The sequence below is a fragment of the Silene latifolia genome, chromosome 5 (genome assembly GCF_048544455.1).
Source record: "Silene latifolia isolate original U9 population chromosome 5, ASM4854445v1, whole genome shotgun sequence".
Taxonomy (NCBI): Eukaryota; Viridiplantae; Streptophyta; class Magnoliopsida; order Caryophyllales; family Caryophyllaceae; genus Silene; species Silene latifolia.
The window spans coordinates 20736521-20807197 of NC_133530.1; the positions used below are offsets into that span (position 1 = coordinate 20736521).

Sequence of the window (70677 nt, forward strand, 5' to 3'; positions counted from 1 at the left end):
ATATGCCCCATCACAAAGAATAAGGGTGAACATACGTAACATCTTCGTTTGGTGTTGGAGACTCTCAGGAAGCAAAGATGGCTTGCGAAGTTTTCGAAATGCGAATTTTGGCTTAAGAAAATTGCATTTCTAGGACATGTCATTTCTGGCGAGGGCGTAAGTGTCGATCCAGCTAAAGTTCAAGCAGTAGTGGATTGGGAAAGCCCTATGAATGTGAGTGAGATTAGAGGTTTCTTGGGTTTGGCAGGCTACTACCGCAGGTTCATTAAAGATTTTTCTAAGGTGGCAAAACCAATGACTTCTTTACTAAAGAAGGAATCAAAATTTGCGTGGTCTAGTGCTGCGAAGAGGCGTTTCAAGAGTCAAGAGGAGATTGACATCAGCACCAATTCTAACATTACCCGAGGAAGGCGTCGGATTTGATGTCTATAGTGACGCGACAAAGAATGGTCTAGGTTGTGTGCTAATGCAAAATGGAAAGGAAAAACACACGCTAAATGTGGCTTTAGTGTTGCACGATGAACTTTGCCGTGAATTCCAAAAGTGAATTTGGAAGTGGTCCGTCAAGGAGTGCCAACTTGAGTGCCATGACAATGAACCTGATTTATATCATGAGATTCGAGTGAAGCAACGAGAGGATGCAATACTCGAAGGTTTGCGTGCCAAGGCTGGAGAAGCTAAGGAATTCAAGATTTGGGCATATGGGAGTTTAAGATTTCATGGGAGATGGTGTGTTCCTAACTGTGATGTGCTCAAAAGAAAGATTATGCAAGAGGCTCATAGTACACCATACTCTATTCACCCAGGTGGGGATAAGATGTATAAGGATTTGAAGAAATTCTTTTGGTGGCCTAATATGAAAAGAGAGATAGCCGATTTTGTGGCCAAATGCCTCACTTGTCAAAAGGTGAAATTTGAGCATCAAAGACCCTGGTCTTTTTGCGCCGTTGGAAATACCGGTGTGGAAATGGGATTCAATTTCCATGGACTTTGTAATGTGCTTGCCAAGGACGCCGACAGGAAAGGATGCCATTTGGGTTGTGGTTGATCGGTTGACTAAAGTAGCTCATTTCATTCCGATGAAAGAAACGTGGGGTTTGGATGAGATGGCGATGGCATACCAAAGAGAAGTTATTAGATTACATGGTGTTCCGAAAGATATAGTTTCCGATCGTGACCCACGATTTTGTTCGCATTTTTGGAGGAAACTTCAAGAGGCGTTGGGTAGTAAGCTAAAGTTGAGTACGGCATTTCATGCCGCTACAGATGGACAGACGGAGCGTACTATTCAAACGTTAGAGGATATGCTTCGAGCTTGTGCATTAGAGTTTCAAGCCGGTTGGGAGAAAAGTCTCCCATTGGTTGAGTTCTCTTACAACAACAGTTTTCACTCTAGCATTAAGATGGCGCCATTTGAGGCTTTATATGGGAGACAATGTCGAAGCCCGTTGTGTTGGGATGATATAAGTGAAGCTGTGGTTCTCGGACCCAAAATGATTCAAGAATCCATTGAGCAAGTTAAGCTAATTCGGGAGAAGATGAAAGCGGCTCAGGACCGACAAAAGTCGTATGCCGACTTGCGTCGAAAGCCGATTGAGTACCAAGTTGGAGACAAGGTATTCTTAAAAGTGTCACCTATGAAAGGCGTGAAGAGATTTGGTATTAAGGGCAAGTTAAGCCCAAAGTTTGTTGGGCCTTATGAGGTACTTGAGCGGATTGGAGAGGTGGCTTATAAGTTAGCGTTACCCCCAAATTTATCTAAGGTTCATAATGTCTTTCATGTGTCTCAATTAAGGAGGTATCGTAGTGACCCCTCCCACGTACTTCAGTCAGATGTGGTCGAGGTGGAACCAAACCTCACTTATGAGGAGCAACCAGTACGTATCCTAGATAGGAAAGATAAGACCCTAAGGAATAAGGTTGTACAACTGGTAAAGGTTTTGTGGCGTAGCCAAAAGTTTGAAGAGGCTACATGGGAAACTGAAGCATCTATGCGGGAGAGATATCCACAACTATTCGATTTGGGTAACCCTTCTATTTCAAGTTTTGAGGACGAAACTTTTCTTAAGGGGGTAGGGTTGTAACACCCCGCAATTTACACGTCATCCTAAATAATAAAACTCATATTTTTAAATAATAAGAATGATTCACAATAAAATTTTATCCTTTAAAATCTATTATTTTTCGACAATGATATCCAAATACTCATCCTAAACTTACACTCCGTACGCCGACGAATAACTACTTCGTCGTTGATGCTAATTTTACGATATTTTAAAGACAGATTTAGCTCTTGTTCATAACATGAAAGTTGTAGGTCTTTCTCTTAGCTTTCCAACGCCACTGAAAACACCTCAATCGGAGTTCTGTAGAGAAAATTATACCCGAAATACAAAAGGCTGTCGCAGAAATCCGCGAACAAGACCCACACTCGTTATTCCTCTTTTCACCTTGAGTTATCATTTACCCCATCACCTAGGCACATGGCAAGTTGGCAACTTGATCTTTTTTTCCTTGAAGCCCAAGGCCTACCCTCATAGGCATGTGACTACTTTACTTAAAGTAATAGCCTAAAGACTAGCCTTAATCATTTCTACCACTTACTCTTTTACCTAGAGTAATAGCCTAAAGACTAACCTTAATCATTTCTATCACTCACTCTTTATTAGCTTCCTATTACCTACAAGTTAGACATAATCATTCTACAAAATTTCCTCTCTAAATCCTTCACTTGGCCGTAGCTTTCAACATCCATTTCCAACCTTTGTTTCTTTCATTCTTACATCTCTTTCATCTTGCTCATTTGTAAGTGTAGGTAGTTATTTAATTGTCATTCTTATACTAGTTTATTTAGAGTAGTATTTAATTATTTGTTTTAATTCTTACGTTTGTTCAAGGAGGTGAGCAAGATACCTTGGTTGAGGGAGATCATTTGGGTTGATCTTATTACAATATCCTACCTATTTACTAATAATAATCTCTATCAAGGTAACTAGGTTTTCTCCTTTCTATGATTTTTGAATTTCAAGTGCTTTCATGAGGTTATAATAAGATTGATAATATATATGATGTTTAAAATCATGGAAATATATGAGATTCATGATTTATATAATAAATAGTAGTTTTCATTATTTTGTGATGAATATATACTTATTTAAATGTTTTCTATGATTTATTTGTATTTTTTATGTGATTTAACAATCTAAACAATATGTAAAATATATGGATGATTATAAAAATTATATTTTTGATTATATTCTGATTTATTATCATTATTTATGAGTTTGCATGTGATTATTTTAGTTCTATAATTATCATATATTTATTTGTTGTTATTTGATATTTAATCACGGTTTTATGTGATAATCGTCTAATAAATATATAAAACATAAAATAATTTCGAAAAATTTACTTCCTTAATTTTATTCTGGCCTATTATAATTTATATAGTATTTAAATTGACTATTTTATTTTTACAATTATTATTGCTCTTATTTAATATATATTCATGTTTTATGCAATTAATCTCAAGTAAATATGTAAAATATATAAATAAATGTTAAAATTGAATGTTTTATCATAATATGACTTATTTTAGTGTATTAAAGTTTTTCATGTCCATTTTGTAATTTGTATAATTACTTTTTAATTTTATAACTAATTAGTCCATAAATAAGGTTTAATTGTGTTAGAATAATAAATAAATATAAATAAAATATTTATAATTTATTTTTATGCATATTCTGTCCTATACTAATGTAAAATAAATTATTAATGGTCGTGACACAATTTTCTTATTTATTTCTTTATTTATGCATGAAATCGCCTATTAAATGCTAATTTTATGTTAAATATGTGAAACATTATTAAATAATTTATTAGGTACTGTTTTTATTGAATTTATAACTCACTAAAATATCTAGTAATTTTTCATGAGTAGAATATAACTTTTGTTTAATTGTTTAGAATTATTAGATGTTTAATTAACGAATTTAATAAATGTTTGTTAAGGAAATAACTAATAACATATTTGATGGTATCATGTCTTGTAAATATATTCTCCATAACTATGTTTATAATGTGAGATTAAAATAGTGTATTTGTTAAGAATTGATTGTTACTTCTACTATGGTAAATGGCATGTATACGCTTTTTGTGATATTGCCTTTCGGAAATTATATATTGACATGAGTGTCTCTTGTTTTATATTGGAAAAGTTGAAATTATACTCTAGCTTTGATTACCATTATTGAATTTCATTTAATATTATTTATCCCTCAGTTATGAGCATTTTGGCATGTTAACATGAGGTTATTCATGGTGCACATTTGTTATCTTTTGGACCTTGTTCCATTTTATATATGGTTTAGCTAGAGTATAAGATATCGAGTAGATTTCAGGTTATTGGTCTACTTGAGAAGAGCAATACCAAACTGGGTAGGTTTCAGGTTATTGGCCTACCTAGTACCCTGGCATGGTTTCAGGTTATTGGCATGCTATGGGTTGACCGTCCTTTTTGGATACTCTTATGAGTCTATGGATATGTCGTTTGGGGGTCAAGGGTCCGCACTTTTACGCCTTGACTGGTTAAGGGTCCGCACATTTACGCCTTAACTAGACTTTATGTCCCTCGAGAGTCTGGCCAGTCTTAGACACGGGTTCACGGTTATGTGTCCTGCCGTAGGGTTATTTTGGTGTCAGGTTATTGACACCAAGGTTTAGGGTTTCAGGTTATTAGCCCTAGACGGTGCTCGTTCTTGTCTCGTGTTATTCTATGTATTTATGGTCCAAGATTTGGATGTGTTTACCACTCGTATATTATCATTACTCATTTCATATGTCATTCAGGTAAATTGGTGTTATTTCTCTTTTTTATTATGACCACCTTCTTTTACCGTATTTCATATAATCATGTAAGTGACATGAAATTTGTAAGTTGGTTACACATTTTAATTAATCGTGTGGTATCATTATCACTCACTCATTTGTGATTATATACCTTGATATTTAATTTCCATGAAGTTCACATGTTTTCATATTTTGAATGGATTATATGTTGTCTCTTATTATTTGCTCATAATTGTCGCCTGATTTTTCTTAAGTCATGGCTGGGAGGACTCCAGTTACTCCCCACTGACGGTGGTTGTTGATAATTTTTTTTTCAGGTTGATGTGCTTCTTGGTCATGGATGGGTTTGAGAGAGAGAGAGAGAATAAATAATAATTATGTTGTTTAGTAATCGAACCTTGTTGTTTTATTTTGGACGAGTTTTCATTCCCGAAAGTAGTTGTATGCGTAGTTAACTATTACCTTATCTATTTTTGGTAGCACTCGGATTTATTGTCACGGTGTTTCCGCCACCATTGACTTTTATTAATATAAAACGCAATATTTATCTAGTTTATTTGTATCATTAAATCCGGGGTTGTTACAGTTGGTATCAGAGCCAGAACGCTCCCAACACTCTCGGATTGAAATAAGACTTAAACAAAGATTAATTATGACTAAAAGAGAGTGGGGTAGAAACAAGTAAGGACTCTATTTATGTTTATATATAGGTCTCTTACTTGCATATGAGTATTGTTTTTGATTATGCGTTACTTGTGACTGAGTAGTTGTTTGCTAGTGGTAGTTAGGTTTCTACCACGTGGTTTATCTGATTTCTTTGTTGTAGATGAACACCCGACATGGAAACAACAATGGTAATGGCGAAAATGAGAGAACTCGTTTGATCGAAACAGCTTTATTGAAGTTACTGGAGAAGGAGAACAATGCCCAACCAAACGAATGGGAGAGATCCATTTTTGAGCGTTTAAACCGCCACCAACCTCCAGTATTCATGGGAGTCACCGACCCAGTCATCTTAGAGGGTTGGATACGTGAAATGGAGAAGTTGTTTGTCGTGACTCACATGCCTGAGGAGGAAAATGTTGATATAGCTAGCTATTATTTCCGTGAAGAAGCGGATCGTTGGTGGGATCTCATGAAAGAATCACTGAAGGCTCAGCCCGGGTTTGGATGGGACCAATTCAAGGAAAGTGTGAAAGCTCGTTTCTATCCAGAGTCCCTTCGTTGGAAGAAACAACAGGAATTTTTGGATTTGGAGCAAGGGGATATGACGGTGGAGCAATATACTACCAAATTTATAGAATTGGCCCGTTTTGCTTCTATGATAATACCGACTGAGAGAGAGAAAATTCGTCGGTATGAGTTAAGGTTGGCTCCTAAGGTTCGTACGGCAGTTGCAGCAGTCCCTTCACGGACCTTTCAATAAGCTTATGATCGTGCCCTTAGTGTTTATGATGCGGTCTTAGACCAAGAAGCTCATGAACGTCGTTTGGCTAAGAAAACCCCTGCTCCATCATCTTCTTCTCAGGGGCCAGCAAAAAGGGTAAAGCATGGTAACACTTCAGGCGAGGCTCGTTCTAACCCTGCTCCTCAAGGTGACCGTCGATGTTACAATTGTGGTGGAGCTTATCACCCTGGAAAAAGTTGTTCCGGGAAGGATATAAGATGCTTCAACTGTCAAGGTTTAGGTCACACAGCAAATCGCTGCCCTCAAAGGACAAATCAAGCTTCAGGGGTGGGTAACATGAATAATAGGTCTCGGCAGGCTCCTGCCCAGGGCCGTGTATTTCTTATGAACCGTGTGGAAGCTGAGGCTCACCCAGATGTTCTTACTGGTACATTTCTTGCTAATTCTACTCCTGCATTCGTAATTTTTGATACTGGTGCTTCTTTATCATTTATTTCAACATCGTTCGTTAGTAAGACTCAACTCATTCCTAGTGCTCCTATTACCACTACTATATCTCTCCCCACGGGAGAAATTATACCATGTTCAACAGTCTTTCGTGATGTTCCCATATCTATTGGTGGAACCAACTTTCCAGCTGACCTTATAAGTTTTAAACTCTCTGGATTCGATATTATCCTCGGTATGGATTCGTTAGCAAGGTTTGATGCAAAGTTTGTATGTCGTGACCAAAAGATCATTCTCAAAAGTCCTTTAGGAACGAGGGTTTCATATAAGAGCATCTCGACTAAACCCGGGATTAAATGGGTGTCCGCATTAAAAATGGAGAACTTGAGGAGAAAAGGGTACAAATTATACTTATGTAGTATTCGGGATGTCACTATGGAGGTTAAGATTGATGATATTCCAATTGTTCGAGAATACACCGACGTGTTTCCAGAGGATCTTCCAGGTGTCCCACCAGAACGAGATATTGAGTTTAATATTGATCTTCTCCCTGGTGCCGGACCGATTTCAAAGGCTCCTTATCGCATGGCTCCCGCCGAGATGCAAGAATTAAAGAAGCAGCTAGATGACTTGATTGAGAAAGGATTTATTCGCCCAAGTGTATCGCCTTGGGGGGCTCCGGTTTTGTTTGTAAGAAAGAAGGATGGGAGTATGCGATTGTGCATTGATTACAGAGAGCTAAACAAGGTGACGATCAAGAACCGTTACCCTCTCCCAAGAATCGAGGATCTATTTGATCAACTGAAGGGAGCAAGTACGTTCTCGAAGATTGATTTAAGGTCGGGATACCATCAGATTCCGGTAAAGAAGGAGGATATCCCTAAAACCGCGTTTCGATCAAGGTATGGCCATTATGAATTCGCGGTGATGCCATTCGGTTTAACTAATGCCCCAGCCGTATTCATGGATCAGATGAACAGAACCTTCCACGAGTTTTTGGACAAATGTGTAGTTGTGTTCATAGATGATATCCTAATTTATTCAAAGAATAAAGATGAACATACGTAACATCTTCGTTTGGTGTTGGAGACTCTCAGGAAGCAAAGATGGCTTGCGAAGTTTTCGAAATGCGAATTTTGGCTTAAGAAAATTGCATTTCTAGGACATGTCATTTCTGGCGAGGGCGTAAGTGTCGATCCAGCTAAAGTTCAAGCAGTAGTGGATTGGGAAAGCCCTATGAATGTGAGTGAGATTAGAGGTTTCTTGGGTTTGGCAGGCTACTACCGCAGGTTCATTAAAGATTTTTCTAAGGTGGCAAAACCAATGACTTCTTTACTAAAGAAGGAATCAAAATTTGCGTGGTCTAGTGCCTGCGAAGAGGCGTTTCAAGAGCTGAAGAGGAGATTGACATCAGCACCAATTCTAACATTACCCGAGGAAGGCGTCGGATTTGATGTCTATAGTGACGCGACAAAGAATGGTCTAGGTTGTGTGCTAATGCAAAATGGAAAGGAAAAACACACGCTAAATGTGGCTTTAGTGTTGCCTGATGAACTTTGCCGTGAATTCCAAAAGCTGAATTTGGAAGTGGTCCGTCAAGGGAGTGCCAACTTGAGTGCCATGACAGCTGAACCTGATTTATATCATGAGATTCGATTAAAGCAACGAGAGGATGCAATACTCGAAGGTTTGCGTGCCAAGGCTGGAGAAGCTAAGGAATTCAAGATTTGGGCAGATGGGAGTTTAAGATTTCATGGGAGATGGTGTGTTCCTAACTGTGATGTGCTCAAAAGAAAGATTATGCAAGAGGCTCATAGTACACCATACTCTATTCACCCAGGTGGGGATAAGATGTATAAGGATTTGAAGAAATTCTTTTGGTGGCCTAATATGAAAAGAGAGATAGCCGATTTTGTGGCCAAATGCCTCACTTGTCAAATGGTGAAATTTGAGCATCAAAGACCCGGTGGTCTTTTGCAGCCGTTGGAAATACCGGTGTAGAAATGGGATTCAATTTCCATGGACTTTGTAATGTGCTTGCCAAGGACGCCGACAGGAAAGGATGCCATTTGGGTTGTGGTTGATCGGTTGACTAAAGTAGCTCATTTCATTCCGATGAAAGAAACGTGGGGTTTGGATGAGATGGCGATGGCATACCAAAGAGAAGTTATTAGATTACATGGTGTTCCGAAAGATATAGTTTCCGATCGTGACCCACGATTTTGTTCGTATTTTTGGAGGAAACTTCAAGAGGCGTTGGGTAGTAAGCTAAAGTTGAGTACGGCATTTCATGCCGCTACAGATGGACAGACGGAGCGTACTATTCAAACGTTAGAGGATATGCTTCGAGCTTGTGCATTAGAGTTTCAAGCCGGTTGGGAGAAAAGTCTCCCCTTGGTTGAGTTCTCTTACAACAACAGTTTTCACTCTAGCATTAAGATGGCGCCATTTGAGGCTTTATATGGGAGAAAATGTCGAAGCTCGTTGTGTTGTGATGATATAAGTGAAGCTGCGGTTCTCGGACCCGAAATGATTCAAGAATCCATTGAGCAAGTTAAGCTAATTCGGGAAAAGATGAAAGCGGCTCAGGACCGACAAAAGTCGTATGCCGACTTGCGTCGAAAGCCGATTGAGTACCAAGTTGGAGACAAGGTATTCTTAAAAGTGTCACCTATGAAAGGCGTGAAGAGATTTGGTATTAAGGGCAAGTTGAGCCCAAAGTTTGTTGGGCCTTATGAGGTACTTGAGCGGATTGGAGAGGTGGCTTATAAGTTAGCGTTACTCCCAAATTTATCTAAGGTTCATAATGTCTTTCATGTGTCTCAATTAAGGAGGTATCGTAGTGACCCCTCCCGTGCTTGATCGGATGTGGTCGAGGTGGAACCAAACCTCACTTATGAGGAGCAACCAGTACGTATCCTAGATAGGAAAGATAAGACCCTAAGGAATAAGGTTGTACCACTGGTAAAGGTTTTGTGGCGCAGCCAAAAGTTTGAAGAGGCTACATGGGAAACTGAAGCATCTATGCGGGAGAGATATCCACAACTATTCGATTTGGGTAACCCTTCTATTTCAAGTTTTGAGGACGAAACTTTTCTTAAGGGGGTAGGGTTGTAACACCCCGCAATTTACACGTCATCCTAAATAATAAAACTCATATTTTTAAATAATAAGAATGATTCACAATAAAATTTTATCCTTTAAAATCTATTATTTTTCGACAATGATATCCAAACACCCATCCTAAACTTACACTCCTTACGCCGACGAATAACTACTTCGTCGTTGATGCTAATTTTACGATATTTCAAAGATAGATTTAGCTCTTGTTCATAACATGAAAGTTGTAGGTCTTTCTCTTAGCTTTCCAACGCCACTGAAAACACCTCAATCGGAGTTCTGTAGAGAAAATTATACCCGAAATACGAAAGGCTGTCGCAGAAATCCGCGAACAAGACCCACACTCGTTATTCCTCTTTTCACCTTGAGTTATCATTTACCCCATCACCTAGGCACATGGCAAGTTGGCAACTTGATCTTTTTTTCCTTGAAGCCCAAGGCCTACCCTCATAGGCATGTGACTACTTTACTTAAGTAATAGCCTAAAGACTAGCCTTAATCATTTCTACCACTTACTCTTTTACCTAGAGTAATAGCCTAAAGACTAACCTTAATCATTTCTATCACTCACTCTTTATTAGCTTCCTATTACCTACAAGTTAGACATAATCATTCTACAAAATTTCCTCTCTAAATCCTTCACTTGGCCGTAGCTTTCAACATCCATTTCCAACCTTTGTTTCTTTCATTCTTACATCTCTTTCATCTTGCTCATTTGTAAGTGTAGGTAGTTATTTAATTGTCATTCTTATACTAGTTTATTTAGAGTAGTATTTAATTATTTGTTTTAATTCTTACGTTTGTTCAAGGAGGTGAGCAAGATACCTTGGTTGAGGGAGATCATTTGGGTTGATCTTATTACAATATCCTACCTATTTACTAATAATAATCTCTATCAAGGTAACTAGGTTTTCTCCTTTCTATGATTTTTGAATTTCAAGTGCTTTCATGAGGTTATAATAAGATTGATAATATATATGATGTTTAAAATCATGGAAATATATGAGATTCATGATTTATATAATAAATAGTAGTTTTCATTATTTTGTGATGAATATATACTTATTTAAATGTTTTCTATGATTTATTTGTATTTTTTTATGTGATTTAACAATCTAAACAATATGTAAAATATATGGATGATTATAAAAATTATATTTTTGATTATATTCTGATTTATTATCATTATTTATGAGTTTGCATGTGATTATTTTAGTTCTATAATTATCATATATTTATTTGTTGTTATTTGATATTTAATCACGGTTTTATGTGATAATCGTCTAATAAATATATAAAACATAAAATAATTTCGAAAAATTTACTTCCTTAATTTTATTCTGGCCTATTATAATTTATATAGTATTTAAATTGACTATTTTATTTTTACAATTATTATTGCTCTTATTTAATATATATTCATGTTTTATGCAATTAATCTCAAGTAAATATGTAAAATATATAAATAAATATTAAAATTGAATGTTTTATCATAATATGACTTATTTTAGTGTATTAAAGTTTTTCATGTCCATTTTGTAATTTGTATAATTACTTTTTAATTTTATAACTAATTAGTCCATAAATAAGGTTTAATTGTGTTAGAATAATAAATAAATATAAATAAAATATTTATAATTTATTTTTATGCATATTCTGTCCTATACTAATGTAAAATAAATTATTAATGGTCGTGACACAATTTTCTTATTTATTTCTTTATTTATGCATGAAATCGCCTATTAAATGCTAATTTTATGTTAAATATGTGAAACATTATTAAATAATTTATTAGGTACTGTTTTTATTGAATTTATAACTCACTAAAATATCTAGTAATTTTTCATGAGTAGAATATAACTTTTGTTTAATTGTTTAGAATTATTAGATGTTTAATTAACGAATTTAATAAATGTTTGTTAAGGAAATAACTAATAACATATTTGATGGTATCATGTCTTGTAAATATATTCTCCATAACTATGTTTATAATGTGAGATTAAAATAGTGTATTTGTTAAGAATTGATTGTTACTTCTACTATGCTAAATGGCATGTATACGCTTTTTGTGATATTGCCTTTCGGAAATTATATATTGACATGAGTGTCTCTTGTTTTATATTGGAAAAGTTGAAATTATACTCTAGCTTTGATTACCATTATTGAATTTCATTTAATATTATTTATCCCTCAGTTATGAGCATTTTGGCATGTTAACATGAGGTTATTCATGGTGCACATTTGTTATCTTTTGGACCTTGTTCCATTTTATATATGGTTTAGCTAGAGTATAAGATATCGAGTAGATTTCAGGTTATTGGTCTACTTGAGAAGAGCAATACCAAACTGGGTAGGTTTCAGGTTATTGGCCTACCTAGTACCCTAGCATGGTTTCAGGTTATTGGCCTGCTATGGGTTGACCGTCCTTTTTGGATACTCTTATGAGTCTATGGATATGTCGTTTGGGGGTCAAGGGTCCGCACTTTTACGCCTTGACTGGTTAAGGGTCCGCACATTTACGCCTTAACTAGACTTTATGTCCCTCGAGAGTCTGGCCAGTCTTAGACACGGGTTCACGGTTATGTGTCCTGCCGTAGGGTTATTTTGGTGTCAGGTTATTGACACCAAGGTTTAGGGTTTCAGGTTATTGGCCCTAGACGGTGCTCGTTCTTGTCTCGTGTTATTCTATGTATTTATGGTCCAAGATTTGGATGTGTTTACCACTCGTATATTATCATTACTCATTTCATATGTCATTCAGGTAAATTGGTGTTATTTCTCTTTTTTATTATGACCACCTTCTTTTACCGTATTTCATATAATCATGTAAGTGACATGAAATTTGTAAGTTGGTTACACATTTTAATTAATTGTGTGGTATCATTATCACTCACTCATTTGTGATTATATACCTTGATATTTAATTTCCATGAAGTTCACATGTTTTCGTATTTTGAATGGATTATATGTTGTCTCTTATTATTTGCTCATAATTGTCGCCTGATTTTTCTTAAGTCATGGCTGGGAGGACTCCTAGTTACTCCCCACTGACGGTGGTTGTTGATATTTTTTTTTTCAGGTTGATGTGCTTCTTGGTCATGGATGGGTTTGAGAGAGAGAGAGAGAGAATAAATAATAATTATGTTGTTTAGTAATCGAACCTTGTTTTATTTTGGACGAGTTTTCATTCCCGAGAGTAGTTGTATGCGTAGTTAACTATTACCTTATCTATTTTGGGTAGCACTCGGATTTATTGTCATGGTGTTTCCGCCCCCATTGACTTTTATTAATATAAAACGCAATATTTATTTAGTTTATTTGTATCACTAAATCCGGGGTTGTTACATATGTGGTTAACAATTCTGATTCATGTGTTTATTCAAAAGTAATAGAATCTAATTGTGTGCTTATATGCCTTTATGTTGATGACATGTTAATACTTGGTAATAATTTAGAGGTGATAATTAGAACCAAAGAATTTTTGTCATCACATTTTGAGATGAAGGACTTAGGAGAAGCTGATGTTATCCTAGGAGTTAAGGTCATCCGAAACCCCAATGGAATCTGTCTAAGTCAATCTCATTATGTTGAAAAAGTGTTGAGAAAGTTTAACTGCTTTGATGATGTGCCTGCTAGAACACCCTATGATCCTAGTGTAGCATTGTGTAAAAACTTGGACAAGAGTGTTTCCCAAGAAGAGTATGCTAAAATCCTAGGTAGTGTGATGTTTTTAATGAACGTACTCGACCGGATATTGCTTATGCGATTAGTAGATCGAGTCGTTATACACATAACCCTAGCAATGAACACTGGAATGCTCTTCGTCGTTTACTAAAATACCTAAAAGGAACAGTTGACTATTGTTTGCATTATAGTAAATTTCTGTTGTGTTAGAGGGATATTGTGATGCGGCGGGTTGCGAGTAACGATGAGATCTGTTCTACTAGTGGTTATGTCTTCACCATGGGTGGAGGTGCTATATCGTGGAAGTCTTCTAAACAGACTTGTATTGCACGCTCTACCATGGAATCGAGTTCATAACTCTTGAGTTGGCGGGACAAGAGGTGAATGGTTGAAAAACCTTTTAGGCGATATACCGTGTGGGCGGACGGCTAACACCGGTCTCCCTGCACTGTGACTCGCAGGCTACTATTGGTGTTGCAAAGAATAGTGTCTACAATTCGAAAAAGAGACATATTCGAATAAGGCACGCTGCAGTTAGACAACTCTAAGACAATGGAGTGATTGCTTTGGACTATGTGAAGTCCGAAAACAATCTTGCTGATCCCTTTACTAAAGGGCTGGCTAGGAGACTAGTCGTTGATACGTCGAGGGGAATGGGGCTTAAGTCCTTAGGTCAAGAGTGAGACTTGACTAGGTCTAAAGCTTCTATTCCTATGGCGTTGTATGATTCATAGCCTTTATGGTGGTACTTTTGAGATGCACTTGATGAATCATACACCAGGTTGGACTTAGGTCCTTAATGACTCATGTGAGAAGTGCTATTGAGAAGCACTTGAGTCACCTACGTAGGTGTAACGATCATTAGACTATGAGAAGTCTTCTGAACACATCTATTAGTACCGAGGTAAACGCATAACTCTAAAAGAGCGCGTTGCACTTTCGCGAACGATCTTAATTACGAAGGTATGATATGTGTTGTGGGGGTATCGACCGAAGCTCGGCTAGGAATTCAAATCGCAAGATATTCTCTCGCTGTAAGTAAGTTGTTTCCTCATTTCACTAAAGTGTCAATTCAAATCGAAAGATATTGATACCTAAGTATCCAATCCTTCCTTTACCCAGGAATTTCTTCTCTTTGCTTTTCTTCGCCATCTGTGGGGGATTGTTGGATATGATGGTTGTAAAAGCCAAGTTGAATTGTCCAACTATTCTTTTGCTATCCCACATCGGTAGAATAGCTTAGCTTTCTTGTGTTTATATTAGCTAGTGTTTATATTAGCTAGTGTACAATCATAAGTGATTTTTTTACAACAATGACCTATTACGATGTTCCTAAGAAGCATCACTATAGCGAAACCGTATTCTGACCCGGGCCCGAAACCCGTATAACGCGACCCGTATTAGACCCAGTCCGTATTCTGATCGGACCCGTATTCTGCCCTGCCCAACCCGTTTGAGAGGTCTAATCTGAGACGATAATTATATGCTCATAGTTAATAAACATACATTCTATTCCCTACGTCTGAGTCATTTGTTTAAATATTCTATCTTATGGCGTCTCATTTATTTGTTTACCTTTCTATATACTGAAAATAATTTTTATGTGTAATATGATAATCCAGTGAGGCTATTGTCCACTTTTCATTCATTAACTATAATTACAAATGGTCTCCTCTTCTCTTTTTTTGATCTTTGCGTTAAAAGTAAAAGTAAACAAATAATCGAGACGGGGAGTAATAATAAATTAAATAACACGCTAATTAAATAAAATACGAACTTAAACAACGGGCTCACAAACAGTCAGAGTTTGGGCCAAAATATGATAACCCTTATCTATTACAAACCATGTTTGACCCATCATATTAATAACCCTAAAAACACTTATTTTTTCAATTAACTCAGCCTCTCGCTCTCTCAACCTCACCTCTGACGCTCACCCTTTACCAACTTTATTTGATAAAAGTCATTAACTGATGGGGATCATAAGCAGTTAAGCATTGCTCTTCCTTATTCCATTATTTTTTATTTTACAAAAAATATTTATACTGGAAATTCAAGTTTATGCAGAAATAAACTATAGTTGTGCTACTTTTATTTTTTAAGGGTTGGTATGATCTGTTTCAAGAATTCAAGGGTTGGTATAATTTATATTTAGATCTAGAATATTTTTTTTTTTCGGTTAATTCATATTTAGAATATCTGTCACCAATTCTTATATATCTGTATTTATAAGTTTCTAAAAGTGTAATTTTTTTTGTTTTAGTTAAAGTTTGAGTTTATTTTATTATAAGCAATATGCTGAATAATTAGTTTTCGCATTTGTCAAATTTAAATAAGAAATCAGATTATAGTATTTGTGTCTTTTATATGGTAAATTTGTAGATGGTATTATTTCAGTTGTTGTTTTAGTTAATTTTTATATTATAATTAAGTTATTAGTATATTCCTTAGATTATTAAATTTCCGTAGCTATTTTATTTTATTTAATTAGTGCATAAATCACAACCACCACTAATTGTTAATTTCAGTAGTATGGTTGCATATACGGAGTAAAACATACTTTAAGAAATTGACAAAAAAAAAAAATTGATCACAGAAAGTGGGGGACATGGTGGGGACTTTGCTAAAAAAATATAAAAAAAAAATTGAACTTTCAACCACAGACTGACACATCAGCTCTGTGGTTGTTCTTTTAATAAATAGGATTTGTGTTAATTAAATTATTCAAATAATGTTTCTATTGTATCTAGAGACCGTTTGCCCTTGTCTAACAAAAATTCAAGGTATGCAAATGTGTTAATTGGAAAATATATCCAATTTAATCCAATTTATTCATTTACTTTTTAAAAAGTAAATTTCACTATTACAGTCGAAATATGCTGAAACTTAAAATACGGCTTTATTATGCAATATATAGTACACTATTGTTAAGATTAATAACACAACTTTTTTATGCAATACTTCTCCCTCCCTCTTAAAATTCTACGTGGTATTAAAGCACTCTATCGATCAGACACCTATATAATATGACAACATAATTATTTCGATAATAAAATTACCTTCCTTTTATAATCTTATCAGTAAATGAAAAATAAAATAAAGGTGCACTACCTTCCTATAGACGAATAGTATCCCTCTCACAAATGACTGTGGGTAGTGTAAGTGGATGGGAAATGAATACACCCACTTGCACTATCCATTTTCATTTGTGAGAGGGATATTATCCGTCTATAGGTATAGACGGATAATGTCCGTCTATAATGAGACGGACCGATTAGATTGGATAGAAGAAAACACAAGTTAGTTCATCTCATAAAAGTATTAGAATTTGGTGAGGAATATATATACTCCTTATGTTCCATCAGAAGTTATTTGTTTTCATTTTATGATGTATCAGGCAATAGTTCATTTTTGGTAACATTTTGTATAATTAGGATTCTCTCCATTTCCTCTCACAAACACATTTAATAATATTATCTCTTATATACTCTATTAATCCTTTATTTTTATGCATAAATCGTGAACCGTTCGATGTTGACAGAATACAATCTCGTCCGTCGAAAGGAAATGGACTCTCCATTTCTTTTTAGGAAATGGAGAGGTTCTTGTCTCCATTTTGTGAAACATCTCTGATGTGCTGGGTTATATGTTTTATGTGGGTCAAAATCACCCGTCTAATTTTCCTTGTTTTTTATGGCAAAAATAATAGATAACTATTGATCGAGACGTGGAAGTATCTATTAGTTGCAATTTGAGTTCATAGTCTAAGTTAAGCCAAATTCTTTTTGGAATTGTTTAAAGAAAATATCCCATCATGTCACGATGTCACCCAATCATTTCACAAATTCTCCCTTATGACGGAGGGTATCCGTCGCAAACTTGCGACAGATACCATATCGTCTCACAAAAAACCCATAAGGGTGAGAGACAAAGCACATGGGGTGGGTGCCCACCTTGTCCCCTCTACCCATTTCCACTCACATAATACCCGTCGCAAGGGAGACCTACTGCAATCATTTGTGATCCTTAGCTTCTACTTCACTCAATAACTTGTTTGTTCAAATTAGCATAAAAAATGTACAACCTCTTATAAATTGCATGCTGAAAACGCCTAAATAAACATGGATTAACTATTAGGATTGGTGTAGTAGGCTACTTTAATGGAGTTATATTGTATATAGTTCCTACTTTGCACTCGTTTAAATATTGACACTTGAATAATTTTTTATCTACTAGGAGTAATATATACTCCATATATTAAAAGAATTAAAAGGACTAATATATTAGTTAAAGGTATGTCAATCATTCAAGCTAGAAAATAATATACTTCTTAAGTTCTTATCTGTCTCGTTTATTTGTTTACCTATTTTATTTAGAAGTTTTCCATTATTTGTTTATTTTTTTATATTGGAAAGATTTTTGATAAATAATGTAATCATCTTATTGCATTTATTTTCACTCATATATAATCCATTAACAATAATTATAAATGGTCCTCTGATCTTTCTATGATCTTTGTGTTAAAAATAAAGGTAAATAAATTAGTGGAACGGGTGGAGTATTAATAAAGAATTAAAGCATGAAATAATTCCATCCTTCTTTGACCTATATACCTACTCAAATTGCACAAAAAATATAAATGTAATTAAAAATTAAAAAGTTCTTTAATAACTCTTTTTTTTGGAGGTCTAGTAGCTCTTTTTAACCCTTTATATACCAATCAAAACGTAGAAATAATCACATACCAAAAGAAAATGGAGAGATTTGTAAGAAAATGTAGCATTACTCTCAAAATCGTATACATTATTCTAGCAATTTTACCCTTCTCCTTCTCTAATTTTACCTCAAAAAATTATAAGGATGCACTCTCAAAGAGTCTCTTATACTTCGAAGCGCAACGTTCGGGACATTTGCCTCATAACCAAAGAGTTGCATGGAGAAACCATTCTGGCCTTCTTGATGGCCTTGAACAAGGGGTGAGTCTTTCGATTTTCAATATAATAATATGTATACATCTAATAGCGGAATCAACATTGGTGTAGCGAGCTAGGGAGGATAGCAAGAGCATTTGTCCCCGCTGAAAATTGAAAACTTTGAAGTATTTAGTTAAAGTTTTGTAATTTTTCAATTTTACCTTATTGCATTACTCGATCGTCCCCACTAAATATAATTCTGGCTCTGCCACTGGGGATCAGGATATAAAGTTACATGTATAGACTATTAGGACCATTACATAAATAATAACCTAGTCAGAAAATGAATATTTTAATTAAAAATATCAAAATATTTTAACCTAGTAAGAAAATGAATAATAAACTATATTTACTTTATTTCACATTTTGAACAAAACAAAATAGGTGTATGTTGCATACTTGCATGCATGCAATACAAACAACGTAAGATTTTTTTTTTTTTTTTTTTTTTTTTTTTTATATTGAACTATTTTTCCCATTAAAAGCCTAAGAAAACAATCAGAAAAATCTTGCGTACATTTTTCATATTATTACTCATTGATCACGATAATTTACGTAGGTCGAATTGGTGGGAGGATACTATGATGCAGGAGACAATGTAAAATTCGGATTTCCGATGGCATTTACAGTGACAATGTTATCATGGGGAGTGCTTGAATACGGGAAAGAGATGATTGAGGCGGGCGAATACGGTCATGCACTTGAAGCGATAAAATGGGGAACTGATTACTTCATCAAAGCTCATACTCATCCTAATGTCTTATGGGTTCAGGTACTCCAATTATTTGAAATGTCATTTTTAGGTACAAATTTGGTTTAGCGGTCTGAATTCGAGCAAGGTCTTATAGTACTAATGCTAGAATTGATAACAATAATAATATTTGTGAACGTTTAATTCAGGTTGGTGATGGCAACACTGATCACGATTGTTGGCAACGACCAGAAGACATGACAACATTGCGGCGAGCTTACAAGATCGACGAGAATAACCCGGGCTCGGATGTAGCCGGGGAGACAGCTGCGGCAATGGCGGCCGCTTCATTAGTGTTTAAGACAACCAACATACATTACTCTAACGTCCTCTTGGACCATGCTCAACAAGTAAGCATCTAATCTTTTTGTTACAATCATTTCTAGTTTCAATCATTTATTTAACTTTGATCAAATTAAATATCATTCACAAATCAATATGAAAAATAAATAAATGATTGAGACGGGGAAAGAGTAATTTCTGATCTTACATGCTTTTTGTGAAGTTATGTTAAATTCTTGTCTAGTGGGGAGTAAACAAATCTTACAAGACAAAATTGTCAATTTATAAATGAGACAGGCTTACACGAGAATTTATGTAATGTTTATCGCTTGTACAGTTGTTTGAGTTTGCTGACAAGTATAGAGGGAAATATGATGAAAGTGTAGAAGAGGTGAAAGGTTATTACCCTTCAGAAAGTGGGTATGAAGATGAACTTTTATGGGCAAGTTTGTGGCTTTACAAAGCTTCAAAGAAAGAGAGGTACTTAGAGTATGTGATTGGGAATGCCATTTCATTTAAGGGAGTTACTTGGGGTGTCAATGAATTCAGTTGGGATATCAAATTTGCTGGTCTTCAAATCCTTGCTTCCATGGTAATATATTATCCTCCTTATCATATAACGTCACCACGTGATATTGAATTTCAGTATCACCCTTTCACATGTAAAATGTGGATCCTATATATTTCACTCTTTCCTGTGTGGGTCTATATGTTGTATATGAGAGAATGATACTTAAAGTCAATATCAATCTGATAACGCTATACCATTATCTATTATTAAAATCAGTATTATGGTATACGAATTTCTTATATATTATCTGGAGTCGCCGTCTTTTCCTAGTGATATATAAAGCTTATGATTTCCTAAACAGTGATATAAGTTTTTTTTGTTGATTTGGTCCATTCTAATAATATGTTCTTCTCAACATTTGGCAGCTATTGATGGACGAAAAGAGGAACAACTACCACAAATATATACTAGACAAATACAGACTGAAAGCAGAACACTACATTTGTGGGTGTCTTAACAAAAACACAGCTGAAAACATGAACCGCACCCTAGGAGGTTTATTCTACACTCGAGAGTGGAACAACATGCAACACGTCTCAAACGCCGCATTTCTTCTTACTATATATTCCGATCACCTCAAAACGTCTGGTCTTACCCTTAATTGCCCACAAGGAGAAATAACCCCAAAAGAAATAATCTCACGTGCAAAGTCACAAGTGGACTATATCTTAGGCTCGAACCCGATGCACCTAAGCTATTTGGTCGGGTTCGGGGCGAGATTCCCACAAAGAGTTCACCATAGAGGATCTTCATTGCCATCATATAGCAGGAGAAGAAAGTTTATTAGATGTATGGAAGGGTATACTAATTGGTATGGACATAGTAAACCAAATATGAATGTTTTAATTGGGGCACTTGTGGGTGGACCGGATGAAAATGACCGGTTTATTGATAAAAGAAGTAATTATGCTCAAACCGAAGCTTGTACGTACAATACGGCTCCCTTGGTTGGGGTTTTTGCTAGGTTGTTTAAGTTGGAGAGGACAAGTAATTGTCCTAATTGTTAAGCTTCGGTTTAATACTTTTTTGGTGGTAATCATTTATTTAGATTTAATACGGCTCCCTTGGTTGTGGTTTTTGCTAGGTTGTTAAAGTTGGAGAGGAGAAGTTGTTGTCCTAATTGTTAAGCTCCGGTTTAATACTTCTTCCGTTGTAATCATTTATTTAGATTTAATACGGCTCCCTTGGTTGTGGTTTTTGCTAGGTTGTTTAAGTTGGAGAGGAGAAGTAGTTGTCCTAATTGTTAAGCTCCGGTTTAATACTTTTTCCGTTGTAATCATTTATTTAGATTTGATTAAAATACTGTAAACAATTAATTAAAACAGAGGAGTTGTTTCATGTAAATCTTAAGAAATTTTAGGTAGTAGCATGGATTTTACACTTAACGACATAGTCCAAGCGAGCAATGATGTTTATTACAAGTACTACGATTCATATAAAGCTAATTTCATTTATTTACACTAAGGATTGTTTTCTTTGTTCAAACAAATTTGTATAGTCTGTTTAATTCTTTCAATTAAATGAGCCGGTTTGATCAAATTGACACGTATAAACATCCTAGAACTCAATAGATGGTTGAAAAAAATAGATTACCTACACCGTAACTTGTAAATCAATTTCTTACATACTCCCAAATTCTAATGCTATTAACGAACAAATTCCCTAACAGAACACGTGTTCTCTTCAGATAAATGTTAGTAATATCATTCGTTGCGTCTTCTCGTTTCCTGTGCCAATAATAACGGGATATGCTATTTCTTACACAAGAATTTACTTAATCCTACACAAATTTTGGACTTCTTCCAACTTTACCCCTCCCATTTCTTACCCTCCACCAAACAAAATAAGAGAGAAGAAAAAAAAAACTTAAACGCACCACCACTCGACCACCCCTTTCCGTAGCTCCGACCACCGCCACCCCCAACCTACCTAGAACCGGCGCCCTTCCTACAGCCACCGCCATCCACCTCTAGTCACCGCACCACCTTCCTTCCCTTAAATCGGTTGCCCTAATCACCGAACCCATCTCTATAGCCACCCGTCAACGACGTCCCATCACCCACAACCACCACAGCCACCCTCATAAACCACACAAACCCTAATTGAATTTCAATGAAGATTATGTGCTAACCCTAGTAAGATTAATTGAATAACCCGAACACAAATGTAAAAACAATCGAAAACAACCGAATCATTCATTAATGTGTAAAATCATTACCTGATTGATTGATTGTGAAAGGAGGAAGAACCCTAAGTGAAGAGTTGCCCAATAAATTCATGACACACGAAATAAAAAGAGGGAAGAACGATTGATCGGAACCACGGCAGGGCTGCGTTCTAATCGTTGCAAGGAGGGTGGTCGACGGGCAGGGGCGAAGCCAGGATTTCAAGTTTGGGGTAGCGAATATATGAAATGGATTATTATATGGAAAAAGGAAAGTTGTGAAAAAAAATGTGTTACATACCGTATAGAAATTCAAAATACAAACGCTTTAATGAATGAGTGCTCCGGACTAACTTAATATTCTCATTTTATAATTTAACAACTTATGATAGTATACAAAAAAAGGCTTAACCATTACTCTCTCTGTCCCCGTGAATTGTTTACACTTACTTTATTTTGTGAGAGGGAAATAAAGCAAGTGTAAACTATTGACTGAGACGGAGGGTGTACTATGTAATTACTTAAAATTCATGTTATGAATTGACCAATTATCTTCATTTTATTTTTCATACAATTATGATAAAATGTGTGCATTATGTAGATACCAGGATTCGAACCCTGCTCTACTAATAATCTAACAGATCTCTTACCGCTGGAACACACAAGCTTTCATGCATATAACAAGCGGCGTGTTTTATTTATTTATTACAGTCATATTTGGGGTAGCCGCTTAAATACGCAAACAATATTTTTTTTTTCATTGGGGTAGCGGTTGCTACCCTTTGCTACTCATTGGATTCGCCCCTGTCGAAGGGGATGGCGTAGGGTGGTCGTCGGAGGTTGGTCGGGAAGATGAGATGGTCTGGGTTTGTTTTTGCTTATTTTTTATTTATTTTTTAAAATGAAGGGTACTGATGGAATAATAGGGTAAAATGTGCGGGAAACAGTAAAACGATGTGCGGGATTTAGCAAATACGATAATAACCGGTAAACCACCCGCCTTCAATTATATACCCCGTATCTAACTAACGGTTGACCCTTAAGTTAAAACCCTGAAAGTTCGACTACCGTAGGGTTTTTCCCCCAAATAATCCTCTCTCTCAAACTGCAGGCAAAAATGGCGTCGAATGGCATAAACCCTAATCAAATCCACCATGAAATCGAAACCTTGAAATCTCAAAAACAAGAAATTGAAGCTCGAATTTCACTTCTCCAATCTCAATTACAACAACAAGGTTCATCTTGTAGCAATGAATCTTGTCCTCCAATCTCCGCCGTTCAATCTAATCACACCAATCATTCTCTGCCTTCCGATGCTATTTATCGTTATAGTCGGCATCTTTTGCTCCCTGCTTTCGGCGTCCGAGGTTTTCCCCAATTAATTCCGTTTAATTTTTTTTTTGAATTTTTTTTTGTGTTTAGTTGATTTGATGTTTAAGAATTGGATTTTTGACGTTTAAGTATGGTAATTACTTAATTGGTTGAGTTGAGAAAAGATGAGTATTTTTTGATGATTTGTGGTATTTTGTTTGGATTAAAGCTTACAATTAGCCTCGAAAACGCCAATGAATGCTATCTGGTTCATTTAATGACAATATACGGATTCTGTTATAGGCAAAATACGGTCTTAAGCTAGAGTAACTCAGTTTTGGTCAATTTCTGAGCTATTTTCGTTTTAGTAAAGCTGTATTCAGTGTAGTTTGAGGCTTGATTAGTATTTCGATGGATTTGAGATGGATATTCAGTTACACCAGCTATGTGTGTCGGTACAAAGATAGAAAATCACACTTTCCCATCGATGTTCGATTATTATTGAGGGGGTTTAATGGTGTTAAGTCTGTGGGGCATAATTTAATCTGGTTATAAAAAAGGATAGTGTATCCGAGCTCAGTTTAATTCTGTTGCATACTCGCATTCAGTTCAGTTTAGGTAACTCTTTCTCGATAACAAGAGTGACACGGCCAGTGAAATACTCCCTCCATTTCACAAAGATATTGGTCATTGCGATAAATTGGGGCGTTGCTGCCTTATACTGGTCAATGTAAGCTTCAAATCCACGATTTGGTAGCAATATGATATTGGTCATTGCGATAAATTGGGGCGCTACTGCCTTATACTGGTCAATGTAAGCTTCAAAATCTACGATTTGGTAGCAATATGGTATTGTGACCCGAGTCTCAAACCGCGATCATTGCCAAGTGCTGTTTTTCTCATTTATTTAAATAAGGGGATAATTTTTTTTAGTGTTGCTCAGCTTCATTCCTCATATTCTTTATTTTTTTTTTTTTTTTTTTTTTTGCAAAAAGTGAGAAGATTATATTTCTGCTTCTGAATCACTAGCTGCACTTCTGTAGGGCAGTCAAATCTGTTGAATTCATCGATTTTGGTCGTGGGAGCTGGAGGTTTGGGGTCACCTGCATTATTATACCTTGCAGCATGTGGAGTCGGTAAGTCTATTATTCATCAGAAACTCTACTGAATGGAAATTTTCTCTTGCACAGCACTTTATGTGCTTAAAGATGTTTGTCGTATGTCATGCAATTACCTTTAAAGAAAGATCAAATTGCCATAGTAACTTACATATTCTTTGGATTGCCTTCAGGTCGAATAGGTATTGTCGATCATGATGTGGTGGAGCTAAATAATATGCATAGACAGGTTGGGTGTTTAATCCTGTTTCTTTTGACCAGTTGTCATTCCTTTGGTTTATAGTTTTTTACAACTGGCCTTTATTATACTTCAAAGTTAAAAGTTTTGGATTCATGTAAATTGGTCTGATCTCAGGTCATCCATACTGAAGCTTATATTGGCAAATCCAAAGTAGAATCTGCTGCTGCTGCTTGTCGCTCGTTCGTAAATCTCTTTTCAGTCTTGTTATATAATTGGATGTCATTTTTTGCAGAATATTCTTTCTTGTTAGTGGATTTTTTATCATCAGCTTGTTCCCTAATCATTTTTTTGGCTAACATTGATGTTTATTTCAGAATCAACTCCACAATAGAGATAGTTGAATACAGGGAAGCATTACGAACATCAAATGCCTTGGAAATATTCAGCAAGTATCCAACCATGCCAAGTTTTATACAATTAGTCTATGTTCATTGTTTTTCGTCAGTTTTGTGTATAGATGGAAATTCCTTAATGGACTCTTTTCCAGATATGATTTGATAATTGATGCAACCGACAATGTCCCAAGTCGATACATGATCAACGATTGTTGTGTTGTCTTAAAAAAGGTAGTGCTGCTTTTTTAATTATGATTTTTGCAAAGTATGTGGTATTCTATGAAATGATAGCTCCCCATTAGAAGATTATGTTGCTTGCATCTCCTACTCAAGAAGCCTAAAATTGAAGTAAAACAAGTAAAGGTGAATATTGTGCTGGAGAGTGGAGACAAAAGTTACATTATATTCATAAATTAAATTGAATTTATGAGAAATTGGGATGTATTTGTCGGGATTAATTGAGATTATTAGAACTTTCACACGCTACTTATTTTGTCAATTTATAAGATACTTATTAGGTCCGTAATATTTTGGTAGTATAGCTTATCAAGTTCTAGTGACGTATTATTGTCTACTCGTGTGGGGGTGCGGGTGCGGGTGCGGGTACGGGTACGGGTACGTGTGCGTGTTCTTTGCCTTGCATTCCCTTACTCCTGCTGATTCACTCTTGCATTTTTTTGCTCGTGTAGCCACTTGTATCAGGTGCGGCACTAGGATTTGAAGGACAGGTATGGTCCTCTAATTATGATCATTGATTCATTTCACTTGTGACTCACTTAAGCTATCAGAGGTTGCTAGACTTCAGCGAGCAATGGCTTTCTTACCCGGTGTAATGTCTTCACAGCTAACTATATACAATTACAAAGGTGGCCCGTGCTATAGATGCCTATTTCCTACACCCCCACCAATGACAGCATGCCAAAGATGTTCAGACAGCGGTGTTCTGGGAGTAGGTTAGTTGATGAAATTGTGCAGTAACATGCACATCATGTTTACCTTAATGTTAGTTGAGCTTTGCAAGTAGTTCAAGAGTCTAGACACTAGTCCATGGAATTGTATGTAGCTTTTATTCTTAAATTACTAATGCTGACAATAATAAAAAAATGAGAGCACCAAGGAATTGCTGAATAAAAATACCCTGCCCGGCTGAAGCATTATCTTGCTTCTAGACATGTTTTTCAGATTTTGGCGTATTGGTGATCTAATTACTGTCTATGTACATGATTATGAGATATGGATTCTATAATCTAGTTAAGAGTCCTTACTGTGCACATCAATATATTTTGGTCATTATTTTCAAGCCAGTGCTTATACATAGGTAGTTTTATCTGATATTTTGATCCTTTGTTATTTTCAGTTCCTGGTGTTATTGGGACCTTGCAAGCCCTAGAGGCTATAAAGATAGCGAGCGTTGTTGGTGACCCACTTTCTGGTCGAATGCTTATATTTGATGCTTTGTCCGGAAGGATTCGTGTGGTAAAACTTTTCACTTTCTCTTTTACAGTATGTGCTATCTAGAATTTGTGCATCTTCAGTATTTCTTTCCAATATTTGATCTGGAAATTGCCTTTTATTCCAAGTCTTGTTTCATCATTAGTAAAGTTTATATGCTACAGAAACTTTAGGTTCGTGCTTTTGACTTTGGCTCCTGAATCCGCAATTTTTTTTTGTGGTGTTCGACATTTTTTTTAGAGTCAAGACAAGCAAATGATTTGTTTGCATTCACACAAATTGAAATATTGGAATTTCTATGGAATTGATTTACGAAATTCGTATAGAGTTTGTTTGCCAAGACACAAGACCTTGATGATTCGTCAATGTACACAAAGCAATCAGACTATTATCTAAGGGGTCGTTTGGTTGCATATATGAATTTGCATTGTCTAGGAAGTCATAAAACACGTGAATTTGGAATTCATGTGAATTGCAAAAAAAAATGTTTGGTTGCCATGGAGGAAGTGCAATTCATGTAGGCATTCTAACTTACCTAGGGGGGCCTAGGTAAGCAACTTCCTCCATTGTGGAGGAATTAGAATTTATGGGAACTTCCAATTCATGTGAATTGGGGTAACCAAACAACATACCTATTTTCCAATTCACATGAATTTAAGTTCCTGCATTGTTTAGTGGGTAACCAAACGACCCCTAAGTGTGCTTTTATTAATTAACATTAGTGATACGAAACTTCGTGTTAAAACCTTTTTGTATCACTCACAACATGTTAATATCAAACCTTGCCCCCACTTAACGTGCAGTCTGCAGCAAATGATTTAAGTGAAGTAGTAATAGTCTCAACTCTCAACTCTCAAGTAGATTAGCTTCTCTTCTCCATTTGCTTAAGATGATCTTTGGGTTTATTTAAAATTAGATTTTCTTTTGAAGGTCAAATTAAGGGAACAGTCGCCGCAATGCAAAGTTTGTGGAGAAGAAGCTTCATTTACCCCTGAAGAGTTCAAAGAATTCGACTATGAGAAGTTCACTCAGTCTTCCTTGTCTACTGTAAGATGCTTTTCTCTACCAACTTACCAAGTTATACTTCGATCTTGAATTTGCATCTTCTTCTAGTATTTTCGCTACTGAATACTCCTAAAGCCATGTTTTTTGGATCGATAAAATGGCTTGCCTTTTACAAGAACCTTTTAATGATATATTCCCTCATTTACTGGGTCAAAGTGAGAAAGACCTTTAATATGCATTGGAATCATATGCATCTTTCTTACAGTGTTCCATGTTGATACAAACACGATAAACTTTACACTAAATATGGCTTCGTCCAATTAACTAGAATCTTCAGACAGGCATAAATAGCATCAGATGAAAATTAATAACCTGGTTCATCTAAGCAAGTGAATGATAGGCATAAATACTACTCGTATTTATCAGATTAGAATCAACAATATTCGGTTTGTGCAGGCCCCGCCAAAGCTGGAGCTTATACCTGAAGATTCAAGAATAAGCTGCAAGGAGTACAATGAGAAAGTTACAAATGGAGAGGCGCATGTTTTAATCGATGTTCGACCACCCCATCATTATGACATAATTGCACTACCAAATTCTTTAAATATCCCACTCTCAAGCTTGGAATCCCGAATAACAGAGATTTCAGCTGCCCTAAAGGAAGAGGAAGCACGTAAAGGCGTTTCACATGCTCAACTTTATACTGTTTGTAGACGAGGTAATGACTCTCAAAGAGCTGTCCAGGCACTGCATGACATGGGTTTCACCTTCGCCAAGGACATCGTTGGGGGAATAACTTCTTGGGCACAGGAAGTAGATCCTAACTTTCCTGCTTATTGATGGATTGGATTGTTTTTCTTCACTTCATGTAGTGACCGGTCTTTAGCTTTTGTACAATACATATTGCAAGTTAGATGGAAAGCCTTTTTTATGGGCTGTAAACTTAATGTTCTTGGGCAAGATTAACACTATTTTGCAATTTTGTAGTCGTGTAAAATATACTCGTATCTATTTTGACCTGTTTCTTATTTAAAACAAATGTCCTAGACAACTTGTTGCAAAATTTGGTATCTATTTGACTTGTTTCTTGTTAAAATGGATATATCCGTCTTAAACAAGAATGTGTGGCAGAAAAATAACTTATTTTCATACGAGTACTTATACGAGTTTTGTCCCGTATCAACAACCTAAGGGTGAGATTATCAGTAAGACTCTCCCAAGTCTTAAGACTTTGCCACATCAGCTTTCCAGTAACTTTTATTATTTTTTTATTGTTCAGACTCACCTAAGACTCTACTTTTCCACTTTACTCCTTTTTTTTCACAAAAAAGAAATGACATGTGGCATTCAATGAGAATTTCAGATGCAACGGAATGGCTGATGGCTGAACCTTAAAACAAATGTCTCTTTTGGGACACATAAAACACACTGATCTTGCATTAGGAATATCAATTCGTCAATTATGTCGAAAAAGGAGATTTAATGAGAATTTCAGATGCTAAAACAACTCTACTATATATCCAGAAAGGCAACTATCGCCCATAACTTTCAAAGAAATCAAAATTTCGAGCTCTACGCAAAATGTGCAACTCCAGAACAAGCATGGAAACAAGCCATGCTAATTATTTTCTCTAATTGACAAAATCTCGAAAGCCTTCCAAAGTTCCCCAAGTCATTACGGTCTCTACCAGCCAAGAAGCAAAAGCTTGAGAAGAGCCATACGGATGTAAAGACCATTCTTGGCTTGTCTAAAGTAAGCAGCTCTTGGATCATCATCTACATCTACTGTTATCTGCATTAACACGGAAAAGGGCATTTGGATCAGAAACCGAGAGATGCTAAATTCTATATGAGACGGTCCTACATGTAAGTAAACAGTAAAAGTTGTCATAGTCAAACCTCGTCCAGCCGTGGCAAAGGGTGCATGACCTTCGCATGCTTCGGCATGACATTCAACACCTCTTGATCTACTATGTATTTTCCTCTAGCTGCTTCATAAAGGTCAACCCTTTCTCCAAACCTTTCTCGCTGGATACGAGTTTGATACACTATGTCACATTTGGAAGCTACTTCCTTCAGATCGGCACTTTCTTCCCATTTAACATTCATTGATGTCAGGTAATCCTTTATGTCATCCTGAAGAAGATTTACGGCGCAAAATTAACAAACTTGGCCACTAAATACAATTTCCCATGATTCTCAGCGGCATAGATAACATCAAGCACAAATGACGAGATAAGGAGGTCAAATATACGCAACCTTACCCCATTTGTTACACAAAGAAACTGTTGTTTAAGTTTATTACATCACAATGCATAACAAAAGAATAGTATCTTCGGATTCTTGAAATGGATATGGTAAAAACAAAAAAAGAAAAGTTGTACGTTAATCTACATACCTTCATTCTCACCACTTCAGGCGCAACAAAATAAATCTTGACATCATTATACTTGGCAAGCAGATACGCTAGTGATCGAACAGTCCTCCCGTTGGCAAGATCACCAACCAAGGCAACGGTTATGCCATCAAGCTTCCCTATCTCTCTTTCAATAGTATACACATCTAAAAGAGCCTATGTTGACAGAAGAAACGGTCAGAGCATATACTTAACGATGCTTAGCATCATGCAACAAGTAATTAAAATACGCACTTATGCGCTAGATAACATAAGAAACACAGCTGACAACACAGCCCTAAAAGCATTCAAATGAAATTGTGATTAGCGTACTTCTTAAGAGTTAAGAAGGAATTACGATGTTATTATGTTTAGGAAGGGCACAATAACATGAGCCATGCATTTACCACTACTACAACAACATTATCAGAGTGCCTCAAGGGATCCCATCAACATTATCAATGATGGGGTAAGGAATCGAATGGAAGCTTATCCTTGTGTTTTTAACACACAACAGTTGTTTCTAGATGACCCATATTGAGTGCATTCAATGACGGCTACTTCACAATAAAAGGTTCAGCTAAGTGACTGCTTAATATCATCATACTCAAGATCCAAAGATAGGGAGTCATTGGCTCCATCGGAGACGGAAATTACGTGAGTCACCTACTGTGAGCAGTGAGCAAATTTATCATATGTTTTAATTACCAATTGCCACAATACACACTAGTCTACCCGATCCATTTTGAAGTTTATAGAATAACTACAGCAAAGTAATAACCTGAGATGGATGCTGTCCTGGACCATCTCCTGCATTTATAACAGGAATTCCTGCTGTTGCTGCTGCTCTTTTAGCAGCACCACTTTCAAAATGCCGCATCACAATTATATCTGAGTATCCTTCAACTGTTCTGATTGAGTCTGCAATTGCAAGCTACATATTTCAAACTATCCCGTAAAACTCTGAATACCAGGTCTCCAGAGTTATAGACATAGTTATGGGAGGGACTACTCAATTCAATGGGGAAAAAAGCAATAACCAAGGTTAAGCAAATGGCAAAGCAAAGGTTAAGAGTTTTGAAAGAGCTCGTGAACAGAAACATCAACAACCAGATGTACAAATAATGTATTGAAATATGCTTTGGTAAACTAAGCCTTATTTTGCATGTAGTCATACGACAACTAAGGGTTATAGGATCCATAACGACACGAGTGGAGTAACTCAATTATCTTACATTTGAATAACAGACAGAACATCATAATCACCTGTGGTATTCACTATCTCTATTCCATCATCACACTACAACACCGAGAAACCAATTATACCAATCTCATTACTGATTATATATACTTAACCAGCTGAAATTCTTCCTAGGTGAAAACTGAAAACTAAAGTCAGGTTTTGGCACTTCCATCCTGTCTAACAGAATCAAGCGTGAGAGTCAGCGCTTCAGAACACACCATCTAATCCAAGCTACTCAATGATTAGGCAGTGAGCATATCTGAACTACTGTCGGCTTTACCACAAATGAGCCAAAACTTTTGTTTCCCTGCTCTCAAATCTCAATAATAAATAGATAAAACTTTCCTAGCATTATAGCACACGACCACCATATTATACCCAATAAAGATCAAATGATTCCTACACTTTGCATGCTTATCTACTTACCATCAAACTTTCTCCTGTTAAACAGCAAACCAATTTGAAAAATTAAGAAACTAATAACAATTCCACATTTTAGACATACAATTCAACCCTTTTTTCTTGGGTAAACTCAAACATAAAATTCAAATGTGATATCAGAAGGAAAAATAAAAACTCAAACCAAAAACAAAAATGAAACAAGATTTTGCAAACAATTACCCTCAAGTGTCTCTCCTTTGGCTGCAGATGAGAATTCCCTAGCGTTTTCTGTGGTCAAGACCTCCCCACCTAACCGTTTCATAGCAGACTCAAATGAAAGTCGTGTCCTGGTAGAAGGCTCATAAAACAAAGTGGCCATTAAGTACCCTTTTAAAATCTCACTCCCCGGTGAACCTTTCTCGACCTTCTCCATCTGCTTAGCAACTTCAAAAATAGCACTAAGAGTCTCCCTGTCAAACTGTTGAGCTTCGATAATATCTTCAAGATGGAATTTCTGGCCCACTGAGAAAGAACTCGAGTTTTTTGTGCCCACTACATGGCAAGGAACTCCAACCTTGCGCAAAGCATTGCCATTTGATTCACATCTCAATGGTTTCGCACTAAATGAAAACCCTAATGAATTAGGGTTGCTAATGGAGCTAATTCGAGTGAAATTCACTAATTTTCTACTAAACAACTCCGGACAGCCACTCATAACACCCTTCTGAGCCCTCGCCACATTAGCACCCAATGCACCATTTCCTGAATACATGTTGATTGATGATGAAACCGCCATGGCAACAATGAAATCCAACCTATTTACTCCCTAAAACACATCCAAAACCCCACAACTTACATTAGGAACAGGCAAAGATTAATCCTTTACATCACACAAAGCCGAAATTCACAATGCCACTAATAAACCTGAATGTTCAATCTCAAACAAACAGAAAAATCAAACTTTTAAGTAGCATCACATAATTACCACAACAATCAAATTAAATAAAAATGGATTTTTCAGAGCATTCTAACAAAAATTTACAGTTTTACTTTCAGCTAAATATCAAAGACACACCATTTTCCTTTGACGTACTCCCTCCGTACCAATCATTTATTTACCTTCGATTAAATAACCCATCACAAAGAATAAAAAGGATAAACAAATGAATGGGACAATTTATACTTGGTTTCGATAGAACCCGAACAATTTATACTCTTATAGAACATGTGGCATAACCCACACAAACGATTTTAACCTTTGACGTAATCATTTCCCTTTATATATTCATTTACACATTTCTAACCAAACCAAAATCTATAAAATGTGTTAAATTGTGCACAATCGATAAAATAACAAAAAAATATAAAAGATGTAAACTTTATTGAATATAAAATAAAAACCCAGAAAAATTCAAATGAGATATACCTGAAAGAAGGTTTGAAACGGTGTCGTTTCAAGGAAGACAGGAAGAGAAGAAGTGGGAGGCTTGAAGATGAAGAGGGGTTTTGTGTGGGGTTTAGTTTTGTAAGATTTTTTATATTTCATTTTGTTAAGTTTGGAAACTTTAGTTTACTTAATTAGTGATTTGAAATGGATTTGGAGGGGTTTAAGGATGGATTAATTATGGAACATTCAGCTCATTTTAGGTGTAAAAGATATGATAATGATAGATCGGGTATCAAATCAAAGAAGGGAATTAGGAAAAAAATACAAAGTCAAAGTTAAAGTAAAAGTCAGAGTTAGAGTAACAAGTTTTAACTAATACATAAATACAAAGTCAAAAAATAAACATAAAAAAAATTATTCCTCAAGGTATCAGGAATCGGGTTTCTGACTAATTCCATCCTGGTTTGATTTCTGATTTCAAATCGATCTTTATTCGAACCAAACATCACCTTAGGTCTTAGGCCCTGTTCTTTTAGACTTAATTTCAACTCATTTTCGTTCGATTCGAATTTATCCAGATTCGATTCAAATTCATTCGATTCGATTCGATTGATTTTTCTTCACAAATTAAGGTCTTATTCTTTCTGCCTTATTTTCAGCTAATTTCAGTTCAGTTAAGCTCTATTAACTTCAATCCAGTTCAGACCGTTCAACTCCATTAAGTTCTGTTCAGTTCAGACGTTCAGCTCTTTGTTTCAGTTTAGTTCAGTTCATTTCTAAAAGCTCCATTAAGTTTAGTCAGTTCAGACGGTTTCGATCCAAAAGAACAAGACCTTAATCTAGTGATTAAAATAAATGACTTGTCCAGGATAGGCTGAGTTCTATTTTGAGATTAATTATCAAATTGAGCTGGCACATGCCATTTTTTTTTCTATCTTCGGTCTAATTCGGTTTGGTACGATTTTGGACCGATGCTCATCCCTAATATTATAAATATTTTAGTTTAAATGTGTTAAAAGGATAATGTTTCCACCAATAGTGAGATAAAGTAATATATTTATAGTTGTCACTTGTCAGTAAGGTGAAATCCACAAATAACACTATACCTCCAGTGGTACAATAGAATCATACAACCAAGTTATATCTTATCGAGCTTATGTGTAATTTTTTTGAGCTTTCTTAAAGTTAATTTTTTTTATGTTTACATAGCTCGGGTTCTAAAGCATACAACTGGGTACAACTGGTTGTATGATCTATTAACTGAAATTCCGAGTTAAATTCTCAAGAAATCTATGTTCAAGTCTCTCCAAGAATATTTATGGACTAAGTGTCTGAGTCTATGCCTTCTAGACTTCGAGTCTGTAAATCTCAGGTGGTTTACCTGCTATCACGTATATCTGAGGATTTACCCAGTCAGTAGGTCTCCCTTGTGACGGCTCGGATATTACGACGGGTATTTTGTGAGTGGAAATGGGTAGAGGGGACAAGGTGAGCACCCACCCCATGTGCTCCTCTCACCCCTATGGGTTTTTTGTGAGACAATATGGTACCCGTCACAAGTTTGTGACGGATACCCTCCGTCATAAGGGAGAATTTGTGTTACCCAGTACACACTAAAAATAGCGGCTAAGGGTTTTTCTCCACCCCAAAAAAAAAATTACAGTTAACTTGTTATATGGAGTACTCTTATTCAAACAAAATGTACTTCTCTAGACCTCCGTTAAAGTTGAACTTCATCCTATGTTTGAACAAGTTCTCATTTTGGATGCAAGATTATTTTGCAAAAATAAATGATTTTTTTTTTTTTTTGCGAGACATATCGAAAACAAGAAAATATTGTAAAGTAGAGGTGATCATGGGCCGGACCCAAGCATTAAAATAAGCCCAAGGGTGCAGGTCGGGCCATATGAAATCAAGGCCCAAGCCCAAATAAAAATTGGGCTGGGCCATGTTGGGCTAGCAGGCCTGAGCCATATAGCTCTATTGTAAAGGCTTAATTTGTTTGATAACTAACAAACCAAACATGTTTCCCAAAAAAAATGCCAAATTTGTCACAGTATGATGGCCCAATGGCAGACTTTTAAAAACAAAGCCAAGCACGCGGACCTAATAGTCATCGAGCTTGACACACGCAAAAATAGGAGTATAAACACAAAGCAAATACAATAGACCACGAGGCGTGCCATGGCTCTGCCTCGTTCCACCCTTTCGCAAACATAAATCATGTATAGAACACAGAAAAGACATCCATAAATATAGTACCAACTGTTTAAATATCAATATACTAACAAGTGTCTCCAGGCAAGTACTAATATCACATTAGCCCGAGGCAACCCAAATACTGATAGCAATTAGCAAATTATATGTTCTTTTCCATTTTTTTTAAACAAGCAGGCAGCTTTAACTTCTACTTGGAAGACGACTCGTCATGCTTGTACCCGTCACTGACGAACCAAACATTCATGGTGTCCATTCATGACCGAGGAACCTTTTTTGACCCCTCTAACTGGGAGCGGTTTCAGTTCCGCCTCTTTAGGAAGCATTTCTGATACATCTTCATCTATGCAACAAGTAATGGCTTCGAAAACCATTGCTTTCACTTCTTCAAACCTTGCTTCAGAAAGAGAGACCTCAGCAAGGAGCTTCCAAGCATTCTCCTCCGATGCTTCCTCAAAGTCCTTTTTCCTCTTCAATACCATATGTCCACTTATCTCCCACACTGCTGGATTCACTTGGGTGTCTAGAAGCTCAGCGCTTACCTCGCCTAAGGCTTGTTTTTCAGCGTAACACTGGAAAAAAACGGCAGAGAGCGCATGTCAGTAGTCAAACACATGAAAGAGATGAGACACTAGAGTAATTCGGCAGAACTATCGGCAAGCTAATTAATTTCACCTCCACTTGTGTGGTCATACTAGTGTGAACTGTGAAGCATACAATAGACGGTCAAGAATGTGGGTGTGGATTATGTACCCGACCTACTTATCAATCCGATACTTTTCCTAAAATAGGCAACAAAAGGAGGCTCGCATGACAAAGATGGAGTAGTTTCTTAAGCATTTAGTTTGCTTTTAAATAATTCCAAGCTTTAGTCTCAAAGACCTCCGAATTTCACATTTTCACATAAAATAGAAACTATATAAATTTCAAAATGGTTTAGAATCGTTTTCAATACACATCCCTGAACCCTGCGTCCTCAACTCTATCATCAACCCTAGAAAAAGCCCCCGCATATCAAGAAAACCAAGATATGGCAAATACGAGTCTAAGTAAAAATAGCTGCCAAGAAAAGAGTGGAAGAATGATAACAGCACCTGAGGGAGGAGGAAAATCCGCTTTCCAGAGTCGGCAATGAGGACATTATAAGGAATGTTAGTGTCTTGGAGGAAAATGCACGAGTCCGAGACAACCTTGGCTAAATCTTCCAAAGAATTCCCACCCTCGAAGACAAGACCCCTGACTGGATACTGCACGAGTTCAGATATCTTCACCCCGTGAGTAGTAGTAGTGAGTTTCTTGGTAGGAGCCTTCTCGATGGGAAATGGTGTAGCCAAGTAGTAAGCCTGTTAATGAAAAAACATAAATTATTTAGTTGATCTTTGAGATAGATTTCATCAGCCAAAGCATTAACAGAATTCAAACAAGGGAACTAAAAATTACCTGGAAATGGAGATGGTTGATGGTAGCAAATGCACCCAAGCTGTTGTACCCAAGTCGGAAATATGGACTTCCAGCTTCTACAGCCATGTAAAGAGCAAGTAAGAAGCTCTCATGGTCAATCCTTTGAGGCAAGCATTCGAAAATGCGTGGAATCAGGAGCACATGTCCATATTCAATAGGACTGACCTGTTAAATGAAATATAAAACCAAAGATTAGTCTTATACCATCTGTGTCTACAAGTCAAAAACTTGCTTTGTGCTGCTCGAGAACGTATAGTGCTACGACTTAAAAGTTACCCTTCATACCCTGCATACCCATGTCCACCATCGGCACTTCATTTTAAGCCAAAAACACGAGGATTTTTCATAAAGTAGTACAGTCTGACACTTAAACACACCCAAGTCAGATGCTTTGAAACAAGATTGGGTAGCATATATGTGACCGACTAACAATGTGGTGTAAATGAAGTTGAGTAAATATGCAAGGTGACACAAAAAAAAAAAAAAAAAAGACTCGGAGTAGGAAGTTTACTCCTGGACACCTACAAGAAAAGCAAACCAGGAAGTTTCCTCAATAGAGGGAATAGCAAATATGAACATGCATACGAGACCAGCCTCGTAAGACAGATAATGAAGAAAAGAAAATTACATTGATGGCAACAACACTTGGAGAATTTTCCATGTAAATGGGAGCACTAGGGATGAATTGAACTTCACCATCCTCGCTTGCTTCAAACTGGAATAGCACCTCTTCCTGCCCAACTTTGGTGAAGTTGAATTTGTTACCATCAAAAGGCTGCAGGACCTTGTCAACTTGGAACTCAGTTGGCCTTTTCTTCAGATGGCGGCCCTCATTGAGCTGAGCAATAAATCCATAATTTCCAGGTATCACCTATTGGGAACCACAAGCATATATTAGTACGACATATAACGGACTTTTCCTTGGACAAACCTCTCTCAAACCTGAACTATTCAAGGTATGAAAGAAGAAATAATAAAACAGCAAAAGCGAATAGATACCTTAGTCTCACAGGCAGTGACATCATAGCGGAAGAGACCCTTTTCCATCCTATCCTCCCACTGTCGTAACAGAATTCTTATATAAGATGATTTCCAAAGCTTCATTCATATATAATGCAAAGCATATCCGCGCTTTGTTCATTTTTCCCAAAAAATAAGAATAGAGAAACAATTACCTCCCCAAGCAGAAGTGAGTCGAGAAATGCAACAGGGAGGTCTCTGGCACCAGGGGAAACATCAGTCTTCTCAGGAGCTATCTTGTTCACTTTCTTGTACGCATACAACGGGAGTTTTGCTCCTATACAAAGTTTAAAAATTTATGACAGGAAGTCAAGGGGCCATCCTAAATTTGAAGTAGCAAAAGAGCACCTATGACATAACTAAGATCAAACTTTACTTTCACCAAGGAATCATAAAACAATGTGTGGTGGTTGTTGCTGCAACGTTCACTCGAGCTAAACATGCACCCATTGATAACTACTAAAGACTCAATCTTTCTTTCTCTTCAAATAATTTCTCTTCAACCAGTTCTATATAAACTTATACTCCTTCCGTACTAATCATTTGTTTACCTTTTTTATTCTTTGTAAGCGGCGTTTTAATCAAAGATACAAATGATTGGGATGAAGGGAGTGTAAAAAGACGACACAACACCAGTTCAATAAAAGGGAAAGGTAATCTGAACCTTCAACACCAGTCTCTACCACTATAGCAACACACCATTGCCTTTTGCCTATATTCTGAACTTCACAGCATACAGTTGCCTCTCCTATTCTTACTAAACTTTTCTATCTAATATCATCAAAACCCGACCCGGCCTTAACAAACAATTCTTTCAAGACAACACCAAACCAAAACATCCACCATAAAGCCTACCTTTCTTAATCTTAAATCCAAACATCAGCACATTATTTAACCACATAAACTAAAATAACCAAAAAACATAAAAAAATTACCCCCTCCCCCCCCCCAATCAAGTCGTTACCTTTTTTTTCTTTTTTATAATATTTTAATCAAAGATAAACAAATAAGGAGTAACTCCACAACAAATAATACAGAGTACGTCAAAAAATGCCATATATTCAAAGGACAAATATAAACCATGCAAAAACATAATACGGAGTAACAAACTCGTACCTTTGATGCAACATTCCCTCAGACAATTCCGACCACACCCACCAACTGCAACCTCGCCGTCATCCTTCTGATAATTCGATACAATCGTCGGAACCCTCTTAATCCTCAACATAATTAAACCTCCTAAATCAACAACTATACACAAAAATCACCTAATACTATACTTAAACCCGTAAATTACGCAACGAAACCACCACCAGCAAGGAATAAGAGATCGGAAGGGCTCCCGCCTTCAGAGGGCAAGGCGCCGCGACCGCCGTGCGAGGTGGGGTTGTTACTAATCAGAAGACAGTCTTTGTAATAACTCTTGAAACGAAGCGTTTCATGTGAATTGGTTGACACCCCAGATTTTCGTGGTATAGCCGTGATGTCTTCAACTTTTTTTACCTGGGATTTTAACCCTTTGATTTAGAACATTAAAAATTGGTTGATTAATTGAAATTGGGTTTTTTTGGGGATTTTTGATTAGGGTTTGAGGGGTGTGGATTTATTGAATTGATGAGAGGATGAGGGGAAGATGATGGAGTAAATATAGGGAAGATGGAAGAAGAAAGATTTATGTATGTGGTTGTGGTTTTGCCATGAAAGTTGTTTGTTTGTGTTGTGGAGAAGACAAAATCTCATTGAAGACGGGCACTATCCGTCACAAGTTGAAGACGGATAGTCTTTCCTCTCAAGAAGATCTGTGGCGATATGTATGAGTCCATTTTCCTCCCACTACAACCCACTTCGCTTTATCAACTTTATTGTGAGAGTCTTGTTTGTGACGGATATTGTCCGTCACAAGCAAGACGCTTTGTGTGGAGAAATGGAGGGAGGAGAGTTTGTTTTGGTTTATGATTGTGAAATTGTGGTTGAACAAGTGGGAATGGGGGCTAGCGTTCTAGCAATACTCCGAGTAGGTTTGTAGAGTTCTCGGAATCAGTTCGGTTTGAATTTGGGTTAAATTTGATTAAAATAGATTTCTGGAATTAAATCTGACCTGATTCCGAGTTTAGTAGAGCTCAGTTGAAAAGCTCCACTAGGCTCGTTTTTTTTAATCGAGAATTTAAATTGAGCTCAAGCTGCTTTCTAAACTTTAAGTTTTAACCTTTATAAGAGTTCCAATCTGATTCCAAACTGGAGTTCAAATTTCAAGGTGATTCCAAACTCAATCAAGCTCGAGCTCAAATCGGCTTAGTTACGCCCATTAATGGAAAGATGATAGGTCTAACTTTTTCAATAAAATTTGAATGCCGGTGTCTTGAATTTCCTCTTTATGATTTAGTTAAAGAAGGTCAAATAGGTTGGTTCTGATTTTCCTGTGTCGAAATGAAAGATAAAGGGGTTGTTAATGCTTGACCATAATCGTATTTAGCTTTTTAACGTGTGTCCTAATACCGATACATTAATTTTCTACAAGATGACGTAAAGGTTGAGGTATGTAGCTCAAATAGTTAGATTGTGTTGAAATTTAGGATTCCCAATACAATTAGAGAACGACATCATGGAAAAAGAGCAGAAAAATATTGACCCATAAAACTTTGATTTGGACTATTTAACATTTAACAAGTGGTACCCTAAAAGTTCCAAAAATGTAATATTGACCCACAAAATTATATAATCCGTATATTATTTTAATACTACTATTTTTTGTACATATATTATTTTAAGGGTTTGGGCATAGGATAAGAAACCTAAAAGGGAAAAAAATTAGTGGATTTTTTATGGGAAATTACAATGTCTTATCACTTTAAAAGAAAACATCATTAATTATTTCCTTTTTAGGTTTCTTATCCTATGCTTAGTAGGCATATGATAGAAAATCGTTATTTTAATAATGTCATGGACTCAAGGACATGCAAAAGAACACATACGTGAGTACGTGACCACTTAAATTAGAACTTTGATTTATGTTCACTCGTTATTCTTTTAGATCCGAATCCAACCAAGTATGTTCGCATCAACCCATACTTGTCAAATTCGTAAATTGTCAATTTTAGAATATGTGGGCATGTGGCTCTTCTTCCTTCCCTCTTTTTAAGGGGTGTATAGGTTCCTTCATATTGCTATCAATTATGGCTATAGTCTCTAGTTATTGTCTCATCTTGGACTTATAATATGTCTTAATCGTTTGTTTAGTTTTGATTAAATTACTATTTACATTGAATATATAAGGTAAACGAATGATTGAGGCGGAAAGAATAGCTGAGATATAAATGGTTGTTTTGTTTTTAACACAAACAATTTTTTGTTTAAAACTGAGATGTTCTTAAACTGAGTAAAGCCTATGATCGGTTGGACTGGAACTTTATCAGAGGCACGCTTCTCTTGATGGGATTTCCTCCTAATTTCATTCAGCTGATTATGAAGTGTATCACGACGGTGTCTTATGAAATTCTGGTTAATGGAGTTCCTTCGAGACGTATCCACCCAAGTTGCGGCCTTCGTCAGGGCGATCCTCTTTCCCCTTATATTTTTGTTATGTGCACGGAAATTCTCTCGTTAAACATTCTACGTATGGAGAAGGAGGGGATTATACGAGGAATAAAGATCAGCAGAAATAGTATCCCTGTCACCCATATCCTTTTTGCGGATGATTCTATGTTTTTTATTGAAGGTAATTCTAAGAGTTGCGAAAGCCTTGACAAAGTTATTAAGGATTATTGTCATGCCTCCGGCCAGGTTATTAATGATAATAAGTCCTCTATGATGTTAAGTTCGAGCTCTAGTCTGTCCTTGGCTCGAAAATGCTTGAAAACCTTCAACATACCGTGTAACACTAATTTGGGATCTTACTTGGGTATTCCTACGGACGTGGGACTCTCAGGTGGGATTAAAAGTAAAAGGGAAATTTTTGAGTTTATCATTGATAAGGTAAGGAAGCGATTATCTTCATGGAATTGCATTCTTCTATCGTCGGCGGGTAGATTGGCGTTGATTTCTTCTCGTCTTGTCCTCCTCTCGGTTTACTTTCTATCGGTATTCAAAATACCGGTAAGTGTGACAAAAAGATTAGATGCTATTTTGTCACATTTTTGGTGGGCGGGTCATAAGAAATCTCCCTCTATTAGCTGGTGTAGTAGGCTTTTCCTTAGTCAACCCAAAAGGAATGGTGGTCTGGGTATTAGACGTATGAAGGAGTTCAACCAAGCACTTCTAGCAAAGATTGGATGGAGAATGATCACTCACCCTAATTCTATTCTCTGTAAGTCTATTGGTGCTAAATATGGCCTAAAGTAGCGTGATGGTGATCTGCTTTTTAACGATGGCAAGAGTAATTCTTCGTGGGGATGGAAAGGTATTGTTTGGGGCCTTCAACTCATCAAACCTCATTTAGCATGGAACTTCTCCTCTTTTTCCGACCTTGGTGTTTGGAATACTAAATGGGTTCATGGAACGTCTGCAAACCACGATTTGTTGAGCTTCTTATTGATTCACCCAACTTGTGTAATTTGAGAATCAAAGATCTTATTTGCAACAAAGAATTGGGACCATAGACTTGTGTCTATGTCTTTTGATGAAACTTCCATTAAGGACATTCTTGCTATTCCAATTCGATGCTCTGAAGGCAGCGACATCTTCTATTGGTCTGCCTCGTCATCTGGGAATTACTCAGTTAAGATTGGCTATCACATTGCTCTTCAAAATTACTGGAACACTTCAGCTTCCCTGAAGCACCGATCAAGAGTTCCTGCTGCATGTATGGGTGTCTTTCAAAAAATCCTTTGGAACCTGCCAGGGCCGAAAAGCTGGATCATTCTTGTAATACCCAGGATATTTAAGAACGCCGTTGACCGATCTTGTTGACCAAACAGACCTTGGGAATGAATGGGTGAGGGATCAGGCTTGTAACATGGTTTTTATAGGATTGTTTACTCGACCTAGCTGAGGCTACTCGGCCGAGTATCACCCATACTCGACCGAGTAGAGTCTGCTCAGCCGAGTACTCCCGTACTCGACCGAGTATGGCTGCTGTCGACACGTTAACATAAACGCAAGTTCGCGAGATTCATTTCATTTTTCTCTTTTCCTCGACAGTTTCTCTTTCTCTAACCCTAGCCTATCTCTCTCTCCTATCACCCCATGTCTTCACACTCTAATGCTTTAGCCTAAACCTCCACCATGGGAAGGACGGGATTTGCTGGGGAAGAATGACGTGTGTGGTGGTCGTCTATGTCACCGCCGATGTGTAAGGTTAGGTAAGTTTCTGCCTTGTGTTCTTTTGAGTGATTCTTTGAGTATAGTCGTGTAATAGGAGATGGTTATCATTGTTAGGATGCTTATTGGAGTCGTGCGTGGCTGTAAATAGAAGTCTTACATGCTTTGCGATGAGGTAGGGTTTCCCTACTCAAATTACTGTTAATTGATTTAAGAATGTGACTGTACTGTGTACGATTGTTATCTGCTGATCATCGGAGTATTGGTGTAGTGGTGACGGTGGTGTTGTGGTGGTGTTGTGACGGTTGTGGTGTAGTGACAGCTGTGAGGCTGTGTGTGTTGTGAAGGTGGTGGAGTCACTTGCGGGAGTGACTTCACACCCTAGTTCGCCCTCCGTGGAACCCGCCACGGGAGGGGATGTGCACATTAAGGGACAGGGATTGTTAGTCGCTCGTTGATGAGCTGGACTAGGTGGGATGGGCTGCGGTCACCCACTGGCGGCGAGGATTACCTGTTGCGATGGGTAATCTGGCAGGGTTACACCCTTCGGGGTGTAGTCGGTTACTGTGCGAGGTCGTGAGACTGGGATAGAGGATGATCAGCTGTTTACATTGTTATTCTGTCTTTCATTTGTTTATTCATTACTGACCCCGTTGTTGTTGTTTTGTAAAACCTGCGGTGATCCATTCGGGGATGGTGAGCAGTTGGCTTAGCAGGTATTGTTGATTATGGCTGCTAGGATTGGAGGGATCGAGTCATCACGCTACCGGTCTAGAGAGGCAGTGTCATGAGTGTTGTGGTCGTTGTACCTTTAGTATAAAGACGTTGTATTGTATAAGATATTTTAATATTTACAATTGTTCTTTTATTGTCTAATTTGATCTACCTCCTCGGGAAACCGAGATGGTGACACCGTCATACACTGGGATGGTCCTTGGTAAGGCATTCTGGCGTACGGGGGTGTTACAAAGTGGTATCAGAGCCGACGATTTTGGAACCTGAACCAATGAATCTAATGAATATAGGGTGTCAATTAAAATGAACCTGATGTATGTACGTTGGGAGCCCCAGCCGATGCTAGATTTTGGGTGAGTAGGCGCCCTCATTTCAAAATCATGGCCCCATCGGACTTAAGCCAGACACGGGAAAAAGGGTAGCTAGTGAGAGTCGTTAATTGTTTAGTGATGATTGTTGTGTGTATCCATGATTAAGGTGATATGAGTTATGATGTATGTGTGGAAAAGTTGGAGTGAGTGACGGAATTGTTGCGATGTGTGACCAGTGGTAAGTTAACCAATTTATTTCGGAATGAATGTGTTGTGTGTTGAATTGCTGCTTTGTAAATGTGATTAAGGTGTATGTCTGGTGTTTAGCGGTATTAGAGATGATGTGAAATGAGAGCTAAACCTTGCAGATAACGTAATTAAATGATGAGTATGCTATAAGGATAGGGTGTAACAGTTTCATGACATAGTTAAGAATGAAGGTAGTAATGATGATAGTATTAGTAGTAGATGTACAAAAATAAGTGTTGATATGTGTTTGAGTGGTAGAACTAAGCTTTAACAGTGACGAACCGGTTGCACGGAACTCCGAACGATATCATTTATTTTGCAGGGATAGTGAAAGTTTATGATTTCCTCTTCTCTTTTGGAAACTCGACCGAGTAGATGACTGTACTCGACCGAGTAGACCATACTCGGCCGAGTATCAAGCTACGCAACCGAGTATCCGTTTGATGAAAATAATAATCGCTTCTGTTCTTCAAAATTCGACCGAGTAAGAAGGGTACTCGACCGAGTAGTCCACACTCGGCCGAGTATTCCTAAGAACTCGACCGAGTAGTCGACACTCGGCCGAGTATTCCCAATACTCGACCGAGTATTACTGTAGCAGGACTTATACGGGTTATACAAAAACCCTATTTTCGTTCCTTTCTTTCTTATTTCCGCCTCCCATCTCCTTTTCCCTTCTCTCTAAAAACTCCATATCCTTCCTTCCTCAAGCTTTTGGGTAAAACTTTGGTGTTCTACTTGTTCTTGCTTGCCTCAAACTAGTTTAAGGTAAGATTTAAACTTAATTTTCTCAATTGTTTCCAAAGTTATGGTATACTAGCATGCTATATTCGATTTCCTTGCTAAAATAATTGAAATTTAGTCTTTAACTTACTGATTCTTGGATTCAACTGTATATAGATCTTGTGTATGTCTTGATTGATTAATTTCATGGTTTAAAATTCAATTTCTGAATTCTAGGGTTACCAAAAACGAAACTCTCCTTGTTGTTGATGATTATTCCTTAATTTGAAACAATTTAAAGCTTGGAACCATATGAATTGTAAGGTAATTGGTGATTTTCTGATAGATTGTCTTAAAAAGATCGTTCTAAAATTGATATACAATTGAAAACAGTCCGTCTTTTGCGCTAAGAATTTTTGTGTCAAACCCTTGTTAAAGATTGTTCTCTTGCAGTATGGTGAAAACCAGAGGTTTACCCAACAAAAGAACTCGTGCTAATGTTCAGCTTGAGACTGGTCAATCAAGCAGTGAACCCGTGGTTCCGCCGGTGGAGGCACATCCATCGGTAATATTCTCTGATTTCAATCATCGTAAGGCTTTTGTGGCTCTTATGCGTCGTCCTTTCCGCCCCACCCGCTGTGTTAACCCTGGTATCCTTGAGACTTTAGGGATCAAGGAGGACATATTTCATATCTTCAAGATTTTGGGCATGGAAGGGTTGTATCATCCGAGAAAGAAATCCTACCCCCACTTGACCTTAGAGTTTTTGAGCTCTTTTGTTTATGATAAGAAGGGAAAGACTGTCTCTTTTCGTCTCATGAATGAGGATCATGAGCTTACCCTAGACGAGTTGGCTGACCATTTGGGTTTAGAGGCCGAGGGGGATGGGTACCTTAGTGATGTGGCCAAGAACAGCGGTGCACCTCAATACCTCCCATATTTGATCGCGGACCCCCCCCCTAGTGCCAGTGCCATGCTGATTAATGATGTGCAGCACGTTTCCCTTCTATGTTCCTGAGGATGTTGACCTGTTTGTTGTACTTGAGAGATGACGTGAGCAAGCTCAATTCTCACGAAGTCATGCTCCTTATGTCTTACCTTAACCTACACCGCCAGAAACCGTTTTACTATAGTGCTCCTGGTGTAGTGTGCTCTAGTCTTGAGCGCATGACACAGTCCGAGACCCGACACATTGCTGCGGGGCCATAGTGACCCGCCTAGCTCGCCCTAACATTTTGAGGCCCCACCTCCTGAGGGGAATGAGTATGTAGAGATTGTGCCTACCATGGACGCTCGCATGCGGCGTCGAAACGTGGTTGAGGAAGATGGATGACGGGTCTTATGCCTGGAGGGTGAGGGGAACTATGTGGATGGTGCTTCCGGACCCAGCTCATCTCCCTGTTGTTGATCATTTGGCTGAGTGGGAGACTTGTGCCATTCCTAGACCTGAGCCCCAATCCTATCTGATCGACCCACGGATTCTCTTGGACCTACCTGAGCCTGTCATCGTACCTGAGGGACAGCAACAGGCACCTCCCCCACCTCGGGAGCGTCGTGGAGTGAGGCAGTCTAGGGCAGACCCGGTTGTACCTGAGCCCTCTTACTCTGCCCCTGACTCCTACCCTTACCACCCTTATCAGTACTCGCCCTACCCCACAGTGCATGACCCCAGGATGCAGCCTCATGAACTGGCTGAGCGGATCTCCTCTACTTTGGTGCTCCGCAACCTACATGAGATGACCCTTAACCAGGGCATAGGGACACAGCTTGCACGGCCTGTCTGGTGGAGGGGACCGGGAGTGGATACGGGAGTATTCCACAGCTATGGAGTTGATCCGAGTTACTGGAGACCTCCGGAGGAGACTGAGTTTGGCTACCTTGCGGGACCGTGGGGAGCCAACTCTGGCAGTCAGCTAGGAGGGGACTACTCAGCAGCAGCAGGCTTTCCAGGAGCGGGGAGTTCAGGTGCAGGTACCTCCGGCGCAGGTGGTGATAATGATATGGAGGAGGGTCCTCGCTATTGATCTTGTATTGTTAGGTTGTTTGGTTTGATTTCTTTGATGTTGGATTTATTTGGTTGTGATGGATTTGTTTTGTTGTGTTGGATTTATTACTTCTCCTTTGGATGTTGCTTTCGGAATTTGGTATCTTCCGTTGGATGACTGTATTTGGCCATAAGGCCGTTATTTACCTTATTTAGCATGAGGAGACGAATGTATTTGGTTATGTTAGGCATTAGCTGTGGTTGATGTGGTGGTGAAAAGTTGAGTACAAGTTAATTAGTGAATGCGTTATGTGTGTCGTCAAAACGCCCACTGACTGTCTTAACTCGACCGAGTAGAGCTTACTCGGCCGAGTATATATGTAATACTCCGTATTTATAAGTCTCTGGGTACCCTATCGAGTAGGCCTTACTCTGTCGAGTAAAGGTGAGTGGCGTTTTATAAAAGTTTCTGACCTGTTGGTTACTCGATCGAGTAACGTGGGTACTCGATCGAGTACCTTAGCTACTCGATCGAGTAGCCGGTTTACGGGGGGTTGTTTTCTCGGGTTTTGTTAATAATGCGATTAGAGTATATAATACTTCCGTCATTGTTCCTAAATCACTTTTCAAAACCTAATATCTGTGAGAGGAGAAAGCAAACTACGTCATTAGCTTTAATCGCATTGTTAGCAAATCCCGGAGTTTGGAAGGTCGGTTTTCATCGTTTGTTATACCGTTGAGATCCTTGCGTCGAGGGTAAGATCTATGTACCCTTTTTATTGTTTTTCCTTTAAGTTGGTTAAACCTTAATATGGGGATTTGGGGGTTTTGTGTAGATTGTGATTTGGTAGTGTTTATGTGTTTGTATGATAGGAGGAGGTTTTGTAGAAGAGGCTTTTTGATACAGCTGTTGATACCGTCTGACGGTTGTGCTTCCCAGGTAGGATTTCCTACTCAGTATTAGTCCCATAATGGGATGATTGTTGATGTGTTGAGATTGATTGTTTGATATAGTAATTGTATTGTGACGGCTGTGATTATGATTGTGATTGTTTGTCTATGGCTCTCGAGATGCGTTCTCGGCTGAGTGGGGTCACTTGCGGGAGTGGCTTCACGCCCTAGTTTCGCCCTTCGTGGAACCCGCCACGGAAGGGGATGTGCACATTAATGGACAGGGTTATCGCTCGATATGATGAGCCGGGCTTAGGTGGGAACGGCTGCGGTCCCCCACTGGCAGGGCTGGTCCAGTGGACAGTCGGTGATTGAGATTGTGGAATTGGTGTGATTGAGTGTGTGTGTGACGGTTAAGCTGTCTGTTCATCTTATTGTTGATATATTAAATTGTGTGATTAGTACTGACCCCGTTTAAATGTTTTAAAAACTGTGGTGATCCATTCGGGGGTGGTGAGCAGTTATTGAGCAGGTATGATATGATGCGTATGAGATAGCTGGGATGAGTCATCACGTGGCAGTTAGAAGTCTTCCGGTGTGTCAGACGATGTTTTATAGCTTTGATAGTTTTAGCAGTAGACCGTCTGAGAATCTTGTATTTCTTTTTATCAGTGTGGAATTGCTATGTAATCACTTTAAACTTTATTTACTTTTAAAGTTGTTTCGTTATTGTCTTATGAATATCATGCCTCGGGTAACCGAGATGGTGGAATCCTTATACCTGAGTGGTCCTGGTAAGGCACTTGGAGTGTGGGGGTGTTACAAATGGTATCAGAGCGACGATCCTGAAACCTGTAACCAATAAATCCAATGAATATAGGGAGTCAATTAAAATGAACCCGGGGTAAAGGTTGTAGGAGCTAATGCAATGATTTGGGAGACGTCCTAAAGTCGCGAACTCGCCCTACAATTTTGAACCGGTCACCATGGGATATGAGTCGGGATCGCTATGTGTTTATCTTGTGAATTGTGTACCTATATGGTGATGTGTGGCATCAATCAGTGGATGTATGTATGTGGAGAATGGAGAATGTGTAGAAAAGATGGTGATGATGTGATTTCGTATGTTGTTGATTGAAAATATGTTGCATGATAGTTGGTTTACAATGTTGGTTGGAATTGTTAGAAAAGTGTATGAGAATGATGAGTAATGTGGTGGAAAAAGGGAGTAGTTCATATATGATGATATGTGATGAATAATGATGTTGCAGGAGGGATGATTTATAATGGGGATATACTAGTAACATGTGATTAGGGGGTGTGATATGATCTTACGTAATTTTGTTTGCGTAAAGCTATATATTAAGTTCGTATAATTGTCTACTGCTGTATCATATGCGCTTGTTAGATGAAGAATGTGATTGAACTAGATGAATTGATTGGAAAAGATGGAGTGTCAATTGCATGAGAATATGAATTTTGTGAATATGAATATGTTTGGATGACGAAGTGGATTTGTAATATTGTTGCGTTAGTAACATGGAAATAAGATTTGTAGTGTATGGGTGTGGTTTGTGTTATTTAAAGTTATGAAAATTAAAACATGCGGGTAATACATGATTGAAAGTTGAATGTTATATGAGCATGATAGATGGTAATGTTTGGCTTTTGGTAAGTAGTAACATGAAGAATAGAGGTTCAATGATATGTGTTTTGTATAACGAATTGGATGAAAAGCATGATGGTTGTTTATAACGTGGCACTTGATAACACGAAGTAGATTATTTTGTTGATTGTATGAGGAGTCGCGCAGATTTGAATGCATAGTTGTAATTATAATGTTGAAATAATAATGAATGCATAGTACGTTGGGGTATGTGAGATAACATGCGGGTAGTATTCACGAGTCTGCATGACTCGATCGAGTGGGTCTGATTCGATCGAGTGGGTATTTGTCGTTTTTATGACCAGAATCGTGTTTTTGGGCACTCGATCGAGTACCTCGGGCACTCGATCGAGTAGGGGGTCACTCGATCGAGTAGCCGGGCTACTCGGTCGAGTATGTCAGAGATCAGAAGGTCTGTTTGAGTTCTGGAGTCGGGGCACTCGATCGAGCATGTTGGGCACTCGATCGAGTAGCCTCAACTAAATCGAGTAGGTTCTGGTACTCGATCGAGTGGGGTCTGTGCAGGTCATATGCGTGTTTCGGGTCATATGTTTATCTTTTGACATTAGTTGCATATTATGTTTAATTCAAAGGTGTTGTATTACTTCTTTATGCATTGTTCTACGTATGTGTTGGTCCTGAAGCGTAAGTTACCCAATCTTATGATGTAAAGAGTGGCACTTATGATGAGTATGAGTTCGGTGGGGAGGACATGAGTTATATGTGATTATGATAGATGGTGGAAAAAAAAAAGGAAGATTGGTATAGTTTATTGAGGCATGGCGCACATTTTGTGAGACGGGAAGAGTGATATGATTGGGTGTTGAGTAATGTAAAAGCAAGTGAATATGGGCAAGGGATGATGTGAGTCTAATGAACGTGAGAATAAAAAGATTGAAAGTAAGGATGTGGATAGTGGCAGCTTGAGATGTGTAAAGAATTTTGGAGGGAAATGGTTAGGAGTCGTGTGGGTTATGGATATATGTAGTGAAAGTTCGTTTTAAAGGGGTTGAGAAGAGTGGTAAACAGTGAACTTTATGGAGACATGTCGCGAGGTAGATTTGTACACAGTAAGTGAGTTTGGGAGATTTGGTTTATTAAGAGATGAAACTACTGTGGGATTTCCTTGGGCAATTAACGGTATGAAATGAATTCTGATTTCTAGAGAGGTACAAAGGAGATACAATTGTTTAAACAGTGAACGTTGATTTTATGGATAGATTAGTGGCAAGTGTGAGTGATAGCATAATAAGAGAAGATCCGTGGTAAGAAAGAGTGAGATGATATCGATATAAAATAATGGGATTTGAGTTTTGGAGCGATGAGAAGGTAACTGGATTACTAAAGAGTTAGGTAGAAGGAATAAGGAATTGATCTATTAATTGGTATTATTGAGTGTAAGGAGAAAAGAAGGATAAAAGTAAGCTAAGGAAAATTTTCACCGGAGTTATATGATATAAAGGTAAGGAATCATCGAAATGTGTGATATTATCATAAGGATGTTAGTTAATGGTTATATGGGAGCTTCAGGACAACATGATTAATAATGAGTTTTGAGGAATTAAGGGAGTAAGAGTTGGTGGAGTATTTACACGATAGGAGATTTTGGTGGAAAGTTAGATGACGATACAATTAAGATGGTATTGGGAATAATGTTGAAGTAATTTTGTTGATGGGTTTGATGTTCTTTATTTGGGGATGTTAACCAAAGATAGGAGAAAACCCGTGTTGTTTGATATGAGTGTAAGAGGTTTGATATACGAGCAGTGGTGGTATTGTGGTGTTGTCACTAGTGGCTAAGGGTGATGATAGATAACAAAGACAGCAGTCCTAGAGAGGTTGATTTTACAAAGGCCGGATTGATATGTATGGTTGTAAGGGAGTATAATATGTGGTTATATGAGGCGAGCGCTAGTGGTTGAATATTAATGGTATGGCATGAGGTGATGGTTATGCGAATGGGAAAATATGTTATGAGGGGCATATGAGTTAAGCTCGGGCGACAGGTAACCTTTATCGAGTGGTAACTTACGTGATCAGGATTGACTAGTTGGATGTGATTATGAGTCTATGATGTGTATAAATGTTTGTGTGAGGTTCTGACCTCACGAGAAGCGGTATGATGTGATAATTATAAAGTTGTTTTATGAATGTGCTGTAATATATGTTGGACACGGTAACTTAATTGAATGATATCCAAAAAGGTAATAATTTGACTGATTTGGCATGACTAGTTATGCTTGTATGTATTCATGATATATTTTATTCCGTGATATGGTAGGGATGATGGTCATGAGGTGCTTATCCGTTTATTCATATAATATGTTGCGTTGTGATTTAGTAAAGTGGATTTGAGTAAGTTTTTCTTGTCTGAGAAGTTATTCTGAGTCAGTGTTTATGGAATTGTATGAAGTTGTGGTGTCTATCAATGTGGTTGTGGCGCCTCGGGTGGTGATCCGGGCACGGTGTTTAGTGTTGTGATGCGGGTATTTTCGCACTGCGGTGTGGCTGTTGGTGGCGGTGTTGCGATGCCGTCACCGGTTGTGGTGGAGTAGGCGGGATGATTATGATTCGAGTTTCGAAAGTACATACCAGTTACACATAAATTGTTGTTTTGTTTGATGTTGCTTCCTGTGAGTTTCAGTTTGTACAGATAGACAGTTGCTTTGTTTATTGATGTTTCTTACCAGTTAAGTTTTAGAATGAGGGTAGAGTATGATATGAAAGAGAGTTGTACATGTTTTCGTTGTTGTCATGGTATAGTGACATTCTGTTGATGGGACACAGTTGTGGGAAGTTGTTACAGTAATTTTGATCTTGTTTTAAGATGAGGCATCGGTAGTCATAGTCGTGGCAAGTGATTCGTAGAACATGTGTGGTAATGATCTGATATATGCAGGTGGTTCATAATCCTTTGTTGAGACAGTGAGTGTAGGGTGTTGGGTAATTAGTGTCGTGTTAAGTTATGTATGAGTCTTGCGGTAATGAAAGAAAGGAACTTGAGGATCTAGTGTGAGTGTACGTAACAAGTGTGGATCGTGAGTTATGCTTTTGGCGATAAGAATTTTATATAGTTTATATAGAGAGGTGTGTCATATTGCGGTAATATGGAAGAGTTGAAGTTTTGGGTTAAGCTAAAGATTTTGAGGTATAGGTTAGGTGGTGTGACGAGTGAATTGAAGTATGAGAATTGTTTAAGTAAGAGAGCCTTAGATTTATGCATGGCGAGTGTTCAGATTATAGGTGGTTATCTTTGACATGTGGTGATGATGAGGATGATGAGATGTTTTAACTAAGGATTTAGTATTAGTGAGTTACGAGGACGTAACATTTGTCTTAAGAGGAGTAGAATGCGATAAAAGTGAGTTTCATGGTTGTGCATGTTGTAAAATAATCGGAAGTTGAGTGTTAGCATAGCGTAAAGGAGGGATTTGTTTTGTGGTTGATGTTGTTAAAAGGCCATGGCCGTGCTTGTAGTAGTGTGATGTTTAGGAGTTCGAGAGTTTTGATAGTGGCTTGATGATGTTTATGAGTGTAAGTAAACTTCGAGGACGAAGTTCCTTTTAAGGGTGGTAGAATGTAACATTCCGTTTGATGTCTATGAGTGTCTTGGTATTGGATTTGATAGTGGTTGATATTATGGAGCTAGCAGTGTTAGAGGATGGTAGTTGGTTATGTATGGAGTTGGTGTCGTGAGAGATATATATGTGGTAGATACGATATCGTGAGTCATGTTGTGGAAGTAAACATAGTTGGTGGAGTGGGTGTTAAGAGTTCATGTTTTATGTTCGGTCGAGTTCTTAGCTAAGTTGTTGTGTCTTGGTCGAGTTAGTATGGTTGTTTTTATGTATGGGTTGAACTTCGGGGACGAAGTTCTTTTTAAGGAGGGAAGACTGTAATACTCCGTATTTATAAGTCTCTGGCTACTCTATCGAGTAGGCCTTACTCTGTCGAGTAAGGGTGAGTGGCGTTTTATAAAAGTTTCTGACCTGTTGGGTACTCGATCGAGTAACGTGGGTACTCGATCGAGTAAGGGGGCACTCGATCGAGTACCTTAGCTACTCGATCGAGTAGCCGGTTTACGGGGGGTTGTTTTCTCGGGTTTTGTTAATAATGCGATTAGAGTATATAATACTTCCGTCATTGTTCCTAAATCACTTTTCAAAACCTAATCTCTGTGAGAGGAGAAAGCAAACTACGTCATTAGCTTTAATCGCATTGTTAGCAAATCCCGGAGTTTGGAAGGTCGGTTTTCATCGTTTGTTATACCGTTGAGATCCTTGCGTCGAGGGTAAGATCTATGTACCTTTTTTATTGTTTTTCCTTTAAGTTGGTTAAACCCTAATATGGGGATTTGAGGGTTTTGTGTAGATTGTGATTTGGTAGTGTTTATGTGTTTGTATGATAGGAGGAGGTTTTGTAGAAGAGGCTTTTTGATACAAAATTGTGATACTGTCTCGACGGTTGTGCTTCCCAGGTAGGATTTCCTACTCAGTATTAGTCCCATAATGGGATGATTGTTGATGTGTTGAGATTGATTGTTTGATATAGTAATTGTATTGTGACGGCTGTGATTATGATTGTGATTGTTTGTCTATGGCTCTCGAGATGCGTTCTCGGCTGAGTGGGGTCACTTGCGGGAGTGGCTTCACGCCCTAGTTTCGCCCTTCGTGGAACCCGCCACGGAAGGGGATGTGCACATTAATGGACAGGGTTATCGCTCGATATGATGAGCGGGGCTTAGGTGGGAACGATCATTGCGGTCCCCAGCTGGCGGGTCGGTCCAAACGATCGGTGATTGAGATTGTGGAATTGGTGTGATTGAGTGTGTGTGTGACGGTTAAGCTGTCTGTTCATCTTATTGTTGATATATTAAATTGTGTGATTAGTACGACCCGTTTAAATGTTTTAAAAACGTGGTGATCCATTCGGGGTGGTGAGCGATTATTGAGCGTATGATATGATGCGTATGAGATAGGCGGGATGAGTCATCACGTGGCGCTTAGAAGTCTTCCGGTGTGTCGACGATGTTTTATAGCTTTGATAGTTTTAGCATGAGAGACCGTCCGAGAATCTTGTATTTCTTTTTATCGATGTAGAATTTGCTATGTAATCACTTTAAACTTTATTTACTTTTAAAGTTGTTTCGTTATTGTCTTATGAATATCATGCCTCGGGTAACCGAGATGGTGGCATCCTTATACCTGAGTGGTCCTGGTAAGGCACTTGGAGTGTGGGGGTGTTACAATATATCTATGTACTCGACCGAGTAGAGCTTACTCGACCGAGTATGCACTCTTACTCGGCTGAATGCAGCTGAAACAGAGACCCTGATGTATAATAACGATGTGAATTACATAAGTTATGTGATAATTGTATGGAAGAGTTTGTTAGTGCCTTATATTGCTATTTTATACTATAAGATGTTCCACAGATCGATTATGGTTATATCACGGGTACGTGCTTGGTGGAATAAGATATTAATTTGTGACTGTTTCGTTGTATAACATTGGTTGGTTACCAGAAACATAAATTGTTTAGGGGGGGAATACCCGAATCATTAAATCATATGAAAGGTAACACCATACTCATATAGCGGGGTAACTGTAACAAGTTTTATACGTATATATATGTTTGGTTACAGTGATAATTGCCTCAACGGGTTACGCATAAAGCTGCTATTTCTTATTAATTCCATATTTTAATTGTTACACACTACTTGGTTGCTAAAATATTTTGTCATTATAAGTCACAAGAGTGTAATGTCATAAAGCAAGTTGTGCTACAAGAGTTTATGAGTAATGTCACCGTCATGAGGTACGTATTGGCTTTGGGCACGGGAAGTGGCTAGTGGTGAACTTCGGGGACGAATTTCCTTTAAGAGGGGAAGAGTAATGTCGCGGAACTAAGTATTTATTTATGTGAAATATGTATTTAATTATACGTATTTATTTATGAGAAATATGTATTTAATTATACCTATGATATTTGGAATCACATGTATGTTAGGCATGTTCGCATTCGGAATTACATTTATGTTTCCTTTAAGCTGTATCCATGTTGTATTCAAGTAATATGAAGATTATACTGTGCACGGGTGTCTCAATTCAATTTATGATAATTGGTATAGGTGTACGGAATATGGTGGTTGAGTACTGTTTTTGAGTATTGCTTTACAATTGTGTATTGTTTTGCATTTGTATATTTGATATAAGCGTACGGAATGTGGTGGTTCGCATTTGTGTATGGTTTTGCATTTGTATACTTGTATATTTGTATGGTTGAGTGCTGTTTTGAGTATTGCTTCGCATTTGTGTATGGTTGATAGTAGTTGTGTCGCGTTTGGCAAAAGAATGCATGTGAATTCATTAATTTCCGTAAGAGTATGTGAAAGTTGGTGATTAGTATTGTTTGGAGGAGTAGCTATGATAGACGATTGTTGTTTGAGTAAGGTGGTATGATGGTAATGTCAGGATGGTTGAGTTGGTGCGCCTTTCTGTAGGTGGTTAGTGTCGGTGTTTAACCCTGAGGGGAGTGACGGGCGGGTTGAACTTTGGGGACGAAGTTCTTTTTAAGGGGGGAAGATTGTAATACCCAGGATATTTAAGAACGCCGTTGACCGATCTTGTTGACCAAACAGACCTTGGGGATGAATGGGTGAGGGATCAGGCTTGTAACATGGTTTTTATAGGATTGTTTACTCAACCTAGCTGAGGCTACTCGGCCGAATATCACCCATACTCGACCGAGTAGAGCCTACTCGGCCGAGTACTCCCGTACTCGACTGAGTATGGCTGCTGTCGACACGTTAACATAAACGCAAGTTCGCGAGATTCATTTCATTTTTCTCTTTTCCTCGACAGTTTCTCTTTCTCTAACCCTAGCCTATCTCTCTCTCATATCACCCCATGTCTTCACACTCTAATGCTTTAGCCTAAACCTCCACCATGGGAAGGACGGGATTCGCTGGGGAAGAATGACGTGTGTGGTGGTCGTCTATGTCACCGCCGATGTGTAAGGTTAGGTAAGTTTCTGCCTTGTGTTCTTTTGAGTGATTCTTTGAGTATAGTCGTGTAATAGGAGATGGTTATCATTGTTAGGATGCTTATTGGAGTCGTGCGTGGCTGTAAATGGAAGTCTTACATGCTTTGCGATGAGGTAGGGTTTCCCTACTCAAATTACTGTTAATTGATTTAAGAATGTGACTGTACTGTGTACGATTGTTATCTGCTGATCATCGGAGTATTGGTGTAGTGGTGACGGCGGTGTTGTGGTGGTGTTGTGACGGTTGTGGTGTAGTGACAGCTGTGAGGCTGTGTGTGTTGTGAAGGTGGTGGAGTCACTTGCGGGAGTGACTTCACACCCTAGTTCGCCCTCCGTGGAACCCGCCACGGGAGGGGATGTGCACATTAAGGGACAGGGATTGTTAGTCGCTCGTTGATGAGCTGGACTAGGTGGGATGGGCTGCGGTCACCCACTGGCGGCGAGGATTACCTGTTGCGATGGGTAATCTGGCAGGGTTACACCCTTCGGGGTGTAGTCGGTTACTGTGCGAGGTCGTGAGACTGGGATAGAGGATGATCAGCTGTTTACATTGTTATTCTGTCTTTCATTTGTTTAGTCAGTACTGACCTCGTTGTTGTTGTTTTGTAAAACCTGCGGTGATCCATTCGGGGATGGTGAGCAGTTGGCTTAGCAGGTATTGTTGATTATGGCTCCTAGGATTGGAGGGATCGAGTCATCACGCTACCGGTCTAGAGAGGCAGTGTCATGAGTGTTGTGGTTGTACCTTTAGTATAAAGACGTTGTATTGAATTGTGATGTATAAGATATTTTAATATTTACAATTGTTCTTTTATTGTCTAATTTGATCTACCTCCTCGGGAAACCGAGATGGTGACACCGTCATACACTGGGATGGTCCTTGGTAAGGCATTCTGGCGTACGGGGGTGTTACAATTCTGTTATGGAAACTTCTCACGGAATCGTTGCCCACTGGGGAAGGATTCCTAAGGAGGGGCTTTGATGGTCCTTTTACTTGCGTGCTTTGTGATTCACAAGAAACGGAATCACCGGAACACCTGTTCCGGGACTGTTCATTTGCTAACAGAGTTTGGGCTGGAAGTCTCCTGGGGATTAGGGCACAATCAGGGGATAATTTGAGTCTCCGGTCTTGGGTTTGCAATTGGCTCTCCGTTCTTTTTAAGGCTGACAACAAGCATGAGGCTTGTCTCTCCTTTTTGTGTACCATTTGGACTATTTGGGTGGTAAGGTGTAGAAAGATTTTTGATAGTACCGAGTGCTCCCCTATTGGTGTTATCTTTCTTTATCAAGACTCCCTTAACTTAGCTCTTTCTGCTGAAGATGGGAAACCGGGGTCCATAGCTTTCCAAACACCGATGGAGGAGGACTTGACTAAGTTTAGGAATGGAGTACCCTTTCCTCTGATTCAGAGTTCTGTGAGTTGCTCTCGGTCTCATATTTATGTGGATGCGGCGTGGTCTAAGGAGTTTGCTGCTGGGTTTGGCGGATGCATCCTTTTTGATAATGATATTGTTTCTGAATTCTGTATCAAAGGAATGGCAGAGAATGCTGAACAAGCGGAAGCTTTGGCAATTAGGGAAGCCTTAAAGTGGGCGCTCTCGCGCAACATCCTCCATATTAATATTTTCTCTGATTGTCTACAGGTTCTTGCCCAAGTCCTACGATTCTCTCAACTCAAACATTGGACAAGGAACACTATTGACGATATAACCGATCTAGCGGCAAACTTTCATTGTATTACTTTTGCTTATGTTCCTAGAATTTGTAACAAAGCCGCTCATAGGATAGCTAAGCGTGCTATTAATATGTAAGTCTCGTTAACCCGATTGTCAAAAAAAAAAAAAAAAAAAAGAGATGTTCTTAAACTTAAAATTGGTCAAATAAAACTAGACAAAACAAATGTCATAAAATGCTCAAGGCTTAGCAATAAGTTTGTCCCATCAATCCAAATGCGGACTCCGGTGTTATTTAACCTGTTTAATCTTAAAACGGACATATTCATCTTTGATGGGGCATATTCTGCACCGCTGACCAAGTCAACATATTGAGCAAGGTCAAAGATATCCACAGCAAGTCAACGGCTTAGACAGCCTAGCCGATGCAGCCCATCGGCCTGTCAGCCTGGGTCTCGGCATGGCAACCTGCCAGCCGGGACACATACCCGCGTACTCATATCCAAGACCCCTCGGCGGTGAGTCAACAGGGCCCGCCGGCCTGCCATAGGTCCCTCGGCCGAGGGATAGATCAGTCTTTCCACCTACTAGCCACTTGGCCACTTGGCCACTACGTGACAAAAGGTGAAAGTCTATAAATACTCCTCAACCTTCATTGAGGAAAAGATCCACAACTTGACCTAAGAAACACTATTCATCTGGTATTATCTTCCTTATCTCTCTACAATATACATTCAGCCAAGTAACAACTTATCCCTTAAGTTTACTGACTTGAGCGTCGGAGTGAGTACGCTTGGCACAAAGCCAAGCCCTCAGTTCGTTCATTGTTGCAGGAGAGGCCGAGATGAACAATTAAGGAAAGAAGGATTCAACCAAAGACGACATTCTACAAGCTACGAGTGGTAACGAATACCTGCTCTGGAATTACACCCGGAACAATTGGCGCCGTCTGTGGGGAAATCGCTACTAGAAGCTAGTCACATTCATTCCCAAAAAAAAAAAAAAACACAAAAACCCACCCAAAAGGCTAAGAAGATGTCGAAACAACAAGACGCAGTCGTGACCGACGAAACCGCATTCTACCAAGATGATACCTTCAACAATTCTGGAGTCGTGCAGCCCTCCACCGGCGGAGTAATCCAACCGGAGTTCGGGATGCCAATAATACCAGACACGCCGCTGCCAGCCAACCAGGTCACCATCATGGGACATGTGGTTGACGTAGCAAAACTGAAAATGCTCCTGGACCTAATTGGAAATACGCCTGCTCACACTGTCACGCCGACAAGAGCGGCGGAAACCGTCCAGGAGACCAGGGCCCGAAATGTGACTCCGAGAAATTTGAACGGAGCACTAGGAGAAGCTGACCAAGTCAAGTCGCCGGGGGAGCCCAAAGTGGGCGTGGTAGACCTAAGTCCTTCCCGTACTCATGGGAGGACAGCGTCCCCGCAGCACGAACGAGGCTTACCCCAAAGGAGCCAGAGGAGTCCGACTCAGCAGAGTTGGAGGAGAAGTCCGAGTCGAAGAAGGAGTCCTTCCCGCTACGAGGGGAGGAGCCGGATTAGGAATGCGAGGAGCCGATCGCCGCGTGTCGTTCGACACGTGGTCAGACAGCCCCTCAGCGCCTACGTCCTAGAAGTCCAGGTGCCAACTAAGCTCAAGTTGCCACCTCTATCATACAAAGGAGATAGTGATCCAGCCGACCACGCCGAGGCTTTCGAGTCTTACATGTCGGTATGGGAGCAGCCCGATGAGGTCTGGTGCCGAGTTTTCCCAACAACTTTGCATGGGATGGCTCAAAGTTGGTACAAGGGGCTTCCCGACGGCTCGGTATACTATTACGCCGACCTAAGGGACGCCTTTTTAGCCCAGTACTCTTGCAATAAGAGGAGGGCCGTGGAGACGTCGGACCTCCTAACTATCAAACAGGAGGGGGGCGAGTCTCTACGAAGCTATGTGAAGAGGTTCGACGGAAAGGTCCAAAGCAGATTCGAGAAATTAATCCCGAATCGGCGGCCTTGCGATGAAAGGTCTCCCAAGGGGAGATTTAAAAAATGAGCTCATCAAGTGCGGAGGCCTGGGTTTGGATGCCGCCAGGAAGATGGCTGACCAAGCAATCAAGGTAGAAGACTATCACAAGACCTGGGTAGGCCCCAGCGAGGCCGAGCACTCAGAAAAGAAGAGCCACCGGGAGGACAACCCGGATGAAAGACGCCGTGACAACAACGGGTCACGGTCCGATGAAAGACGCCGTGACAACAACGGGTCACGGTCCGATGAAAGACGCCGTGAGAATAATAGGTCACGGTCGGACAAGTCTGCCAGGAAACAGAACTCGACGGATGCCGGGGGGAGCTCGGGAACGTACTACAAAAAACGGTACGATGATCACACCTCCCTAGTCGTCTCGGCCGCCGAGGTCTTCGCTTTGAGCAAGAGCGAGGGCCAGAAGTGGGAAAGACCCCCTAGGCCGAGGAGTGACGGTGACACGAGCCGATCGTGAGTACCACGCCCACACCGACACTTAACCAACGATCGCCGACATCCGAAGAATGCCATCGAAGAACTGATCCGGAAGGGGAGCCTCGGCAAATATGTTGCCGGAGGCCAAAACCGGATGCGGCGGGTCAAATAGCAAGTCCGTCTTTGAACGGATAGGAGTAATCCATGTTGTCATCAGGGGCAACGGGAACGATGGGTCCGCTCATGGGCACAAACGGCACCTGAATGAACCATATCAGGCCATCAACTTTGTGCCCAACACAGCCACCCCCGCTCCCAACATCCCCGATATGACCATCGGGCAGGGAGGACTACGAGGAGTCATCGCTCTTCACAAACGACCCACTTACATCCACCCGGACATAGCCAACCACTTGGTGAAGAGGTGCCGATTGACACGGCGCCTACACGAACGTTATGTACAGAGAATGCTTTCTCGGCCTCGGTCGAGGGTTGAAGATTTGAGCCCCCGCACCAACCCGTTGTACGGCTTTTCCGGGCCGGTCCGTACCCACAGGTCGATCAGATTGCCGGTGAGGTTCGGCGGGGAGGTGCGACCAAGAATGTTATGTCAGATTCGTAGTCATCGACGCACGTCCGCCTACAACGTTCTCGGGTCGGGTCACTTTGAGCGAAATCGACGCCAGAATATCCATCCGGCCCGACATTGATATACATCTCGGACCGGGGGGAAGCACACAAACTCGTCTCGAAGAACGAGAAGGATCCGCGTATGGGAGATACACACTAACGCCCTTCCACGACGGATAGCTCGAAAGCCAAAGATCGTTATTTTTAGCCCGAACGGAGACATGTTTGAGCACGCCTTGAAGCTTACCACCTTGACCTCAAACAACGAATCCAAGTACGAGGCGGTGATAACCGAGTCAAGCTAGCCGAGAACCGCCGGGCGGAGCATGTCGTGGTGAAAACAGATTCGCTCTTATTGACCAACCAGATCAAAGGAGAGTACAAGGCTCGGGACTATAGGACGACAAGGTATCTAGAGAGGGTGAGAGCCGGCGCTTCAAAATTAAAATCCTTCCGTGATCAAAGACACTCCTCCCGTGTCCGAGAACGACCGAACCATCGCATGGTTGAAGGAGCAGAGACAGAGGAGGTGGAGATTGATCCAGGCCGCACCGTAACCGTCGGTGTCAACCTGGAACCAAAATTCAGGGCCGAACTCCTGGACCTGCTAAGGAAAAATAAGGACGTCTTCGCCTACTCAGCGGCCGAGATGCCGGGTGTGAGCCGGGAGGTAATTACTCACAAACTAAACGTACTTCCCACCGCTCGCCCCGTCAAGCAAAGGATGAGGAACTCCTCAGTCGAGAAAGATGAGGCCATCAAAGCCGAGGTAGATAAACTACTTACGACGGGTTTTATTATGCCTTGCACTTATCCTGAGTGGCTAGCCAATGTTGTGATGGTAAGGAAATCATCGGGAGCATGGAGAATGTGTGTAGATTTTACCAATCTTAATAAAGCATGCCCCAAAGATTGTTATCCTTTGCCTCGAATAGATAGCTTAATCGACGCCACGGCAGGCTACACCATGCTGAGCCTGCTAGACGCCTTCTCGGGGTACCACCAGGTATTCATGGGCCGAGAGGAAGACATGCCTAAATGCGCATTCATCACCGCTAACGGCACATACATGTACAAAATGATGCCATTTGGTTTGAAAAACGCCGGCGCAACGTATACAAGGCTGGTGGACAAAGTGTTCCAAAATCAAAAAGGGCGAAACATTGAGGCCTACGTCGACGATGCTATTGTGAAAAGCAAGTCCGACAGCGAGCACCTGGCCGATTTACACGAAACATTTTGTTCACTAAGGAAATACAAGATGAAGCTCAACCCAATGAAATGCAACTTCGGTGTCCGGGCAGGTAAATTCCTAGGTGTACTTGTCAGTGCCAGAGGCATAGATGCCAATCCAGACAAAGTCCGAGCAATCCTAGACCTGCCGGAACCAAGGAATCGAAAAGAGGTTATGATGCTGACCGGGAGAATGGCGGCTCTCGCCCGCTTCATCTCTCGGTCAGCCGACAAAAGCACCCCATTCTTCAAAGTGTTGAAGGGGAACAAAGATTTCAGCTGGGGGGAGGAACAGAGCACGGCTTTCAAGCAACTGAAAGCTCATCTTCAGACTCTCCCAACTCTGTCCGGCCGATCATGGGGAGACGCTATACCTATACATAGCAGTTACCTCGGCCACGGTCAGCGCCGTGATCATCAGGGAAGAAGACAAACAGCAACACCCAATCTACTTTGTCAGCCATACGCTGTTGCCCGCCGAGAGAAATTACCCACTAATTGAAAAAGCAGCCTTCGCCGTCGTCGTTGCCACGAGGAAGTTAAAACCCTACTTCGACGCACACCCCGTGACGGTCCTAACCGATCAGCCATTGGAGAAAGCTTTGGAAAAATTCGAACAATCCGGCAGGCTCATCAAATGGGCAGTGGAACTCTCTGGTTTCGGCATTCAATACAAACCAAGGCCTTCGATAAAGGGGCAAGCACTTGCAGATTTCCTGGCCGAATGCACATATCAAGAAGAGCCAAACCCAGGCATATGGGAGGTTTACACCGACGGCTCCTCCACGACGAACAGCTCAGGAGCCGGCATCCTTATCATCAGCCCAAACGGGGACGAGTTTGAGTACGCCTTGAAATTCACCTTCTCGGCCTCGAACAACGAATCCGAATACGAGGCGGTGATAACCGGAGTCGAGCTAGCTAGGGCTGCCGGAGCAGAACACATTGTGTTGAAGACAGACTCACTGTTGGTTACTAACCAAATCAGAGGGGAGTTTGAGGCTCGGGACGACGGAATGGTAAGGTACCTAGAGAGGGTAAAGGCCGACATAGCGAAATTGAAATCTTTCCAAATCCAATGCGTTCCCGGATCCGAGAACAACCGGCCGACGCTCTCTCCAAACTTGCCACTCAACCATCAAGAATGTCGGCAACCGTGTTTGGTAGATATCGAGAATGCGAAGAGCATCACCGAGACCGTCGGCATGGTGGGCGAGATAGAGACCGAGACAACGTGGATGACTCCGATAATGAAATACAAACTTACGGGTGAATTGCCGGGAGGACCGCAATCCCTCGGCCAAAATGAAAAGGATCGCCGCCGTACTTGGTGTTCGAAGGAGAACGTACGAGAAGATCCGTAATAAGACCACTCTTGAAGTGCGTCGGTCCGGCCGCAGAATCGAGCATCTTGACAGAGATTCACGAAGGCATCTGTGGACACCACATGGGGGCAAGAACGCTAGCCCACAAAGCTCTCCGAGCCGGCTACTTCTGGCCCACCATGCTTCAAGATTCCAGAACAAAGACCACGAAGTGCACGAACCGTCGATGCATGCCCCGCTGATACACGCTCCCTCCAGGGACCTACAACCGGTGCTTAGCCCCCTTCCTTTCGCACAATGGGGGATGGACATGCTAGGGCCGTTCCCAACGGCCTTCGGAGGAAGGAAGTTCTTGATCGTCGCCGTTGATTACTTCACCAAATGGGTTGAAGTCGTAGCGATGCGGCGAAGACCACAACGGCCGTCAGAAAGGTAATCTGGGAAAATGTTATAACTCGCTTCGGATTACCCCAAGTTATGGTATTTGACCACGGCCGAGAGTTTTGGAGCGACCTGATAATGAACTGGTTAGAAGAGCTTGGCATCAAGTTTGCGTACTCCTCCGTCTGCCCACCCACGAGCAACGGGCGGCGGAGGCGCCAACAAAACAATCCTCAACGGTTTGAAGAAGACAGTCGAAGACCTTAAGGGAAGGTGGGCCGATGAACTACCCGGCGTCCTGTGGTCCCTTCGGACCACGGAGAAAGAAGCAACGGGGTACACCCCCTTTCACCTAGTCTACGGTTCCGAAGCAGTCCTACCAATTGAAGCGACGGTGCCAACATTCAGAACGGCTACCTTTAGCCCAGTTGAAAACGAGGAAGGCCTGAAAGCCTCCCTAGACCTGGTCGAAGAAAGCCGAGATACAGCACGCCTCAACTTGGCCGTATATCAAAACCGGATGAAAAGAGCTTACAACCGAAGAGTCCACAAAAGGGACTTAAAAGTGGGAGACCTAGTCCTAAGGAAGTCGGCTGCCACCAACAAAGGAAATATTCATGGTAAACTGACGGCCAACTGGGAGGGTCCCTACAAAGTGGTCGAAGAGATGAGGCCGGGTACATACCGGCTGAGAGACATGGGAGGTGTGCCTTTGATGAGCCATTGGAACACCGATAACTTAAGAAAATACTTTGTATAGCGGCGGAGGTGTCCAAACCCATTGTAGACACCCCAACGCACGATCATAACAAACAAATGAATCACCCAAATTTTCCATCAAAGTGTTTGTCCCCTCCACAAATTGCCACCAGGCGGGCACTCAAAGAGAAGAATTGCTATCGAGCCATAACCCCGATTACCTCGGCCTTAGCCGAGAGCGACGGGGACACAATGACCGATACGCTAGAAGAATTGCTATCGAGCCATAACCCCGATTACCTCGGCCTTAGCCGAGAGCGACGGGGACACAATGACCGATACGCTAGAAGAATTGCTATCGAGCCATAACCCCGATTACCCCGGCCTTAGCCGAGAGCGACGGGGACACAATGACCGATACGCTAGAAGAATTGCTATCGAGCCATAACCCCGATTACCTCGGCCTTAGCCGAGAGCGACGGGGATACAATGACCGATACGCTAGAAGAATTGCTATCGAGCCATAACCCCGATTACCTCGGCCTTAGCCGAGAGCGACGGGGACACAATGACCGATACGCTAGAAGAATTGCTATCGAGCCATAACCCCGATTACCTCGGCCTTAGCCGAGAGCGACGGGGATACAATGACCGATACGCTAGAAGAATTGCTATCGAGCCATAACCCCGATTACCTCGGCCTTAGCCGAGAGCGGCGGGGACACAATGACCGATACGCTAGAAGAAATGCTAAAGACGTTACGCAGTTGAGATATGCATTCTAACTGACTCGGCCATGCCGACGGTAAAAACGAAGGCACTCAATTAATAACGCAAGAAGATAAGTAAAGGTTCGTGATCAAAGTCCCGGCCAAGCCGAGGACCAAAAAGATAAAACTTTATTGAAAATGATTGCAAGGAGAGTACAGACGACGGTCGTCCCCTTAGGGATAGCCTAAACTCTACCTACCAAAGCTTTACAAAAAGCTAGGAAACAAAAAACAAAAGGTTACAGACTTGGGATTTGAAGCGCCAAAAGATGGCAGGAAGAGAAGGCTCAATAATTGGCCCCCGAACAGCTAAAGCTATCCGAGACGCCGGGTGAGTCTGGTGACGACCGCCCGTCTCCCTATGCCTGTTGCTGCCCTCCATCAGCAGCAACAGCATCTTCGGTGGCCGGCTCAGAAGAGGGCTCGACATTTTCAAGTGCCTTTAGCCTGTCACCCTCCTTCACCTTTGCATCATGGGCCATCTTGGCCTCAGCTATCTGAGCCGCCTTCGCCGCCTCCGCCTTCTCTGCAGCCGCTGCCTCCGCAGCATCAGCCATCTCGTCCAGAAGCTGGTCAAATTTATCCCACGGGAAAGAGCCCTCGGGGACGAGTCTTTTTATTGCCTCCCTGGTCGCCTCCTCGGCCTGGTCCCGGAATTGGGCGCACATTTTAGGGAGAAGATCATCTTGAAGCATTTCAATATCCTTCTCCTTTTGAGCAAGGGCAGCCTGCGCGTCCCTGAGCGCCTCCGCCTGGTTGTGGAACAGATCCTTCCACTTTTCCCCCTTGGCAACCACGGCGTCATAAGCACCCTTGTACCTGTCCCGCTCCTCCATCATCTTGGCAAAAGGCGGCATCGCCTTCCTCAACTTTGGCCCTCTCGGCCCCTAGCGGCTTCTCGCCCCTCCACGCGCTTCTTGGCGAAAAGAGATCCGATTTAGCCTTCCCGCTTCCCCTTTGCGGCAGAGAGATCAAGTTTAAGCTTTGCGATCAGTGGCGCAGCTTGGCCCATGGTCTTCTCCTGCTCCAAGATGTAGGAGCCGGCTTGTTGGGTCCACTTGGCCAGCCTCTTATATAATTTCACACCCTCTGCCACAAGCTCGGAGGGAGGAATCTTCTGAGCCGAGGAGTCAACGATGACATTTCTGTCACCCGCCTTCTCAATAGCCTTCTCAGGCTGCTTCCCTAATTGCCGTTCAATGAGAACGGCGGGCCGCCGAAGGAGGATCTACAAAAATTTACACAGCATCCATGTCACCATGCATTGACACATCGAAAGCGGTCATGGCGGGATGTCCAACGAACCACTAAATCCGAACCACAAGTTAGATCCGTACCACCGGACCCTCTTCGTTCGAGGGCCGGGTGAGTCAGTCTTCTCCCCGGCAACGATGGAAGCAGACGGAGGCTCTTTTCTCTTCTTCGGAGGAGAAAGGGCCTTAGCAACGGTCACCGCCCCATCAGTGATTTCGATGACCTCCACAGGCTCCTGAACCACTGGGGTCGAAGAGGGAGCTGGCACAGACGCCGCCGCCAACCTGGACGCTGCCTTCTTTGTTCTCTTTGGCACGCCCCCGAGAACCCTTGCCTGGGCCGCCGCCGGATCCAGTGACTTCAGCTGCTTATCCATGAGTTCGTTGGGAGACGGTCTACGATCACGCAAGTCAGCCGTAGGATGCTGTTTAACGACCTTCCTGTCCTTGTCAAGCCCTAACCTCTGCAAGGTCCTCTCAGACAGATCCTGGCCAAACCGGTCTGCAAGAAATCAAACAAAGGTTACATAAAAGAAGTAAAACAAAGCTCTGAAACAAGAGCATAACAGGCAAAGATGGGCCTCACACCGACCCCACTCACCCTGGCTGAGGGCCGGTATGAGGCCGACGTGGCAGAGCAGCTCATCCTGAAGAATAATCTGAGTCGGGGGCAGCCATCCCTTCTCAGCATCAAACAGCTGCATCGCCCGCTTCTCATCCTCAGTAAGAGGGACCATCGAAGCGTCCATTTTAACTTTACCCCGGGAGGTACACTCCTCATACTCTTCCCGGTTCTCACACCGCAAGTAAACAGGGCTCTGGAAAGACCGGGGCAGGGGGTAGTCCTCCGGCACTTGAACATACACCCATCGTTGTTGCCGTCCTTGCAAGAAGTAAGTTTGGACACGGAGACGAAGCCTCACTCCGCCGCACGCCGTACCAACCCACTTTACCGATTTGACGGCCGTAGATGATGAAGGCGGCGGAATAAGTTGACCGTCGGGATCTCCCCCCTAAAAAGGCAGAGCCACACAAAGCCAACTATCGTCCTCATGGCCGCGGATGTAGTTGGGCCACAGGCGACGTTCATAGCTTTGATGATGGCCATGACGTATTTATTCGAGGGAAACCGCAGCCCATACTCCAGTGCACGAGGTACACGCCGGTGTGACCCGGTGGAGGGCAACAGACCGCCTGACCCTTCTTAGGGATAACGATCTTGTACCCCTCACCGAAGGAGAAATGGCCTCCGAAAAATGTCTCGCCGGAACAGTGGCGAACTTATGGGACCAAGCCGGTCAAGACCGATCGTGCGAGCCTCGCCATGATCCGGGATAGACAGCCCTCCCACCATCGAAGGAGTCCTCTCATCCTCATCAACATCGTCATCCTCATCCTCCCGTTCCTCCAAAATTGGTGGATCGACTACGGGAGAAGGAGACCTAGGGCCCCCAAACCTTATCGGGATGGCGTCTAATATCCCTCCCCATCAACACGCAACGGGGAACCCTCCGGCGCGAAGTGCTAGTCCGGCGTCGGCAGAAGACATAATAGCAATAATTATTTAACAAAATAAAAATTGAAGAAATTTGTTTGTTTACCTTGAAGAAAAACACTCGCGGAGTAATAACTCGAAAATTAGAAGACAAAGAAGCCCTTGAAAGTTTAGAGAGAGGAAAATTTTGGAGAATGAAATTGGTGGCCAATTTCACGGATAATCCCCTATTTATAGGAAAACCCATAAAGAAGGACCAATCAGAGAAAAGCCCATGAAGCGTCAACCAATCAGCGTGCAGACACGTGTCGGACATGCAACCACGGGATGTCAATCGTTGCAACAGTTGAACGTCAATCGATGCAACAGTGACCAAGCGTATTCAACACGCCCATTCATATCTCTCCGCCTATTCACCTTCCTCAACAAATTCCCAAGCATCTGTTCTCCGCCGGCCACATGATCAACCAAGCTAAGTAGCGCCGGCCGGGGGCAATCAAAAACAACCGGCACTCTCAACCCTGGTCTCGGCCAGCGTCACTTTCTTTTCCACATCGGATGCCCTTTACGCATCCATGTGGAGGGGGGATATGGTATGGCCTAAGAATGATCAGGCCGAGGTAAAAAAGCCGCCGCAGTAGAAGAAGCCGATGCAGAAAATTTTTTACAAATTACTTGCGCAGAATATACGCTCAAACGTACATCGGAGCCCATACCACGGCATAGACTACGCTGGGGGAAAATTGATGGGGCATATTCTGCACCGCTGACCAAGTCAACATATTGAGCAAGGTCAAAGATATCCACAAAGAAGTCAACGGCTTAGACAACTTAGCCGATGCAAAATTTACCATCGGCTGTCGGCTGGTCTCGGCATGGCAACCGCCACCGGGACACATACCCGCGTACTCATATCCAAGACCCCTCGGCGGTGAGTCAACAGGGCCCGCCGGCCTGCCATAGGTCCCTCGGCCGAGGGATAGATCAGTCTTTCCACCTACTAGCCACTTGGCCACTTGGCCACTACGTGACAAAAGGTGAAAGTTTATAAATACTCCTCAACCTTCATTGAGGAAAAGATCCACAACTTGACCTAAGAAACACTATTCATCTGGTATTATCTTCCTTATCTCTCTACAATATACATTCAGCCAAGTAACAATTTATCCCTTAAGTTTACTGACTTGAGCGTCGGAGTGAGTACGCTTGGCACAAAGCCAAGCCCTCAGTTCGTTCATTGTTGCAGGAGAGGCCGAGAGGAACAATTAAGGAAAGAAGGATTCAACCAAAGACGACATTCTACAAGCTACGAGTGGTAACGAATACCTGCTCTGGAATTACACCCGGAACAATCTTAATAGACTAAATATTTGATATTTGGTTATCGAGTAGAAAGATTGGACAATCATCACAAACCTTCTAAATTATCTCTTAATTTTTTAGTTTTTTTTTTTTTTTTACATTGCATTGTATTTTATGGAAGGGAAGATCGATACAAACATGGATAAGGATGACTGAAAATGATATAGGCGTTTTGCGAATCTCTAAGAGTTTGGCGAGGGAGAGGGTATAGGGAGAGAAAGAATCCATGTTGAACATTTGGTGTGAATTAAGTCAAGGGTTTGGCACTGGTCCAAAACTGGACCGGAACCGAAATCGGCAAAAATTAGAGACTGGGGCCGGTTGGAACAGAATTTGACACAATATGCCCATTTCAAATTCCGATTCATTGAATTAGAGATTATAATATATTTTCAAGGAAAATAAAATAAAAAAACATCAAATCTGTTCTTTCCGGTCCCGGATCGGATACTGGAATCTTAGAAAATGATGGACCGGAGACCGGATCGGATTTTTTAATTCCAGTTTCGAAGATTCTGGTCTGGACCGAATTTTGCCTACCCCTAATTTCCGATATAAACCTTTGTTGTTATTCTTATTGTACTCCCTCCACACTATATTTGAAATGAAGAGAAGATTTTTAATTCCAAATAAACACAAAACCAAATTGACAATGCGTTGTTTTTCAGTTTCTAAGAACACAAGTCCAAGTAAAATAACGGGCCCGGCCCAAAGTTACTA

The 70677-nt window shown here is 40.2% G+C and overlaps 7 protein-coding genes and 1 long non-coding RNA gene across 8 annotated transcripts in view; 5 read left to right on the forward strand and 3 right to left on the reverse strand.

The window, feature by feature from the left end:
* The first annotated feature begins 2455 nt into the window (after window positions 1-2455).
* Window positions 2456-5284, forward strand: LOC141655981 (uncharacterized). Its single transcript, XR_012548274.1, has 3 exons — window positions 2456-2805; window positions 2898-2988; window positions 5166-5284. It is a non-coding gene; the product is annotated as an uncharacterized LOC141655981 (long non-coding RNA).
* A 390-nt stretch (window positions 5285-5674) lies between these two features.
* LOC141655016 (uncharacterized) lies at window positions 5675-9565 on the forward strand. Its single transcript, XM_074462120.1, has 4 exons — window positions 5675-6204; window positions 6295-7412; window positions 7866-8556; window positions 8749-9565. The coding sequence occupies exons 1-4, from the start codon at window positions 5675-5677 to the stop codon at window positions 9563-9565; spliced, it is 3156 nt and encodes a 1051-aa protein (XP_074318221.1).
* An 8696-nt stretch (window positions 9566-18261) lies between these two features.
* Window positions 18262-21091, forward strand: LOC141655017 (endoglucanase 11-like). Its single transcript, XM_074462121.1, has 5 exons — window positions 18262-18483; window positions 19040-19252; window positions 19381-19581; window positions 19851-20105; window positions 20450-21091. Exons 1-5 carry the CDS (start codon window positions 18262-18264, stop codon window positions 21089-21091), a joined length of 1533 nt encoding a protein of 510 aa, XP_074318222.1.
* Window positions 21092-23285: 2194 nt separating this feature from the next.
* On the forward strand, window positions 23286-28773 carry LOC141657022 (adenylyltransferase and sulfurtransferase MOCS3). Its single transcript, XM_074464130.1, has 11 exons — window positions 23286-23615; window positions 24603-24695; window positions 24851-24906; window positions 25033-25097; window positions 25233-25307; window positions 25406-25484; window positions 25943-25981; window positions 26098-26206; window positions 26611-26729; window positions 27636-27752; window positions 28167-28773. Exons 1-11 carry the CDS (start codon window positions 23366-23368, stop codon window positions 28548-28550), a joined length of 1386 nt encoding a protein of 461 aa, XP_074320231.1. The 5' UTR covers window positions 23286-23365; the 3' UTR covers window positions 28551-28773.
* A 395-nt stretch (window positions 28774-29168) lies between these two features.
* Window positions 29169-33337, reverse strand: LOC141657023 (aspartate carbamoyltransferase, chloroplastic). The gene is made up of 6 exons (XM_074464131.1): window positions 33156-33337; window positions 31970-32555; window positions 30887-31026; window positions 30109-30282; window positions 29610-29846; window positions 29169-29502 (listed from the first exon to the last, which is right to left on the reverse strand). Exons 1-6 carry the CDS (start codon window positions 33273-33275, stop codon window positions 29395-29397), a joined length of 1365 nt encoding a protein of 454 aa, XP_074320232.1. The 5' UTR covers window positions 33276-33337; the 3' UTR covers window positions 29169-29394.
* A 2009-nt stretch (window positions 33338-35346) lies between these two features.
* Window positions 35347-39541, reverse strand: LOC141657024 (GDP-L-galactose phosphorylase 1-like). The gene is made up of 7 exons (XM_074464132.1): window positions 38931-39541; window positions 37970-38091; window positions 37794-37853; window positions 37423-37665; window positions 36774-36959; window positions 36428-36676; window positions 35347-35905 (listed from the first exon to the last, which is right to left on the reverse strand). The coding sequence occupies exons 1-7, from the start codon at window positions 39040-39042 to the stop codon at window positions 35558-35560; spliced, it is 1320 nt and encodes a 439-aa protein (XP_074320233.1). The 5' UTR covers window positions 39043-39541; the 3' UTR covers window positions 35347-35557.
* A 2636-nt stretch (window positions 39542-42177) lies between these two features.
* Window positions 42178-58484, forward strand: LOC141655018 (uncharacterized). Its single transcript, XM_074462122.1, has 5 exons — window positions 42178-42210; window positions 42378-42612; window positions 45266-45272; window positions 45542-45653; window positions 57837-58484. Exons 1-5 carry the CDS (start codon window positions 42178-42180, stop codon window positions 58482-58484), a joined length of 1035 nt encoding a protein of 344 aa, XP_074318223.1.
* A 12163-nt stretch (window positions 58485-70647) lies between these two features.
* Window positions 70648-70677, reverse strand: part of LOC141657025 (uncharacterized) — a 4477-nt gene continuing 4447 nt past the window's right edge. The window contains exon 6 of the mRNA XM_074464134.1: window positions 70648-70677. This exon is cut by the window's right edge and continues 956 nt beyond it. The gene's annotated coding sequence lies outside the window, so the exon portion shown is untranslated.

Coding starts and splice junctions, on each gene's coding strand:
- LOC141655016 (XM_074462120.1), top strand. CDS start 5,675: ATGAACACCCGACATGGAAACAACAATGGTAATGGCGAAAATGAGAGA. Junction 7,413..7,865: donor TGTAAGAAAGAAGGATGGGA/GTATGCGATTGT, acceptor TTGCATTTCTAG/GACATGTCATTTCTGGCGAG. Junction 8,557..8,748: donor CACCCAGGTGGGGATAAGAT/GTATAAGGATTT, acceptor GTGCTTGCCAAG/GACGCCGACAGGAAAGGATG.
- LOC141655017 (XM_074462121.1), top strand. CDS start 18,262: ATGGAGAGATTTGTAAGAAAATGTAGCATTACTCTCAAAATCGTATAC. Junction 19,253..19,380: donor CTAATGTCTTATGGGTTCAG/GTACTCCAATTA, acceptor CGTTTAATTCAG/GTTGGTGATGGCAACACTGA. Junction 20,106..20,449: donor TTCAAATCCTTGCTTCCATG/GTAATATATTAT, acceptor AACATTTGGCAG/CTATTGATGGACGAAAAGAG.
- LOC141657022 (XM_074464130.1), top strand. CDS start 23,366: ATGGCGTCGAATGGCATAAACCCTAATCAAATCCACCATGAAATCGAA. Junction 24,907..25,032: donor TAAATAATATGCATAGACAG/GTTGGGTGTTTA, acceptor GTCTGATCTCAG/GTCATCCATACTGAAGCTTA. Junction 26,207..26,610: donor CAGCGGTGTTCTGGGAGTAG/GTTAGTTGATGA, acceptor TGTTATTTTCAG/TTCCTGGTGTTATTGGGACC.
- LOC141657023 (XM_074464131.1), bottom strand. CDS start 33,275: ATGAAATATAAAAAATCTTACAAAACTAAACCCCACACAAAACCCCTC. Junction 30,283..30,886: donor CAGGACAGCATCCATCTCAG/GTTATTACTTTG, acceptor CTGTCAACATAG/GCTCTTTTAGATGTGTATAC. Junction 29,503..29,609: donor CTTTGCCACGGCTGGACGAG/GTTTGACTATGA, acceptor GTGTTAATGCAG/ATAACAGTAGATGTAGATGA.
- LOC141657024 (XM_074464132.1), bottom strand. CDS start 39,042: ATGTTGAGGATTAAGAGGGTTCCGACGATTGTATCGAATTATCAGAAG. Junction 38,092..38,930: donor GAGGGAATGTTGCATCAAAG/GTACGAGTTTGT, acceptor AACTTTGTATAG/GAGCAAAACTCCCGTTGTAT. Junction 36,960..37,422: donor CAAGTGTTGTTGCCATCAAT/GTAATTTTCTTT, acceptor TTCATTTAACAG/GTCAGTCCTATTGAATATGG.
- LOC141655018 (XM_074462122.1), top strand. CDS start 42,178: ATGGCAAGAGTAATTCTTCGTGGGGATGGAAAG. Junction 42,211..42,377: donor TTCTTCGTGGGGATGGAAAG/GTATTGTTTGGG, acceptor TGAGAATCAAAG/ATCTTATTTGCAACAAAGAA. Junction 45,654..57,836: donor CGGTGGAGGCACATCCATCG/GTAATATTCTCT, acceptor GTTCTTTTTAAG/GCTGACAACAAGCATGAGGC.